Source organism: Pterocles gutturalis, unplaced genomic scaffold (genome assembly GCF_000699245.1).
Source record: "Pterocles gutturalis isolate BGI_N339 unplaced genomic scaffold, ASM69924v1 scaffold6427, whole genome shotgun sequence".
Taxonomy (NCBI): Eukaryota; Metazoa; Chordata; class Aves; order Pterocliformes; family Pteroclidae; genus Pterocles; species Pterocles gutturalis.
In genome coordinates, this window is record NW_010112598.1 from 34152 (window position 1) to 104364 (window position 70213).

General features: G+C 42.1%; 5 protein-coding genes across 6 annotated transcripts; all 5 read left to right on the top strand.

Moving 5' to 3' along the window:
• Positions 1-2518: 2518 nt before the first annotated feature.
• Positions 2519-9548, top strand: SERPINB12 (serpin peptidase inhibitor, clade B (ovalbumin), member 12). Its single transcript, XM_010074107.1, has 7 exons — positions 2519-2686; positions 4313-4426; positions 4786-4917; positions 5744-5861; positions 7007-7149; positions 8851-9021; positions 9144-9548. The coding sequence occupies exons 1-7, from the start codon at positions 2519-2521 to the stop codon at positions 9546-9548; spliced, it is 1251 nt and encodes a 416-aa protein (XP_010072409.1).
• An 8725-nt stretch (positions 9549-18273) lies between these two features.
• On the top strand, positions 18274-23019 carry LOC104462247 (leukocyte elastase inhibitor-like; the record flags this gene model as incomplete). Its single annotated transcript, XM_010074112.1, is given in 6 exon segments — positions 18274-18357; positions 19781-19909; positions 20800-20917; positions 21243-21385; positions 21900-22067; positions 22609-23019. Coding segments are annotated over 6 exon segments (1053 nt in total), but the record flags the coding sequence as incomplete, so codon positions are not given.
• Positions 23020-28365: 5346 nt separating this feature from the next.
• Positions 28366-34183, top strand: LOC104462243 (ovalbumin-related protein X-like). 2 transcript variants are annotated; one of them, XM_010074108.1, is made up of 7 exons: positions 28366-28544; positions 29115-29180; positions 30491-30619; positions 31378-31495; positions 32217-32359; positions 32678-32833; positions 33697-34183. In XM_010074108.1, the coding sequence occupies exons 1-7, from the start codon at positions 28377-28379 to the stop codon at positions 34096-34098; spliced, it is 1182 nt and encodes a 393-aa protein (XP_010072410.1). In that variant the 5' UTR covers positions 28366-28376; the 3' UTR covers positions 34099-34183. The 2 variants fall into 2 exon arrangements, with proteins under 2 accessions (XP_010072410.1, XP_010072411.1); XM_010074109.1 differs by having other exon boundaries at positions 28377-28544; positions 29115-29165; positions 33697-34098.
• A 9878-nt stretch (positions 34184-44061) lies between these two features.
• LOC104462244 (ovalbumin-related protein Y-like) lies at positions 44062-48894 on the top strand. The gene is made up of 7 exons (XM_010074110.1): positions 44062-44229; positions 44860-44910; positions 45518-45646; positions 46686-46803; positions 47039-47181; positions 47523-47678; positions 48493-48894. Exons 1-7 carry the CDS (start codon positions 44062-44064, stop codon positions 48892-48894), a joined length of 1167 nt encoding a protein of 388 aa, XP_010072412.1.
• A 9805-nt stretch (positions 48895-58699) lies between these two features.
• On the top strand, positions 58700-65805 carry LOC104462246 (ovalbumin-like). Its single transcript, XM_010074111.1, has 8 exons — positions 58700-58743; positions 60438-60622; positions 61243-61293; positions 61778-61906; positions 62590-62707; positions 63724-63866; positions 64044-64199; positions 65287-65805. Exons 2-8 carry the CDS (start codon positions 60455-60457, stop codon positions 65680-65682), a joined length of 1161 nt encoding a protein of 386 aa, XP_010072413.1. The 5' UTR covers positions 58700-58743; positions 60438-60454; the 3' UTR covers positions 65683-65805.
• Positions 65806-70213: the final 4408 nt, after the last annotated feature.

The following is a 70213-nucleotide window of genomic DNA, read 5'->3' on the forward strand; positions in this document are numbered from 1 at the left end:
TTCAAGCTAGTCAAAAGGCAAGAAATGTCTGCATTTGCCACATGTGGCACCTTCATATATTCAGCAACTTGACCTTTCAGCTCTTCCAAACCACTGCAGCAATCTGTTTTAGGCCAAGTCTGTTCTCCTGTGGGCTGAGTTCATTCCCATTGTCTGGCACTTGCTGTCGTCTAAGATGGTTTGTGCAGACAAATTCTGTGTCTCAGCTGAGCCACATCAACTCTCTACAGCCTTGTAACTTCTGGCACCAGAGCCCCAGCTTCTCCTGCAAAGCCTGTGGCTGGCTCATGGCTGAGCAAGAGGCAGAGCACGCTCTGCATCCTTGAGGAAAATGCAAGACATTTTGAATAGTTTTTGGAGTAAATAAAGCTCTGTGAAGGGCAGGCTCTGTGTTTGGGGGGGGAGCTGTGGCTGTGGTAGAAGATCCGGGGCCCCCGTGGGTGAACTGGGTGGCAGGGGAGCAATTGGCTGGGAGAGTATGGAGGTCCCCGGCACCAGGCAGCCCCTTCCTAGGAAGGCTCTAGACCCCTCTTGCAGTGGCTGCTGGACACTGGCAGCCCAGGACAGGCCATACAGGGGCTCTGATGATGAAAGATCCTGAAGTTCGGCTTTGCACCAGCCTCTCCCCACCCTTAGCCTTCTGGTGACACAGGCTGAAGCTCCTCATATAATGTGGGATGCAGCAGCTGGGTGGCACAGGGCTGGGAAGGGGAGCCTGCTTTCTGTGCCACGGCTGTCTGTGGGCAGAGGGAATAACCAGATGGCTGCGGACCCACCTGTCTTTTCAATGGAGAGGAGCTCTGGCAGCTTGCTAAGGACCGGACCCATGCTTGTTCCAATGCAGGCTGAAAGTCAGAGCCAGCCTGATCTGTGCCGTGGGAGAGGTGAGGGCCTTCTCTCCATACTGTGGCTGTGTATTTTCCCCTAAACAAAGCATCTTTCTGGAATACAAGCCACAGCTACTCACCTCTAGCTCTGCAAGCAGGCAGGAGTGTGTGCTTTGCTTTTCACACATTTTTCTGGTGTGCTGTCCAAAATATAATTTGTGTGACACTAAAGTGGTGTGGGGTTTTTGGGTATAATGATGTCAGAAAAGTTGTGTGATTTCACTGGTATCTACACAACAGTTTCACAGTTCTTCTCAGAAAGGACAGGAAAGGAGTTTCTAAATCCCTTTTTTTCAGACAGCCCTCTGCTTGCAAGGACCAAGCTGAAACTTTGTCCCAACTTGTTTTTAGTGGAGTGGATTCAACGTAAGTGACCCACAAGAAAGGTGTCAGACTGTTGTGTTTCTAGTACAAGAGAAAAGAGTGACACAGATCTTGTCATATCATAGAGCAGGAACGTGAAGGCTTCTTTTCAGGGCTGTTGAGCTATTGCTTTGTTTGGAAATTTTAATTGTTTAGCCTTCCTGAATCTGTGGCTCCTGGAAAACTCATGAGGAGGGAAAAAGTGTATTTCAAACTGTTCATGTTTCCGTATGTAGTTCAGTCTCCATAGCTCTTTATCACCTTTTTTATAAATGATTTTATTTTTATAAACCTGTTGCTTGAAACCCTTATACTGTTGTCTCAGAAGCAGAGTTCATTGCCTGGAGTGCAATAAGCCAGAGATACTGTTTATTGCATGTCTGCACAGAGACGGGTGCTAGGTGGCAATTCTGCAAAGCTAGCACACCCGGTTTCAGTCATACTGTGCATTTTTACAGTTTAAAATGTTAGTGCCACATCCTTCTAACTACAATTGGTTAGTTTTTATCTCTTCTTAATTGCAGTTGGTTAGTTCTTTTCTCACTTTGACTTAAAAACAGAGTGTTCCTTCAATTTACTATGCATGCTCAGTAAGTGGGGGTCTTAATTCAGGAGGGTTGTCCCAACACTCGGAGGTGTGATTTTTAGCATCATAATTATATTAAAATGAGGATAGGTCACTCTTGGACAGTGCTAATCACTAACTTTACTGACTACTCCAAACGTACTGATTGTTTTCCAGGATGTTCCCATCCTCAAGGATAAATCTAACAAACCTTAGGTGATTAAAAAGTTTTTCTCAATAGTCCCAAGGACAGTCTTCCTAATACACACAGAGAGTAGATATTTATTATGTAAACTTCTAACTTAACTTGCAACAATGTCACATATAACTGTATACACCAAACCAGTTTGGAGAAGGAAAATGTTAATCCACAGTTGATTGATTTCAATACCATGATCTGAAATAAGATACACCATGGGATAAGACAAAAAACAGTCCTTTCTGGGGAATTCACATATGCTGTAAGTGTAGGTCCCTTTTCCAGACCCATTGTAACCTTGCACCTGCTGTAGAGCATGGACCAATAGATGTGTTCAAGGTTGGCTGTTTCGAGCTCTCAGAATTTAGTAAACTTCTATTATTTAGCAACTAACAATAAGACAACCTCAGGGCAGACTGGTACTTTGCATTGTGATCTAGCTAGGCAACAAGCTGCGTTAAATTTATTTTTTATTTTGTGCTCCCAGTCAGCAGCTGCTTCATGATGGACTCCATTTCTAGACCAATTACTGAGTTTTGCCTTGATCTCTACAATAAGCTCAACAGAAATGCAGAGGACACAAACATCGTCTTCTCTCCGATGAGCATCTCTGTTGCCCTGGCCCTGGTCTGTCTAGGTGCAAGAAACAACACTGCTGCTCAGATAGAAAAAGTAAGTATTAAAGAAACATGCTGAGATGCTTCTACATTGCTTGCTGTTCCCTTAATGGAAATCCCAGCACAGCATGTGTGTGAGGGTTTAATAGGAAACAAGCATGAATACGAGCACAGGTGCCATCTTTAGAGTTGTGCTTGGTGCACGGTGCTCCCTGCCACCTGCCTGCATGACTTGCCTCATGCTCCCATGCCGACTCGGGCGCACGGAGCAAGAGCTGAATGAGGGGAGGTGATATGCCACAGCAGGGCACTCTGGCCTTTCCCCAGCCTGCTGCCAGAATGTCAGACTTCTTTTCAAAATTACAGGCAGGCACTTTCCCTCAGGGTTGCTATGAGAGTCCTGAAAGTGTGAGTCAGGGTGGGTAGTGGGGAGAGTTGTAGAAACCTGAAATGATTTCACCTGGATGGCTGGAAGGTTAGCTCACTTATCACTTATGGCATTAAAGAGTCAAAATGTGTCACCTGCAGAGCTCACAGGCACCAAGGGAGGAAGGGAGGGGGTGAAGAAGGCCACTGCTCTTATCGCTGTGACTTTACTCCCCACAATGCAAGTTCTGCTTTCTGTGATCTTTCCTCTCTTATTTGTGTCTATAAGCAGTAAAAGACCACTAATCCTAAGGCATAGGTTCTTGTCAGTAGCTGACTCTGTACTGGGAAATCTTCATCCTTCATCATTATATCCTAACACTGCCACATGCACAGTCTGACTGCTGGGTCACCTGCAGCGAAGGTAGACATGCTCTCCTCATGAGGTTCTGAGGATGTGGTGGGTTGACCTTGGCTGGTGGCTGCCAGGTGCCCACCCAGCTGCTCTCTCCCTCCCACCCCCCCTTCAACAGGACAGGGGGAGAAAATAAGATGAAAAAGCTTATGGGTCAAAATAAGGACAAGATCACTCACCAATTACTGTAATGGCAAAACAGACTTGACTCATCTTGGAGCCAGCTGGAACCAGCTGTCAAGGAGCAGCGCCTGGTCTCTTTGCACAGAGGCCACCCCCACGGCCCCCTGTCTGCCATAACCTTGCCACATAAATCAAATACACAGGGACTTTTGTTTATTTTAGGAAAGCAATGGGTATCCAGTATCCTCAATAAAAAAGATTAAGTCTATGTATGATGCAACATTTTTATAATGGAGAAGATGCTGGAAATTTTTCAGTGAGATATTTGCACATTGGGAACAAGGACCAGTTTCCATTAAGAGCACATTTGATATAATTCTAAGATGATGCAAAGATTAGGAATGATTGCAAAAGGCCAGTTTTGATGTTTTCAAAGAAAACCATTTTTGTATCTTTGCCTGAGGCAACTTTTTGTTTTGAAATTTAAGGTAACTGTGGCAATAAAAATGCAGATCAAATGTAAGCATTTTGAGGTAGTGGAGAGTAGCATTTTGGGGGACTAAGTGCAAGTTCTTCTTGGTTCACTAGCATAGAAATAGGAATTTAAGCATGAATATGTGAACAATTTCAAGTCTGTCTTTTCAGCCTGACTGAAGCTGAGAATATATCTTTCATAAATCTTCACCGTTTATCCAGGGCAGCATAGAGAATCTTTTAAAAAATGAAAATGCTTTTATCCCAGTTACAATAGCCATAATTTGGCATCTTCAACTACAGGTGCTCCACATCAGGAAAGCTGAAGGAAGAATGAGCCTTGGACCTGACCTTGGGAGTGCAGCCCCAGAAATGGAGCCAGAACTAAGCCAGGAAAGACAGTCGTCCCTCTCACAGGTACCAACTTGGCTAGGGAGCACAGGAGCTTTTTCTTAACTGCACAGTAGGTCACCAGTTATAAGGCACTGGAGTCTGCCACTGGAGGGAATCAAGATAACACACACAAAGTCTGCCTGATCCACTAGGAAATGCCTCATATAAGGTGTTACCTTATTAAAGGCCAAGTCTTCCATGAAGTCAATACCAAAGCCTTCAGTGCTCTCATTTGAAGGAGGATCAGGCTACAAAGCTTAGACTAGCTGGATTTAAAAATTGGTATAACAAGAAGGCCTATAGTGTAATCTAATTAGGATGCAAATTAACAACCAAAGCTATATGGAAGAATTGTATAATCATTGTGTTTGTAATATTCCTAGTGTAACAAGGATGGAAACCTTAACCATGAAGCATTCCAGGCACTGCTTTTACAACTACAAAACCTTGGTGAAAACTATGTTTTAACCCTGGCCAACAATCTCTGTATACAACAAGGATTTGAACTCCAGCAGGTAAGTTACCTGTATCTGCTAACTGCTGTGGCCCTGACCTCAAGCTTCCCTGTAACTCTGAGCCTTGCTGTTGCTGTCCCTGCATGTATTTTGGAGCACTTGATGTGAGTCTTGGAGTGGTATCTCATGGGGCTGGTGGGAAATAGACAAGAGTGTCAGCTTTCAATTTTTTTGCATTAAAAATCCCCTAATGGCTATAGAGCAAAAATAAAGCAGGAGTCTGTTCACTTTTGGCCTATGTCTACACTCAGCCAGAGGTGTGACTACAGCCCAAACTGGCCTATTCAAGCTACTTCTGGGCTTGCAAGTGGCACAGCTGGGGCAGCAGTAAGCTTGAAGAGGGCTTATCACCTGAGGTGTTATATAGTGTCATGCATAGAGCTGCTGTGCTGAACTTCTTATTCCTTTCTTACTAATGACAGAGTGGTCTCCACACTGCCTAGTAAGGATAACTTGCAAGTCACATCTTTGCTTTGCTGTCAGTTATTTCTGTTGAAGTCTTTGAATACTTATGCATTAAACAACACAGCTTGCATCTTCTCTGAATTTTTACTTTTATCTGGACCTCAGGTATGCAGTTCTCCATGGGATGACTCTTTCTTTTTACTTATTTACTTTTTTGCCTGTACAATAGAACACTTATCTCTTCTTCAAAGATTCTCTAAATAAACTTCAGATGGTTGAGGTTTCCAAAATGAAATTTTGCCATATGGAGTCAACAAGTCCCTCACCATTTCTAAAATACTTCTGAACTATTGATTCCTCTCAAAAAGGAATAAGTGCTTAACAGACTTGACCAATTCATAATCTTTATTTTGTTTTACAGCAATTTCTAACATGCACTAAGGAACTGTATGGAGCTATGCTGCAGACAGTGGACTTTCACAGTGCTGCTGAAGCTGCCAGAATAAAAATTAACACTTGGGTTGAAAGTGAGACACAAGGTACAATGAAGCAAAACCATAGCCATACTATTACTGCCTTCTTCCACTGTTCTAACAAAAGAAATTCCAGGGTATGAAAAGCAAAGACTTGTTCACATTTCTGGGTGTTCAATATTATGCTGTTTAAAGACAGTTTGTTTTCCCATTCACTCTTGAAATATTAGAGTAAGTAAATTATTTCTGTATTAAAGGTGTGTTTGTTGTCAAATACTTTTGTATTCCCACCCTTAGGCCTGGCATGGTAATTGCAATATTACCTATAAGGCTTGAGCAGACAAACTGCTTCTGTGAACATTGTTATATGAAGAGCAATGCCCACAAAGACAAAAGATGTGACGACCAGCGAGACTCACTATCACAAGTGACAATCAGCCGGCTCTTAGCCTTAACAAGCTATCAGGGGCCATCGGCTCTTGCTGGTTAGACTAAACATGATATATACCATTTTCCTTTAGTTTTGCCACAGCTGCAGTAGCATCAGGATGAGAATTTTCTAAATCTTCTGGCTGAACATAAACCAGAACTTAATGTGGGACAGACAAATAGATTTGAAGGCTTCTGTATGTTCTCAGTTGCCCATCTCCTGACCAAACCTGTCCTTGTACTGGCAGAGCTGCCTGTGACTGGTGTGGGAAAGAGCTGTTAACCCCACTAAGAGGGGTAAGAGGGGTGAAGGTTCAGGAGCCACCTGGCACAGGGTTAGGAGCCATAGTTGCTCTGGGTGCTCATATGAAGCTTGTGGACCTGCTGTGTCCTACATCGGTCTCTGTGTAGAAAGTCAAAAACGCCACAGCTGGTTAACTGCTGTGCTTGGTGGAAAGAGAAAGATGCCCATATGTAAACTGAAATATGTCATTACTGATGCTGCCTTCTTCCCCATGGTTAATGTCAGCTGGCACATATGCATGTTCACTGAGACTGACATCTGGTAATTTGGTGACCCAGCTCCCCCTTGTCCTCCCTGACTGGTAACAGCGAAGAGGAATCTACCATTTGTTTGCCTATATTGTTCCTGTCCTTTGAGTAAACCAAGAACTGGATTTCTAAGTTTCTCCAAAACTAAGTTCACAGACGAGTAATTGAGTCTCAGTCTGGAGTCTTAATGACAACTAACAAATACTTGTGTACTCCAAAATTTCCTTTAGGTAAAATCAAGGAACTCTTTGCTCCTGGTGTGATTGACGCACGTGCATTGCTGCTGCTGGTGAATGTAGTCTACTTCAGAGCATCCTGGGAACACAAGTTTGAGGAGCAAAAAACAGTACAGAGAGATTTTAAACTGAATCAGGTACATCTGCATTCTGTAAATCTTAACATTATTTACCCTAGATACCGTGAGCAATGAAGCAAGCATAACACAGAAGCAGGATGTCCAGGGCTCAGTTGCCCTGTGAGAAAGGTATGGGTGTGCTGGGAACTTAACCTGCCTCTCCTGTTGGGTAGAGATGGCAGGAGGGTTCTTCACAGAAAAGCATAATCTGTACTGGAAAAGTGTGCAAGTCTTCGAAGTTGCAACAACTCAGAATTTTGCTTTGTTGACTGGTGAAACACAAGCATTAGCCCTGATTAGCACTTTTGAACATAGTCATTACAGGTAGTTGTCATGGATGGAAGCAAGTCTGAACATCCTATTTCATACAGGCTCCACAGGGTCATCCTGGTGTTTATATATTCGATGCACTTTAACATTAGCTGTGTATTTGAGAGACTGAAACAGACCAAACGAACTAGGCCAGGTACTAGCAAACCACAAAAATATAGCTGCAGTTTGAAAAACGAGAAATTCTTATAGAGTATTTCAGTTTATTTATAGTATTTGTAATGTTTGAAAGTTATTTTAAATGTGTTTTTATTTTTAGCCCTTTTTTTCTGACATAGGGGTATCACCAAAGCCTTCATTGTTTAATGAAGGTCTTGTCAAGATGGTTGCAAAGTTAATTCTTTAACAAGGACATTCCTCCACGTACTGTGTGTGCCTTTTAAGTCTAAGAGATATTACCAAAAAAGAGAATAGAAAACATTTACTTTCATTTAATTCAGTTTCGTCTTCTTTCCATATGTTGTGCCAGTATTCTCATCCACAATAAAAGAAAAAACCCAGCAGATTTAGGTCTGATCTTAAGTTGCAGAGTTTTGTATGGGAAAAAGTCTCTTTTGTGTGTTCCTCATATATCAAAAGAAAAGGTCAGTAAAACATATTTCTAGCTATCGTGCTGCATTCCATTGTTAAGACACTGGTAAGAAACTCATATTCGGTACTTAAATCTGTGACTTTAAATATATCTTTGGATATATATTGATACATTGACAATGGTCTACAGCTGAAAACATTTGGTATGCTGCTGCAGTAGGAGAAGCTATGAGGTAGGGAGAAGCTGTACAGATTCTTCTTTATATGCTAATCAATACAAGCAGTATTTTTTCTGAAAATATGTCGTCTACTGAAATTCTTCTTTCATTGCTTAAGAAGTTAGCTAGGAAGTTAGCTAACTGTAAAGTGAAACTTGAGCCTTTATACAGCTTTCAAACAAGCTCCTCACAAAAAAGGCAAGATGACAAGGCCCAGAAGAGCATGCCTGAGAAATGCTATGATTTTGCCCTTAACCTCTTCATTGCTTCCTGTCTGAACAATCAGTCTGATAAATGGCAGCCTGACTCTTGCAGTGCTATTTCTTCTTCATCCCAGTCTAAGTTAGGACTAGCAAATCCAACCAGAATCAGCCTGTTTGGAAGTGTAACACTATTAAGCAACTTCACTATTTGATCAGTTGCAGGAAAATTGTTTCTTTTTTTTCAGAGCATTATCCCCTTTATTTATGCATGGCAAAGATGATGTTTGTGTGTCACTGTAGGTGCAACAAAGTAAAGAAAAATTTTTATCCTAACAACAGTTACCGCTGAAACCCTGGCTACTGATATTACACCTGCAATAAGTTTAAATGTTGAGAGCTGTATTGCTTAAGTAACCATATCATTTTATTTTAAATAGAAAGAGAAAAAACCTGTGCAGATGATGTATCAGAAAGGCAAGTTTAAATTAGGCTACATTGAGGAGATGGGTGCTCAGGTCCTTGAACTCCCTTATGCTCAGAAGTCACTGAGCATGATTATCCTGCTTCCAGGTGACATGGCTGATGGATCTACCAGTGGGCTGGAGCAGGTAAGGCAGTAAGTATCATGGACTATGGCTGAAAGTTGATTGTCTGAATTAAGGCTGGGTAAAGAGCTAAACTTTTCAAAGCTGCCCACCTATTTTCAGCTCTTTTTTTTCCCATCTTCTAGATTGAACGTGCAATGACCTATGAAAATTTAATGCTGTGGGCCTCTTCAGAGCACATGTTTGAGACAACAGTGGAGGTATACCTTCCCCGATTCAAGCTTGAAGGCACCTTTGACCTCAGTGAGCTATTGCAAGAGCTGGGGATGACTGACATCTTCACTGAATCGAAAGCTGATCTTTCCGCAATGTCATCTGCAAAGTATCTGGTGCTGTCAAAAGCTGTCCATAAGACATACGTGGAAGTCAATGAGGAAGGCACCATAGCAGCAGCTGGTACAGGAGCTGTTGTCGTGGGGAGGTCTCTTCCTCTCACAGAAGTGTTTATGGTTGACCGCCCGTTCTTATTCTGTATCAGACACAATCCTAGCAATACCATTCTTTTCTTTGGCAAACTCTGCTCACCTTAAAGTCAGGGCCATTTTCTAACATTGTGAGAAACACCTGGATGAAAATCAGAAATTGTATTTTTTCCCAATGCATTCTTAATCCTTTGACAGCTAGTTTGTATTTCAAAGTAATCATTGCAACCAATCTTAGCTTAGAACCCATGAATTGTATGCTCTGTTGCTAGGCTCCTTGAATTGCAAATATTGATCTGAGTCCAGAACAGGAGTAAATTTTGCTTTAACCTCACTGGATATGAATAAAATTTTGTTTCCTCGATGTCCACATATGCTGCTGTGTTCCTTACAGTTCCCCAGCCAAGCCATGTAGCGTAGTACAGCACTTTCCTGGGTGTGTGAAGGTGGAGTTGATATGCTGCTGTCTGAGAATTGTCTGCAACAATTTTCAGTAACTGCCAGTAAAACCAGAGTAGCCCTTATCTGTATTTTTCAATTCCTGGCCTGCTCAGTCCTGGTCAGCAGAGAGATGCTTTAGAGACCCCTTTTCCTTACCTGCATTCTGTAACTGTGGCACATCCTTTGCACAGTGGAGATCTGACCTTCATCATTCCCTTTCCTGCAGCAACCGTTCACAGCCAAGGAGGAGATAGTTATTTACAGCAAATATACCTATTTACTGGTAACTGTACCACTTTCTCCCCAGTGATGTGTACTGGATCTGCCTTTGTGCTATTCTGAGTTACATAAAAAGCTTATGCTAGAGGCAGCTTTGGCTTCATTTATTATTTAGATGGACGCCTATATTGAAAGTGTCACCTTACCAATTGGACGAATGATGTGACATGTACTCCTTTTATGAGCCTTGGATCTTTTTGTGTGAGTTTTTATTAGTAGCATTGGTTTTTATGATAATAGTAGGAATAATCAGGGAAAAGGACAGGATTCTGCCCTCAGGGACACCTCTAAAAAGGGAGTTGATTACAACAGTAGTTATGTATACAAGAGGTCAGGATTGGGGCCCTCTTTTTACTGGACTTCTTCTGCATGCATTTTTGAAATAAAAGCTCACGGAATGGTTGAGGTCAGAAGGGACCTCTGCAGCCCATCTGATCCACCTCCCCTGCCCAAGCAGGGCCACCTACAGCCAGTTGCCCAGGACCACATCCAGATGGCTTTTGGATATCTCCAAGGATGGAGAGTCCACCACCTCTCTGGACAACCTCCCCTAAGCCCCCCACTAAGTTCTTGAATGACACCAAAGAGAACTTTGTACGCATGATGTCTGCAGGAACAGGATATGAAAACACATTTCTAAAGTTGGTTAATTATTTACATAGTAAAGAAGACTGCCTTTTATATGGGGATAAATCAAGTGATTTCAGTCTCAAGAAATAGGAGGGAAATGGTCCAAAGCACCCCATTGAAGTTACTGACGTGGAAAACTGTAGCCATGGGCTTCCAAGAAACGTGTTTTCTTCCTTCCATGCTGCTGTCTAGTGAACTTTAGCAATCTTAGATGCATTTGTAAAGACACGGCTCTCTCCATGCTCAGCGAAATGAAGAAATGTATTGTAAAGGGTGGTGTAAATCACAGCAATCACAGTTAAACATAACCTGGGAAGGTTTTTAGTCTGTGGGAGAAAAATAAAACTTGGCACTGACTGACAGGGAGACATAACTGTTAATTTTCTGGTTTAACATAAGTAACGTCTTCCTCAGAGGCATTCTGTATGAGGTTTAAGAAGTTAATGTTTGCAACATGCTTTGTGACCCATAAAAAGGAAAGCATAACTTAATTGTTTGCCATATAATTGGGTGTTCTGCATTTATGATTACCATAGCTTATGCACCGTAAGTTACCTGGGGCCCTTTGGACGAGAAAGTCTAGGAAATAAGAGTGAATGATAACTGAGCAAGAACAGACAGGAACAGGACAATAAAAGAGTCAAATAAACAAACTACTGTTGACTGCCTAATCTGAAGGTGCAGTACAGCTGCAGCAGTAGGTCTCCAGGCTGTGTCCATGTTTCCCTTCTGGAGGCTGGCAGCCCACACTGCCTGTTAAGACAATGTTTTTATTACCTACAGCTGTCATCATACAGTGTTTACATTCCCCGGGGAAGTTCTGAGCACTGCAACCTCAAAAATCAACAGTATTTCTGAAAAGGCAGGGAGGGGGATTCCTGTGATGAAGTGTTAAATGCCACAGGAAAAAAACCCTTCCCTTTATTCACATCATTTCTCAGAAATGAGTATACAGCCCCCAACCCCCAGCATATCCTTTTTTGGCACTCCTGAGTTAAAACAGGAGTTTCCGACAACACTGTGGGTTAGCAGGGGAATGGATCTGCCCTTGCTACCCATGAAGAATGCAAGAGCTTAGTCTTGAAAGTGGAAGATGGGGAGGTTTGCAATAACAGTCTCTGTTTAGCACTGGCTAAGCTGGGCCATTCCTGTGCCACCAGAGCACGGGAGCTGTGAAGCGATGTGGTGAGTCCTGCACAGAACAAGGGATGCGGCCAGGCTGTTTCTGGTATGTGCAATAGCAGCAGTTTTACTGCTGCCATCATCTTCTGAACTATGGAAAGATTAATTCCATGAAGGAAAAAACAAATGTCTATGCAACATAGATTTTTTACTTTATTTTTTCCCCTCAGCACAAACTCTACTGAAGGGAGTGCCTCTCCCTTCCGATCCCCATCTGTGCAAACAAGGTCTGATGCCTCTTCTCTCCCCACTGCTTGCAGCTCACCAAGGAACAGGCAGCCCCTTTGCAACTGGCAAGGCGTTTGCTGCCCTGCCCTGGGTCCCCGGGGTTGGACTAGGTGATCTTTAAGGGTCTTCCTCAACCCAATGGTTCTGTGCCTTCCGCACTGGTTAGCTGAATTTGGCTAACCCTACTCAGTTCTGGTTGGTTACTGATTTAAGCTGGTCAAACTAGTTTATAGTAACCACGTTGTATCACGAAATACCTGAGTCAGTAAAAAACAGAAAAGTTATTAGCTATTGTGTCTTAGACCCAAAATATACAGTCCTGTGGAAAGCAGCAAATCTACAGGATTTGATTGTGAGGGTATAATAGCGAAGTCACAAAATCAGTCGGTACCTTATGAACAGTAAAGTGAAATGCCTACCCCATACACAACTATATGTGTTATTCATTCATATCCAAAGAGAGTTAAACTTTAGAAACCAATTCAGTATATATTTCAAATCTAATAAAGATGGCATACTTACATTTCCAGAAGAGTCAGGACCCCACGTGGCACTGCTGTAGAAAGCTTAAACACTGATTTGACTCTTGGGGAAAAGCTTTATCCCAAAGACTAAAAAATAAACCAGAAAAGGTTCAACAGGTACACTTCAAGAGAGGCTACTTTGCAGCACTTACTGGACTTGTTATTTCCTAAGTTGTCCTATGAATTTCTCAGAATTTGTCTCTCAGTCATTTTCTGGTTTTGGCCTTGGTGTTATGGACTGATCTATTTAGTGCTGGAGACTAATCCATTTTAGACAGAAACTCAGATAAGTATAGTAATTCCTTCTGATCTTAAGACTGAACACAGCAGTATAATTAGTAAAAAAACTAACATTAATCAAATGGTGCTTAGAAACAATCCTGTCACTGATTTCTTCCAAATATTCTTATTTCCCCAGCCCTGCCAGACAAATGGTATCCCTTTTCTGTCTGAAGCTTTGTAACACTTATGGATTGCAGTCTCCCTTCCAGTATTTGTCACGTTTCTATCACCTTTCTTGTGGCCCATCCATCCCACACTTCCAAAAAAGGTCTCAAGTGCCAGCTTACTTTCTTGGATGGTTTCAGAAAATCATGCAGAAGTAGTGCTTTGAATTCACTTATTTTTTTTAACTTCCATATTACACTATGTTTTATTCCATTAGCCTAGTAGGGTCAACTTTTATTCAGTTATAACTTATTAATATTAATTGTAATAATGTAATATTTGATGCAATATAAAACTGCCACACATGAAAGGCTGGCCTTGACTGATGGTAATGTAAGAGATTTCATGCCTTCTGTACTATACAAGGTGCTATTCTACCCCACCTGTACAGTCATTCATACAGTAGCAGAAGTAGGATAATCTAGGCTTTTGATTTCCATCTTTATGAAAAATTTGCCTCTTAGTAAATCCTTGATTTTATTTTCTTCGTAAAGTACACTCATTTTCTATATGGAATTATAATCACTTCTAGTGGGTACTACATCATAGTATTCACAGGCTTTATGAAAACAGATTCAGAAGTCACATTTCCTGACTGTATTTTTCTGTGTATATGTAATGGAGAATCAGTGAGTAACATGTGCAATGCACAGAATTATAGATGGCTTCAGAAAGGAGAAGCAACACTAAAATAATGATGTGGCTCTCCTAAACAGAACATAGGCTGGCTTTAAGCATATACATCCAAAAAGCCATCTGAAAGAAAAAGTCTCTTTTCCTATGCATGTGGAAGTATCCAAAATTTGTAGGCATTTTATTTCCACCTTTCATAAATTCTTTAGCAGCTAGTGTTTTTCTTTGCTTGCTCTGAACTGCCTTGATATGAGCAATGACATGCTTTGCCAGTGCTGAAATCCAGCAACAAGGTGGAACAAGGTGCAAGTCCCTGGAGAGCATCTAGTGAATGTGTTCAAAGCAGACCTTGTGCAAGCTATTCAAATAGGGCTCCCTGAACATGCCATTAGAGCAACTTTGGGTTTTTAAGTGAAAATGCAACATAACTTCTCCAGTGGAGAAATTCATGTGGCTCAGGAGGTGAAAGGCCTGCCTTCAGTGTGTCCCATACCCTCGCTGGACTTAAAGCCTGCGTCTCCCAGGAGAATGCACCAAGCACTATCAGGCACTAGGTTTTAGCATAGGCTGGGTGGGAAAACCGCCCACCTTCCTTTTGGAGTTGTACCCTTACTTGAATGAATGCAACTGAATGACACAAGAGGAGAGCTCAAGGACTGATAACTTTGCAGTTCAATAGCTAGGACATCTAGTAGATGAGTTCTGGCTTCCAGTCTCTTCTCCTAGGACTATTCTTATTTTAATCCAATAACACTTTAACAGAAAACAAGTATCTATAGCTAGGTGAGTATGCTAACAATAATGATATTTTGCTCTATCTTTGTGTTTTCCTCACTTTCTTAATATCTGCCTAGAAAAGAAAAAAGCAAATAAAGTACTTCGATTGTGAGCATCCTTTCAGCTCTTCAGAGAGTGCTGCTGTGCAGCTTTTTCATTGGAATCCTCAGGCATGAAACTATAAGTTAATTCTGAGATAATGCAACACAGCTTTTGTATAAGAGCCCTGCCACCTACACAGCTCCAAGATTGTTTTCTGTTACTCCCTCACTTGACTGCTAAAGTTTGGAAACAGGGTCCAGCTTTTCCATATACTTACCAACAATTTTAAACATTCTGGGAAAACACTGCTGAAGGACCTCCATTGCACATCCTGATGGATGTCTGCTTTTCTTGCGCAACGCCTTGCAAGGCAGCTAGCTTTTGGCACAGCACTCGTCGCAGCCTGCAGCCTCACAGCACCAGCTGCAGCTCTGCCTCCACTCACACCCCTGAAAGCCCCTTTTCCAAGTGCCCTCCACTACAGCCTGCTCTGCTACCGGTCACTTCTCTCCCCTGCAATCTGCCAGCACTAAGCAATCCCAAACACAGGCCAGCAATGACCAGTTCCACCTTTTCCACAGCCCTCAGCCTGCCGAGTGAGAAATTATCTTGCTGAAGAGTAGAGAGGCCACCACTGAAGGGAAAGGCTTTCTCAATCCACAGTTTCATAATAGGGGAAATTCCCCCAAATCGTGTTTTCAAATTACAGTAGTACAATCCTAATGTGATATCCATATGGCGGCTTAGCTGCATTTTGCTCAATGGAGTCAGCTGCTGGTCTCCTGTGAGAAGTATGATGTTCTGCCTGGAGGAGTGCTGAGGACAGTGCCTGTTGGCCTGAAATAGTCATAATGCCCAGTCTCGAGACACCAGGGGGAAACACCGTGAAAAACGTGACCGCTGCTTGTGAAGGATAACAGCCTCCAGGGTCAAAAGATGAACAGGTGCTTTGGCAGCATGGTGTTCATTTCCTTGTTCACGAATGATGATGAGTATGAAGGATCCTAGAAGACATACCCACGGGCCTTTCATGTATCTCCTGGGCTCCCAGAAACTCCTGGGCTCCCAGACAGGACCAACGCCACCTTACTGCCTTTTTTGGTTGCTGTTTTGTGCAAGCCATCCAGAGGTGCAGCCTGACACTGATTGTGGAGCTCAACAAAAGCTGCATGAGCCCCATATGCATGTCAAGCCTAAAGGCAAAACATCAATGATGCCTCAAGCTCCCCGCGCGGTTCTGCTGAAACATATGGGCTAGACCTAGGGGTCAGGAAATCAGATCCATATCCGGAGTACAGCAGCAAATATTCAGAGCTGAGCACCTCAGCTGAAAGTGCTCTGATTGCAGTGTCTAACTGTCTTTGGTGTTGTGGGGAAAAATCCACATCCAGCCTTGGAGGGGGAAGGAGCACCAGTTTGAATGAAGGAGCTGCTCCAGCTCAGTGCTCTTCCCTGCACATGACCAGCAGTGATGGCCATATTGAGCTCTCCTAAGCAGGGATGGTAGTGCCTTCACTTCACCCCCTCTTACCCTTTTCCTGCATGAGGTCAATGGAAGACCCTGTTCCCTAAAATTATTGCCCTATGGGAGCATCTTGGTGCCAGGGTCTGTTCCCAAAGATGTGTAACTTTAAACTGAAAAGGCTTTACACTGAAAGAAGGTAGATTTAGATTAGATATAAGGAAGAAATTTTTCACTGTGAGGGTGGTGAGACACTGGAACAGGTTGCCCAGGGAAGCTGTGGATGCCCCATCCCTGGAGGTGTTCAAGGCCAGGCTGGATGAGGCTTTGAGCAACCTGGGCTAGTGGGAGGTGTCCCTGCCCATGGCAGGGGGGTTGGAAATAGATGATCTTTAAAGTCCCTTCCAAACCGAACTATTCTGTGATTCTAACTACAGCCCCTTCTGCCCTCTGGACCAGGTCCTGTAGCACCTGGTTAGGCCTGCCACCTCCTGACCCACAGTTCAGAAGATGCTCAAAACTCAGGTTGGGTTGTGCTGCTGAAGGCCATCGTGTGCTCCCTCTGCTCTCTGGCTCTTGCTGACACAGGAAGCAAAACATGTTAAGACGCCCGAGACAGCCAAAGTGCCTGCACTGAGGCAGCCCCAGTGAAGCGCAGCCCTCAGGCAGAGAAGCTGCTGGGGCACAGGCCAGATCATTGCACGTCTCCAGGAAGGCCTGGGTTAAAGAAGAAATAACATGTTGTGGCTATGGGCCGAGATCTATTATCTGCTGCAGGACTGTCAGAGCTCCCCACCAGACAGAGGTTATCAGACGCACATAAGTTCCTCAGGGAGAGGTGCCTCTCTGGACACTGCATATCAGACTCTTATTTTCTGATTTGTTTCTGTTTGACTCTTGCTGTTACTGTACGCTTTCTGCAGATGCTCGTCATGTCTTTCAGATGATTCTGCAGAGCATGCTAATGAGATGCAGCAGCATCAACAGGGTGCCTCCTCTCTGGGCGGGGAAAAAAACATATTTTCTTCTTTCACTACTTGTTTCAGAAAGTGAAAACCAGGAGAGACTGGATAGTGTCTTCTGCTTTGCTGCAGGATGTGAAAAACCATTCTCCTGGTACTCTGGCTGTTGTCTCTGATTTCCCTGGGCATGCTCCTTCTTCAGAAATAAACTGGGCAGGGAGCCAGACTACGCAGCGGTCCATTTTGATTTAAGACAAGGCAGAACACAGCCTTCCATCAGTGAAGAAGCTGCCAGCATCAGATCTTCCCAGGAGAAGGTAACTTTCTCAGCTTTAGCTTCCCTAAGGGCAGTGATTGGACTGGAAACAGAAGCTGGATGGGAGCAAAGTCTGTTGCAGCCATGCACAAAGGCAGGCTGTGACGCTTCTGCCTACAGGGCTGACTTTCACATTTCACGGATGTCACAATAATTCCGGGATGTAAGAAGTATGCAGCCAAATTCTTTGCTCAAGTGAACAAGCTTGCTCAACAGCAGGAGGGAATTTGGTAATGCCCTTAAAAGGCAAAAGAAGATAAATGGCAAGGCAGTTACCTTAGAAGTGCTGGGATGTGGCTGAACTTGCTCCCTCAAATTCAGGAGGTAGAGGAAGGTCTTTCCATGTTGTTGTGTGGCTATGACTTGGCAATCCAGTACGCTGGTCTCCCTGTTGGCTGTTTTCGTACTACGTGCTTCATGTTTTAGACAATATACAAACAATAATAGTTTTTATACAGTATACTTCAGTGAAGCACGGTGTCTGAAGGCTGACCAATACTTCCAAGCCATGTGGCAGTTCTTGCAAGAAAAGGGCATAAAAGTGAGTGTGGAGCTAGCTGGAGCAGACAGCGGAAGAGCAAGGGTGTGCCTAAAGGCATGATTTGCCCCAAGGTGGCTGTTCGGGTCAGGGTGGGGGTGGACTTTGCTATGAAGTGCTAACTGTGGTCTGAAACCTGCTCCCAGGAGCGAGTTGGTGCTTGGGGTGCTGAGCTTCCTGAGAAGGGCTCTGTGTTTCCAACTCTCTCTGCCCTGTGTGCTCTGACGATGGCAATGTTTGTGAGATGGATTCCCTGGTTGTCCTGTTGCAGGCCTTGGCCACACCACAATGGGCTCCCTCAGTCCAGCAAATGCCAAGTTCTGCCTGGACATCTTCAAAGAACTGAGAAAAAGAAAAATAAATGAAAATATTTTCTTCTCCCCACTGAATATCTCAGCTGCCCTGAGCATGGTCCAGCTGGGTGCCAGAGGCAACACAGCCAAAGAGATGGAGAAGGTGGGTTTCTTTTCCTTTTCCTTTTCCCGGGGACTGCAATTAGAAGCTTACATTTGGAAACAAAGAAGAGGCAGGAGTCTTCTGACAGTCCGGGCCATGTTCTTGACAAATAGCAAACTGAAAGAGGTGGTAGCTACAGGTCTCAAAGCTCTCCTTTCCAAACATGCTTATCTTACTTGCAGTGCCCATGAGGCTGCATTGCAACCTCAATGCATTATTTGTATCTTCATTAATCTATTTATATAGATTTATATTGAATTTATATGGCAGGTGCTTCATCTTCATGAGGTGCTGAGCACAGCAAGCCCAGGAACCAAGACCTCAACTGGAAAGGTGAGACAGTATCTAACTGTGTGATAACATTGAACTGTAGTGTGAAGCAAAGCAGGGCAAGGCAGACTTACCTGCTAAATGGCAGTACTTCATCCAAAGGCACAGTAAGAGCAGAGTTCAGCCCTGTTCTCATCAAACTTTGAAACCTGTGTGCACATGCAAAAGGGACCTCATTGCTTTGCTGTGTAAAGTGTTGCTAGATTTAAACAGGATGATCCTTTTTCAAGGTGGAAATTACAGGAGGGGAGGGAGACAACTATGCAACACTGGATGGTCAGGAAGCCAAGACGCATCTTTCAGACAGCTGAACATGAGCCAGCAGTGTGCCCCGGTGGCCAAGAAGGCCAAGAGCATCCTGGCCTGCATCAGCAATAGTGCGGCCAGCAGGACTAGGGAAGTGATTGTGCCCCTGTACTCAGCACTGGTGAGGCCGCACCTTGAATCCTGTGTTCAGTTTTGGGCCCCTCACCACAAGAAGGACACTGAGGTGCTGGAGCAGGTCCAGAGAAGGGCAGCGAAGCTCATGAAGGGTCTGGAGCACAGGTCTTATGAGGAGCGGCTGAGGGAGCTGGGGTTGTTTAGTCTAGAGAAGAGGAGGCTGAGAGGAGACCTCATCACTCTCTACAACTACCTACAAGGAGGGTGTAGTGAGGTGGGTGCTGGCCTCTTCTCTAAAGTAACAAGTGATAGGACAAGAGGAAATGGCCTCAAGTTGCGCCAGGGGAGGTTTAGGCTGGATATTAGAAAAAATTTCTTCACTGAAAGAGTGATCAGGCATTGGAACAGGCTGCCCACGGAAGGGGGGGCGTCACCATCCCTGGAGGTGTTCAAGAAATGTGTAGATGTTGTGCTTCGGGACATGGTTTAGTGAGTTAGGTGGTGTGGGTTGATGGTTGGACTTGATGATCCTGAGGTCTAGTCCAACCTTAATGATTCCATGATTCTACAATTATATGATTGTGGGTCTTTGTGTGCCCCTTGGCCCCACAAGCGCATTTGGGGAGAGCAACTATGAGTTCAGCCTGGGGGCATACAGGTGGATCGCCAGGGGAGCATCTTGCTAAAGAAAGCTTTCCCCTGCTGCTCACAGTGTGAAGAAGCCGGAGGAGACCATTCTCAGTTCCAGGAGCTTCTGCCTGCCCTTGGCAAAGCTAGTTCCACATGCTCCATCAGGATTGCCAATAAGCTCTTTGGAGAAGTGACTTACCAGTTCCTTCAGGTAAGTGACAACCATTTGTAGGTTTTGTGGCTTTAAAAAACTTCTGTACTATACTTTGAACTTCTGCTGAGGAGGTCTAGTTGCACGTTTCGGTATTGCTGATGCTGTGACAGAAAAGCAAGCTCTCACAGATGAATGAGTTACAGAGTGAGCAGAGAATAAAGAGAGTTACTTACAAGGTTAAATAGGCATTTGTAAAAAGTTGAGAAGAGTCTACATTTCCTGAGGAGGAGACAAAAATGCTTTTGAAAGACCTTAATGGCAATTTTCACCAAAATGATGTTTCTTTATGCTTTGATATTCTGAGACCTAACTTTCATGGCCTGATCCCAAAGTGCTCTTTCTGCACATTCGTGCTGTGCACAGTGTGGAAAATGAAGTCCTTGCATGTTATTTTTCATTTGCTGGTGCTTTGAAGGGAATGGGGCTCCACATGCAGAGGGACAAGAGGTGAGGGCCAGCTTGCAACCAGGACCAGGGAGCAGCAGTGGAGAGGCTGCTCCGCAAGGGCAGGGGAGCGGGGACCATGGGTGATGCCCAGGCTGGCAGGGTTGTGCCCTGCCATCCCTGACAGCTATCTTGCTGAAACGGTTGTTGTGGTGAAAAGCAAAAGCTCTCACAAAGAACAGCAAGAGTAAAAGACAGTGGAGCTGAGACTCTCTTAGTTGAAAGGTGTCCCTGGAACTGGGTGCTTGGCTTCTCCTTGTTCCCAGAAAGTCTCTTCAGAAGAGCCACAGAGCAGATGCAGGACATTAATACTGGAAAAAATAGCCCCACACAGACCTGTGACATACAGGTTGGCATCCATTTCTTGGCCTCCTATTTTTCCCTGTGGTCAAGTAGCTCCCCGATTACTGTTGTGAAAGACACCTCTCTTCCCTGTCTTGCAGCAATACTTAGACTCCACAAGGGCCCTGTACCAAGCAGAGCTGGAAGTGGTGAGCTTCATTAACACTGCTGAAGAGTCCAGAGGGAAGATTAACTCCTGGGTGGAAAAGCAAACCAGTGGTAAGGACAAGGCCAGCACTTAGCGGCTTGGGGAGTGTGCATCATGACCACAGGAGAAGTCAATAGCTAGTGTCTGAGTTTCTTCCTCTTCTGGAGTGTAGCAGTGTTCAGAAATGCTATGGAGTGATTAATTTTGCTTGTGGTTACTGTAAAAGCAGCTTGGGGCATAAGATGGCCCTGAGCTCCTGGGAGCTTTGACTCTGCTAAAGCTGCAGATCAATTCTGGCCACGAACGGACAGTTCTTGCAAGTGAGGAAGTAATGGGATCATCCTCAGTCAGTGGTCAAAATAAAAGCATAATTCACCCTTGTTTGTTGTTTTAAAGGGAAAATTAAAGACCTGTTGCCTTGTGGCTCTGTTGATCACACAACGGTGCTAGTTCTGGCCAGCGCTATATACTTCAAAGGGCAATGGGCTGAAAAATTTGTGGAGAAAAACACCAGGGAAATGCCTTTCTGGCTGAACAAGGTACAGTTGGGACAAGAGCCATGGGGAGCACGGGAAAGTGGGGAAAGTCCTAGTAACCTGTGCTCTGCTGCCTGCAGGGCAAGTCTCTGCCTGGCTCAAGTGTGGGGGCCCAGTTTATCCAAGCCAAGAGCCTTCACCCTGTGAAATGGGAAAGCAGCATCCTCTTCCCAAGTGCCTTTGAGACAGGTCATGTGAAGGCAAGCTTTGGAACCTCCTTGAAGAGGATAAGTTATAGAGGAGACTTTGCTGAGGGCACATCAGCCTTTCCCAGGAGCTGTAGTGGAAGCTGGCATGGCATTATCCTTTAGGAAAGAGTTAGAGGAGCAGTGCAAACTGTTACGGCTTTCATGGAGCCCAAGCCTCTGACAATGCCCTCAGCAAAAATATATGGTGGTTTGAGGAGTATTCATGGAAAATGAACAAGCAATTTCAAGCAGGCTGATCCTGTGGGGTTTATTATGTGCTTTATTTTGCCTGTTTTTTTCTGCCTATTGATTGACTTTCTGTATTTTAGAGAGAGCACAGGAATGTGCAAATGATGTGTCAGACAGGACAATATAAATTATCCAGAAGACAAGAAGAGCAAGTGACAGTGCTGGAGCTCCCATATTCTGCAAAAGAGCTCAGCATGTTCATTCTTCTGCCAGAAAACATTTATGACGAGTCTACTGGCCTTGAACAGGTAACAGTCCTGTTCCTTGCTCCTTGCTCCTGGGAGGAGAAACTACCTGTCCATCGACTACTTAATCAAGATGCTTCCTAGCCATGCAGGTCAAGCTCGTATCTCTTATTGTTATGGGTTTTATCTTGATTTCCATAGGTGGAATGCTGTTGCCTGTGTAAAGATTAGAGAGATTCATGTTTATAGAGTGCTTCAGAAGAGCAGAGAAAGACTGAGAAAACCTGCTTAAAAGCAACACTTCCTAGCCTTTCCAAGGGAGTTAATACCTATTTCAGTGGACAAAATGTAGCACTAGAGAAGGGACCTTACCTTACTTCTTCCTTGCAAAAGTATCAAGACATGATGCTGTATTGGTGTCTGGTGAGAATCTGAACAAATGGGAAGGCTGGATCTGAATTTGCCTGATTTCACACTTGGTAGCTGCAGGGCACAGGTTCTGTCTACATCATGAAAATCAGGCTTTTCCTTAAAAGAAAGTGTTGCTGTGAGCATTTTGATCTAGTTTCTCATGGCGGTGATGCCCTGTGTTTTCTCCTTGCAGCTAGAGAGTGCTGTTACCTATGAGAATTTAGCAGAATGGACCAACATGGAGAATGTGTATTTGCAAGAAATCACAGTATACTTGCCCCGGTTCAGAATGGAGGAGAGCTGCGAGCTCGAACCAGTTCCGCAGGCCCTGGGGATGAGGGATGCCTTCATCCCTGAACAAGCTGATTTCTCTGGGATGTCAAGAGAGCCTGGGGTGTTCCTCTCCAAGGCTATCCACAAGTCCTTTGTGGAAGTTAATTAAGAAGGCACTGAGGCAGCTGCTGCTATAGGGTTTATTGTATTTGGATCACAAATAACCTTCCACATTCCTCACGAGTTCAGAGCTGACCACCCATTCCTCTTCTTGATCAAACACAATCCAGGCAAGAACATTCTCTTCTTTGGCCGATGTTGTTCCCCCTAGGGGTAGAGCAGGTTCTACTTGTTTCTTCCCCAAAAGAGCACAATACCGTGGTAGAAAGGAGTAAGATATAAACACCATGTTTATAGCTGCTTTGGCAAGGCTAGCTGAAAAAATGATAGTGTGCTTTTCCTGTTTAGAGTGCTTGTCAAAAGAGAGAATGCTAGTGGCGCTTATTTCATTATTTCATTCTGAGCCATGCAAACTCTGATTGGAGTTGGGTTGTCTGAACAGTTGGGTGAAGTGCTGTGTAAATAAGAAATCTAAAATTATGCTTCCGTTCTTTGGCTGTACGGCAAGGCTGGTGGTGGGGCAAGCCTCCAGAAGGTGTTGCAGACTTTCCTCCCCAGCTGCCAGGTCCCAAGACAGAGATAGCCCAGTGCTGAACCCTCTATTTCCCTCCTGCATGTCTCCAGCAACTCCATCTCCAGTGCCTTAACACCACCATGAGGGGAGGGTCTTGGCTGCCAGGATGGCAGTGAAACCCACAGGTCCTGTTCATGTCCTGAGTGCAGCTTCACATAGATACTGGGCATGGAGATACGTAGCTGCATTTGTACCTTGCTCTTCTCCTCAGGTACCCTCTCCAGCCCTCCCCTTTGGGAAGGACCTCTGAAGTGACAAGAGGTCTTCCCACAGGGGTAGAGACACAAAAGCTATCCTCGGGAAGAGGTCTTCCCATTCAGCATGGCAAAGAGAAGTCCTGCTGCTCTCTGGAGGGCCATGGGGCATTATGGTCCTTGCCTGGCTGTGATTTGGCAGAAAGCCTCTGCAGTATGATGCAGCACCTCGTGAGGGACTGTGGGCTCATCAGTGTTGCGCAGTAAGGTGTCCCTCAGGAGACTAGAGCAGTCCCATTACCCTCCTGTGCAAGTCCAAGCCACAAACACCTTCACAATGATGCCAGCTGTCTGTCTGACAAAGCCTGGGCAGGTTTCAGGGGGAATTCAAAAACCCTGCAGTGACGTGTTGTCTGACCCCAAAAAGTTGGCTGCACCTCCATTGTCCTCAGCTGTGCCATGCCTGTGTGTTGTTTCTGGGGAAAGCTGAATATTGCTTTCTTCTCTTTTTTCTCTCCTGCTGCCAGCATCATGTGTAGACATATAGTAGATCATGTGTAGGCACGTAGTCTGACATGTTGCATGCCATGAGTGCATGTGGTTTTCCATTTACAACAACAAACTATAGCTCAGAAGTAATTTTAACTATAGTAGTCCTGTTAAACTGTAGTAGTTTCCTGAACCATATAGTGTGGCAGCAATAAAGGTATTCAAAGCATTTAATTGGTCTGGCTTTTTGAATCCTGATTTGAAAGATGCCTTAGGCACTCAACACTTTTGAATATCTTGCCATGTACCTTGTCTCTTGCCTGTTATGTTTCATCCATGAACCAAAAGCACAGCAAGGTGTAAGTTACCACCACCAGAAACTCAAGTGTTTCTGCAACACTACCTGCAAATGCAAACTACCTGCATTTGTCTGACCTGCCATTCTAAAAACAATAATGGACGCAAAAGGTGTGTGTGGGGTTTCAGTATTACTGAGAGACCTTTCGAAGAAAACTCTTCCTCGAAACTCTGGTGTTTGACATGTTCCTGAAAAAACACACTCCTTCAAGGCCATAAGATGCTTGGCCTCGGAGGAAGATTGTTCTAAGTCTGTAATCTCTCATCCTGCCAGTTCTACAGCCCTCTGCCCGATGAGTGGGAAATTATCTTCCTAAACGACAGAGGGGTAACCACTGAGGGGAAAGGCTTTCTCAGTCCAGAATTTCATAATGGATAAAATTGCCTCTGAAGTACCGTATCCTCCAAATCATACTTTCAGAATATATTAAAGTAATTGTCTCCTATCTGCACTGGGGTGCACTGAGTGTGACTGGGATGGAGTTAACTTTCTTCATAGCAGCCTGTGGCGGTCTTCTGTATTTCTGGCTAAAACAGTGCTGGTAACGCTAATATTTTGGCTGTTGCTGAACGGTGCCTTTACAGCATTGAGACTTTCTCTTTTTTGCACTCTGCCCCTGTCTCCAGCAAGTAAGTTGGGGGTGGACAAGAAGCTGAGAGGGGAGACAGCCAGGACAGCTGACCTGAATTGGCCGAAGGGATATTCCATACCGTATAACATCATGTCAGCAATAAAAACTGTGATGCTTACGTAGCAGATGTCTGGCAAACAGGCTCATAAGGTGGGCCCTCTTGGTCCTTGGTCCAGTGAAAATGACAGGAGTCCTTTCTATTATCCACCCCTATGGCCTCTACAGATGCCAGATTTGTTTCTTTACTGCTCATCAAGTCTATTATTCAATAAAGAGTAATAGCTTTTTACAACTGAGTTGTATTTGATATTGTGCATTATGATTGTCTAACAGACCATGAACGTTCCTGTGGAAAGATTCTGTAGTTTATTCACCTGCCATAGTAAAAAGGTAGGTATGGAAGATCTATGAGAATGTCCTGTGCATGTACTATGGGCCTTGTTGCCATGACCTGTGGAGAACAAAAATTAAAGGCTGACCCTCAGTCATCCTTTAAATCCTACTGGATCATTAAAAATCCATTTCTGAATATCTGAATACTCTGGGGTCTGACTTTCAGTGCAGCAAATATGTAATTCCTGATTGTTCCTCAGATCTCTTCCCCTGCCATGCCTACCCTCAGACCTCTAATTCATCTCAACACTGCTGCTCTGAATGTTTCTATCAAAATGAAGTTTTAGCAAAACGTGCTTTCTCCTCAGAGCCCTTCTCCCTTCCTCTGCATGTATGCTGTAGTCTCAACAGTTTAACCTCAGGTAAAAAAATTTGGTCTCACCTAGGTACAGAAATAGATGTGGCTGTGCTTTTAACAAGTACAAGCTATAAACCACACCAGTCCTTGGACTCCAGGAACATACTTCTGCATTTTGTCAGACCAAAACAACTTTCAGTACTATTTTGGTCTTGAAAAGTAAACAGAAAGTTTTGGGTTTGTTCTTACATGGAAAAAAAAAAAAACATTTCAAACCCCTTTGAATAGAATGACCATCCTGCAGCTGGCTCTGCTTGGAATTGCATTATTTTGGCAATATCAGATGGTCACTGTCCATAGCGAACCTCCTTCTGTTCCTCTGCACAGATGGTACAGTGAGTTGTCACACATATATCAGCCCTTCAGCAGTTAGCCCAGTATCCACTTTTGCCTTCACGCTCGGTGGGAGTGCTGTACTACAGTGCTTCCTGTACTTACAGTGCCATAGGGGAGAAGAAAAGGAATAGCTATGTTTTCAGAGACTGATGCACTTTTTTGCTCTCCCTGATAATACAAGACTCTTTCCTCAGCTATATCTGTGGATGCTCACTAACGATGGACTGCGGTGGGAATAGTTTTCTCACTCCCAGATCACTACACTATGACAAGGTCTTATTTTCCTGTAATATTTTGCAATCTTAAGCTTCACTTGATTGTGAGAATCACCTGATCCAATGTTACAGCTTGGTTTATTAAGAATGTATTATGTTTCACTGGATCTATTTATAACACCATTTTTTTTCTCAGTTTTTTTGCAATTGTTTTCCATTTGGCTCCAGTTGCCTATACGCTCCAATCAATTAACGTGTACATTCAAAAGAACTGCATGAAACATAGTTTTAGACTTGAACTCCAGTTGCTTTGGACAGCCTTGTAAGTTACAGCAAAAGCTTAAATAATTCAATTTTTTAAATTAGGTTTTCCTTCAATAAATAAAGTTTGACTTGCTGCAGACGGACTACCAGTCTGACATTGGTCTACTCAGTGTTTCAAAGTGCAATGAATCAAAAGGTCATGACAAAAGGTAGCGACTTTAAAGATGACTCCTTGAAGGCTAACAGTGGGAGTGTCTCAAATGGTACAATATATATCACCAACAACTCAGAGAATCTATTTAGGTTCAGCTGGCAAGCTGGATTATTACGTGGCTCTTTGAAGTTTGTGGGGTAAGTATTTCTCCAAGTAAAATATAATTTCTAATCTGTATTCTTTAATATGAAAAAAAAGTGATATTATGTTCAAGAACTTTAAGGTAAGTATAAGGCAGCTATGTAAAGAGACAGCATATACTGTAATTTTTACCTTGCCTTATCAATAAATCTTATACTGTTTGACTGTCAAATACTTTTAGGTGTGCAATATCTGAGTGTTTGTACACTATAGCTTTGAGTAGAAATACCTCTTTTTTCATTGAAACTTTAGTGTCACATTAAAACGGTTATTTTATAATTTTAATAATTATTTTGGGAATAAAGTAATTTCTCTTTTCTCAGTCTCACTCTCTGGAGAACACAGGTGAGGTACAGTATGACAAATCAGAGCCTGTGGTTCCACAGTCATTAGTGCCAGATGCCTCTCAGGTCACATAATCAACCACATCTGCTCTGAACTATGGATATGCTGCTATTCCTCCAACTTTAACTGTTTCAGAGATACAAGAACAGTATGCAGCTTTCTTGATCTCAGATTCAAAAGAGAGAATGACTGCAGGTTTCAATGAATATCCTTAACATGTCAAATTCATTTGCATGTACAGGACTTGCACCTGACTGAATGAATGCAGCTCTACCCTGTTTCAATCCGTAAACTTGTAAAACCCTGTGTTTACTATATATATGCTTGTGTTTTTTCTCAACAAAAAAAGCATCAGCAGGGATTAAATGTCTGAAATGGGACTCCAGGAAAGAAATCTCCTAAATCTATAGTTCAGCATCTAAGCAACTGGCTGGGTTTACAGGGCAACTTGCTCCCATTATTCCTATAAAATACAGTAAAGTAACCTGCAAATTTGTGGCTGGTTGTACTAAGCAACAGTAAGAATTCACTAAGAGTATAGCGAGTTGACTACATTTGATTTAAAGATCCAGAGGATGGCCCAGAGCAGCCACAGAAGACATGAAATATGAAGTTTGCATTGTCTCAGACATCATTCAGAGTCCTTTGGATGGCCATAGGGAAACTCATCCATTCAGTGTTATTTTTATCATATCGAAGCATGGATGAAACTATCATTTCCTGAAAGGCAAGTACATGACATGGGTTTTTTTAGGAAATAATTTGACTTCAGCACATTTCTTCACTTGAAAATCTCCCCTCAAAAACAACTTGATGATGAGCTAGTGTCTTGCTGAAAGAAACCAAACATGCATTCAGAGATAAATGGGTCGGGAGTTACAATATTTCTAGTGATCACAGAATTTGTAGGCTTCGTATCATTCATTGGTCCAGCATCACAAAACCAGCAATGAAGTAGCAGTTTCTGGGCTTTTGACAGTACTTTTTAAAGCAAGTGCTACATATCACCACTATACAGTCATATTTCTGTTTGCTTCAGACAACACTGATTTCACAATGGGCTCCATCAGCGCAGCAAATGCAGAATTTTGTTTTGATGTATTCAAAGAGCTGAAAGCCCACCATGCCAATGACAACATCTTCTATTCCCCACTGAGCATCATTGCAGCCTTGGCCATGGTTTATTTGGGAGCAAGAGGTAACACAGAGTATCAGATGGAGAAGGTAAGTTACATAAATGGATACAAACTTCTTTTGATCTTGTTCAACACAGCAACAGATTATCCATTTACATCTTGGGACTTTCTCCAGTTGAGGGAAGAAAGTCACATAGTCACATTTGGCATGGGCTTCAAACTTGACTAGAAAAAGAATGGCATTCCAGACCATGAGGTTTGGAGCTGGAGCTGAGTTTTCACTTGCCATTGCTCTTGCTTCAGCTTATATTATCTCACAGACCTGATTCCTTCCAGGTGTAAAAGACAACTTGTAATATACAAAAGATGAAACATTCAGAAAACAGGAGTCACAGTTATAAATACAATATATTAAGGTTGTATCTGGTTTACAGACTGAATACTGAAAAAGAAGGGATCTAAGCTGAGGATCTTAGTCACAAATATTCAGTGTGGCACATGCAGTAAAAAAACTGATTTAAAGCTCACATTAACTTCTCAGTTCATCTATGTGCTAATCAGACCTGGTTAGTCCAAACCTATATTTTCAATACAAACATCAGTGACTCTCAGTGGACTTCATGTATGGAATTTATTCTATTGCTACTTTCAATTGCAGGTTCTTCACTTTGACAAAATTGCAGGACTTGGAGGAACTATTCAGACCAAGGTACAGAAATCTAAGGTACATTTATTTCTCATTCACATTTTTCTCCTGAGAATAGATTGTTCTGACTGTGCTTCAGGTAGGTTCAACACCTTCCCATACCTTTGCTAGTGGTCCTAATTTAAGAGGTGTAAATTAAAAAAAACCCAACAAACAAAACAACAACAAAACCAACAACAGAACAAACCAGAAAAAGAAGACAGGCTGCACATGTTGCACTGTTCTGGCAAATTACAGGACAGGATAAGGTGCTTTGGGTACCAGGCTACCTCCTTGTGTAGATGAACATCTGCACACCTGATGGTGCTGCTGGGGGACAGCACTTGAAAGGGGCTCCGCACCTGCAGCAAGGGTACAGGAGTCAGACTTGCTGCTGAGACTCCAAAGTAGGGCAGGAAGATGCTTCAGAAGAAAAGAGCCCAGAAGCATCAAGGACTGGAAAGTCACCACACTCTTCTAAAAGCTACAGGACTTTTCCAGCCTCCAATTCCCACTGCTACCCTATCCATGAGGGGATCCAGTACCTTGTTATGGCCCGTGTGCTTTCCTCTGTATTAATCTGCTGCCTCTGTAAAGATAACAGAAGCCATGCTCCCTGGCCTGCTCCTATCCACTTGGGATCCACAAGCACAAGGTGGGATGTGCAAAGAACAAGAAGACCTTTTTTTTTTTTAAAAAAAAAAAAAAAAAGAAAATTAAAGGCAATATCAGCTAGATTTAGTGTCTGGTTAAGCCTTTAGAAAGGAGCAATTCAACATAATTCTCCTTCTTATAAAGTGACATCCGAGCCATGGTTTATCATTGTGTATTTTTCTTACATGCTCTTAGCCTGTGTCACGTGGAATGCTATTGTTGTGGCATTAGACAGCTGATCCATTTTTTCACTATATTGTGAGATACTTCCTGACTTCCTTGTCATCTAGCACTCTTCTCCCATCTGCAGCTTCAGCAGAAAACTGCCATGAAAATGCAAGCAGCTGGGAACTAGAGGCTCTATATCTATGACAGCTTGCCAATTGCATTCACTAACACTTGAATTTTTCTTTTTGTTGCCTCACTCCTGGGCCATACGGTTTCAGAATTATCACTGAAGTTTTCTGCTTGTTATCACTTAGAATGTGTCATCACATGCCATGAATCAATGGTACATCATTGGTTAGTTATATCGAACATCCCATCCCATGGAGCTTTTAGACTGTAGTACATGCTCATTTGCAAAGGTCCAAACATTGTGTGCTTTGCCATGTTATTTGTACCTTATACATAATTCTCCTCCTAGTAAAATAAGCTAACAGCTATACTTTTTTATCTTCTTAACAACAACTCAGTGTGGCAAGTCTGTGAATATCCACTTACTGTTCAAAGAACTTCTCTCTGATATCACTGCACCAAAAGCCAATTATTCACTCCACATTGCCAACAGACTCTATGCTGAAAAGACACGTCCAGTCCTACCGGTGAGTTGTACATTAGAGTGATTTCTTGCTAAACCCTGTATAAACCCATAATCCAGGACTGGCCAGAGTAGGTGATCTGTTAATCCAGTGGTCCCCACTGGTGTGGACTTCCACGATTTTTCCCTTTGCCACAGCCCTGACAATAGCCTCAATGGAAAGTAATTCCAGGCAAAAAGATAAATACAGTAATAAACAAAACTATTTGGTAATGTAATTCCCTTCTCCCCACTTAGTCCCCCAAAGCCTTTTCATTTTCATAGGTTGGTTGTTTTTTTTCAGGAAATAATTTGACTTCAGCACATTACTTCACTTGAAAGCCTCACCTCAAAAACAACTTTTGAAAGTATAAAAAACTTTCATTTGGCATTGTCAAAAGAAAACATACAAATATCCTAAATCAAAGAAATTTCTTACATTTAAAAATAAGGAAAAATGCTTTTAAAAAAGTGGACATCGTAAAGATAATAAAACACTCTCAAATGAATCTAAAACAGTGTTCTTGGATCAGGCTTTCTTCAATAAAATATTTAAACATTCCTAATATATACTCTTAACTGATTAAGTAACAAAAATATCAGATCTGAAAATGTCAAGGATCAAAATATTTTTTCTGGCCCAGTTTTAGCAGATTCTTCCAGAAGTAAGCAGCGAGAGTGGCCTAGTCATGGCATCACTGTAAAAATCCTTTTAGCCATACTTTATTTCACCTTCATACTGTTTTTAAAAAAATTACTAGACTACAATTGCTCTCTTCACAGATCTACTTAAAATGTGTGAAGAAACTGTACAGAGCAGGTCTGGAAATGGTCAACTTCAAAACAGCATCAGATCAAGCCAGACAGCTCATTAATTCCTGGGTGGAAAATCAGACAAATGGTAAGGTCAGACAAGATTTTGAAATATACTTCCCTCTTGCAACTGTATTTAAATTACTTCTGGAAAGACTAAACATTAGAGGAGAAATTTCCTCCTCCCACCACCCCAATTAGTGGATATTTTCCTGTGGGTAGGGATGACTTTATTGCACCTGTGTGGCAGTGACAATGTGTTTTAAACATATCTGGCAAAGGCAGGGATGCCAGGATATGCACACTTTATATGCACACTTTTTGTGTCTGAAGACCTTAACTCATGCAAGGTTAGTCCCAGCTTCTCTAGAACACTGGCATAATTTTACAAGCATGTGCTGGATGGGCAGGAAGTGGGAAAGGAATGGTTCCAGAACTTGTGTACATTTATCGTGCTGAGGTGGGAGGAAAAACAAGAGTGAAATGTGAGATAGAAGCACAGTGAGAAACAGAAAATCTATATCGCTGCTTCCCTCTCCTGTTTCTTCTTTTATATATAAATCTTTTTCTGAGCACTGGTTAGAAATATTCCCGGGGATGTATACCACTCTGGAACCTACCTGTCTTCTTGCAGAAATGTCTGGCCAGGTGCCAGTGGTTCTGTGTTAAATCCTCCTCAAGAACCTGAATTCCACACACAGACCTTTGAAGAAGAGGAAGTCAAGTCAAGCAGCAGCATGTCAACTCACCTCTAAAATGCAAGACTACTCCTATGAAACTTACCACTCTACCCTGCTTCTTTCCTAAAGGACAGATCAAAGATTTCCTTTCGTCAGGCTCTGTTGGTCTTGATACTGCGATGGTCCTTGTGAACGCCATTTACTTCAAAGGGATTTGGAAGACGGCATTTGAAGAAGAACACACTCGGGAAGTGCCCTTCAGCGTGACAAAGGTAGGGGGGGTACAGACACAGCTCCTGGCCAGGAAGCCAGGCTGTTGGCTTGCACAGGCAGCAGGCTGGATGTTACACATACATGATGCTGTGGGCATTGGCTGGGTGAGTTAGCTGGGCCCTTGCTGTCAGGTTTGCAAGAGCTGTGTCTGACCAGAGCACACCAGCAGGTGAGAGAGGAAAATGGAGACACAGCTCTTCTTCAAAGGCAACATGCTTGAAGATCAAGCCCTGTCCCTTTCATAGGCCTTACACATTTGCCTGCTTAAAGAAAAAACTGCTCCATGGTCATGTTGTCTTATGTTTCTGTTTTTGCAGCAAGAAAGCAGACCTGTGCAAATGATGTGTCAGAACAGTACCTTCAAAGTGGCAACGGTGGCTGCAGAGAAAATGAAGATCCTGGAAATTCCATACGCCAGCGGGGAGCTGTGCATGTTGGTGCTGCTGCCTGATGATGTCTCTGGCCTGGAACAGGTACAGCTCTGGCAGGGGAAGCAGAAGAGTTATCACTTCAGCGGGACTTGGCTACTGTCAGACCTTTTGCTGTCCATTTACATCCCAGCTACCCACACCAGGGCTGTGCTGGGCAGGCAAAGGGGGCAAAACAGCCCCCCAGGTGCTACGCTCAGACAGAGACCAGCCTCTGAGGAAAGTCTGGACTCAGTCTAATAAAATGAAAGTAAAGGAGTGTAGTGCTGCTGTAGCCCTGCAGAAGAGGAAGTATGCACTATCAGACTCTTTTTTTAATTGAGAGGTAATTTGACCCACCCCATCATATCAACTGTTGAGGAAATGTTGCTATAACTGATATGAATTAGGCAATCTTTGCAGGAATCAATCTTTTCAACTAAAGTTATCAAGGTGATACCAAATCACCAACCTTTACTCAAGGAAAGGAAAAAGTGATGCAGCCTGCATTACATAATCCATATTCCAGATTTTTTTTGGAATTATGATATAGAGTTATTAATGATGTAGAGAGTTTGCATTTGGTAGGTATTATCAACTGTAGTTAAATTTTCATGGCCTTTTATTGCAAGCTGACTGCTTTGCTAGGCTGTGAAACTGTTGTGCTGCACCTCATGGAACACAAGATTAGTTGGACAGAAGGGGATGTGTCAGGTGGGTAAGGAACCAAATAAAAGGACAGTGACACAGGCAGTCCGTCAGTGCCATATAATAAACTACAAGAAGGATGTTGATTGGATGCAGTTCAGGAACCATTCTGTTTTGTTTTGTTTTGGTTTGGTTTTTTTATGATAGCCTTGATTAAAATGAATGGTAGGAAGAAGTTGTATTTGCATCCCAGGCACTTCATTCCCTGTCTCTCTTTGCAGCTTGAGAACAAAATCAACTTTGAAAAACTTACACAGTGGACCAGCCCTAATGTGATGGAAAAGAAGAAAGTGAAAGTGTACCTCCCACGCATGAAGATTCAGGAAAAATACAACCTCACATCTGTCTTAATGGCCTTGGGTATGACTGACCTGTTCAGCCCATCAGCCAATCTCTCTGGCATCTCTTCAGCAAAGAGCCTGAAGATATCTGAGGCCATGCATGAGGCGTACATGGAAGTCAATGAAGAGGGCACTGAGATGGCAGGCTCAGCAGGGGTGATGGGAGACACCAAACATTTCTCTGAGTTTGAAGAGTTTAAGGCTGACCACCCTTTCCTTTTCTTGATCAAACACAACCCAACCAACATCATCCTCTTCTTTGGTAAATATTGTTCCCCTTAAAGAAAGAAAGACCTGGAAATAATGCTCCCCTCAGAAACAAAGCCCCTTTACCATACCGTTGTAGCATAACCTCATATCTTCAATATTTTCCCCAAGTGGAAATCCTCATGTAAGAAATGCCCATTTGGCAAACTTCCACAGCAAAGACATACCTGCAGGTGAGGAATCAGCAGCAAGTGTGTTTACTCCTTTCCCTTCTAACTCTTGTTTCATGATTGCTTGATTTGTGCAGAATCTGAGCCAATAGAGAATAGAGGCACCCAACAGCCAGGAAGAGGTCAAGAGACTTTCACTCGAGAAAGAAGTTGCAGGTGTGACTCCAGCTCTTTGGGTGTTCATTACATGTAAAGCCATGGGCTGTGCTCATCCCATTCCCTGGTAATGTCCTGCTGGCAAACATGTGGTGCTGTTCCTGAAACACAGGTTTTGAGATCTCCAGTCTGGAGGAGATCCTTGTGGATAAGATTCTGCTATGCAGGTTATTGACTGGTGCCTACGTAAATTTTAAATTTTTTTACTTAGCTGTTGGGAAATGGTGTACATGTCCACTATCACCAGAGTTGTCCTCTCACCATGAATTCCTCACCTAATTCTGAATTTCTTGTAGAGGTTCTCCAAAGTCATGGAGAGTCTCCCTTCCACTTCAGAGAGTGCAAAGAAACCTAACTTTATGTAAGTGCAGTTATGTCTTCTCACAGAGTGTCAATTCGAAGCCTAAAACATGGATATCTGGATAATCCAGATGATCCAGAACTCATTGACCACCACCAGGCAAAAAAACCTGACTGAATTCTTGTTTAAAACATTGGAAGACACTTCAAATTTGAGAACATTTTGATTTTTCTGAAAAATCCCGCAAGTGGTATTAAAGAATCTGATTTTTCCATGGGAGTTTTGTGAAAAAACACAGCTTTCAAAATAATCCCTATCTTTGTTGAACTTGCTTAGCAAGTAAACTTCCATAAGTCCCGGGAAAGCCTTCAGGTGAAGTTCAAAACTTGAGTACATTATTCTGCCATGAATGCAGCTGGCCTTCTTTGTTCCCATAATAGTCCAAGGCTACATCTCTTGTTTTTAATAAATAGATGAGAATTGTAATATTTTCTGTCTTTTTCTTCCTATGTGTCCATTGCCATCTGCAAATATGGATATATTGGCTCCATACCATGTCCTATTTTCATTCTAATCATACATTATTGATTTTGATGTATACAGGGTTTTTTTGTGGGGGGTTAACATAATAAAAGAAAATCACAAATGCTTGTCATGACAATTATATAAATTTTCTTGAGGACAAACCCTTAAAAATATCATTGCATTGGTAACTGTTGTGAGTAAAATGGGATTTTGTACAAAATCCTTTTTTTAGAATGAATAAAGCATGTAGACATGAAGTTCCCTAGGCATTTATGAAATGCCTAAATGCACACATCTAGAGTTTGATTCCTTTCTGTATTACAGATTACCAAGAAATAACCCAATGGAATACTAATTTATTCTTATGTATTTTTCAGTACAGTTACAATGGGTATTAAAGATGCACTGAAAATAGTCTAGTAAACATTTCAAGCAACAACTATTCCAGCAGCTCTGCCATTTTAGATGATGAAATAATCTGAAAATCATATAACTCAAAAGGCATAAGAAATAATAAGCAGACAAAGACTACTAGGCAAAGAATATTAGGCAAAGCATTTCCCCATTAAGAATCCTAAGAGGAGGAACTCTGTTGTTAGTGTTGGCTATTTCCACATTAGCACATAGTGTGGTATGATAAAAGCAGACCTGTAGAAGAAAGCAGCTGGTGCTACAGGTCTTACACCCATGTTATTTGAGTATCATTAGGATATTTGTTTTCAGTGGTAAAAACAGCTATTTTAACAAGTATACTTTAATTTTTGTTCTTTAGAAATGAAAGCAGTGATATAAACAGTTCCATGAGATGCAAAATGTCAACATCTCTCAAGGTTTATCATAAGCAGTTTATTCACCTTTTGCATCTCTTGCAGCCAGAAGCAGTTGATCCAGTCTGTTAAATTTAAAAGCCAGTGCACTTAAACAATAAGAAGACTTGACAAGGGTTACATTTGCCTTCCTATGATTATTAAACTGGAAAGTGCTTAAAGTACAAAGAGATGCCTCAGTGACCAACGTTGTTTCCAGAATGACAACAAAGGTTAAAATTAAGGAATGGGAAAAAAGCAAAGGAGCCATGAGGCTTACAAGCAAATACAAAGCTTCCTCTTTCTCAAAAGGGAAAACAGGAGGCAGCAAAAAGTGCAAATTCAGCAATACTGAACCAAACCTGCAACGAAGTAGCAATGGCTAGGACCTGGCCCCGGCCACCATAGACCAAATAGCCATGATGTTTAAAGGGCAGTGGAAAAGTGTTCCCTGTGAAGGGGGTAGCAGACCTGGCCAGTGGGATGAAGCTGTGGCCTCTGAGCTCTCAAAAACCTTGGTGGGTTTTGAAAGAAGCAGCCCTTCCTGTGTCCCAGAGAGATGAGGTCTATGGTTAAGCCTCTCTGTCCCCTCGCCCACCGAGCAAGCACTCAGTGGAGAGGTGCAGGTGCTCCAGGAGCATGCTGGACCCTGTGCTCTGCCTGAGCACCTCTGCACTTCCACCTGGCAGGTTTCATTTCCATGGCATGCTTCTGTTTCTCACAGCAATAGACAGCTGAGTGTATTTGCTAAAAAAAAAAAAAAAAAAAAAAAAAAAGGGCGGGGGGGTGTCAAAAATCTTAACAATATTAAAATGCTCCAAAAGAATTTATTTTTAAAAAGACAAAAATAAATAAACCTTGAAAACCTTCTTGTTGCTACTGCCATTTTTGTTGTAGCCCTCCAGAGATTTCTGGCATTTTTGTTTGCTGAAATATTGAGACCCTCTTTCTCTGACAGACTGCTGTGCAGCACCAGACAGAAGGCTTGGCAGGTAACACATGGGGGGCAAGACAACGTCTGAAATCATCTGCACCTCTTGGTGCAACTAACACACCTCCAGAAAGCACAAAGAGAGGTCCAAGGGCCTTCCACTCTGAGGAGACATTGCTCCCTGTACAACATAGAAAGAGTACTCCTCTGTGGGACTTGCCATACGCTCCCATTCCAAGTGCCTCATCTACACCACAGTACTTTCTTTGCACATTAATGTGCAAGAACCCTCCTGTCTCCATCTCCCTTGAGATCCTCCTCTACATATAACACAAAATCACAGAACAGCTGAGATTGGAAGTGACCTCTGCCGATTCAAGCTTGCTCCTTCAAGCAGGGTCAGCTACAGCAGGTTGCTTGGGATCATGTCCTGCTGGGTTTTGAACATTTCCAAGGATGGAGACTCCCCAGCCTCTTCGAACAACCTGGCTTTACCTCTCTTCCCATAAACAAATCGATTTTCTTATGTTCAAATTGAATTTATGCTATTTCAAGTTGTGCCCATTCCCTCTTGCCTGTTCACTGGAGAAAGTCTGGCCCCATCTTCTTTTCACCATCCCACCAAGTAAGTTATGCTTATGGATAGATCCCTCCGGTACTTTCTCCTTTCCAGGGTAACAATTCCTATCTCTCTGAGCTTCTCCTCTCATGACAGATGCTTTAATCACTTCATCATCTTTGTGGCTCTCCTCTGGTCCTGCTCCAGTACATCTACATCTCTTTTGTACCAGAAAGCCCTGAGATGGATATAGTGCTCCAGCTGTGGTCTCACCAGCGCTGAGCAGAGGGGAAGGATCACCTCCCTTCACCTGCTGGCAATGCTTTTTCTAATGCAGCCCATGATATGGTTGACTTGCTTTGCCACAAGGACACATTGCTGACTCATGGTCAATTTGGTGTCCACCAGGGCCCCCAGTTCTTTTCTGCAAAGCTGACATGATGGCCTGGACCTTTGTGCAGTGACATTTCTCCTCTCCTTTTCTGCAACAGCCTTTTCCTGCAGGGGAGGCAGGAACATGCCAGGAATATTATTAAGAAGCTCAGCAGGCTACTAGTCAGAGGAGAGGAAAGCTTCATGGAAGGATGTGTGTGTTGAAACAAACCAAAAGACTAGTTTATTGTATTTTGTGCAAAAGAAAAATGCTATTTTTCCTGGGATCAAGTACCAAGATAACTGTCATTCTGGGCAGGCTTCCAGTGAGCGGTGGCAGGTAAAGTGACAGGCTCTGTGACATGAGCAGTGCTAGTCACAGGCTGTCACCAACAGTCTTCTCTGGGGGAAGACCCCGCTAACTAAGCTCCCAATGGCACAGCCAGTAAACTAGTTGTGCCAACGCCAGTGGCCACCAGTCCTGTACCATGTGTATACTAGGTGCAAGGGCCTGATTACAATGCTGCCTCTTTAGGACCCAGTGAGGTGAGACCATCTACAGCCTCACCATGGCTGTTGGCTGATCCCAGGGACTTGAGGGATGAATAAGGGACTTCACACATACTGTTGTGACATAAAGGGACTGCTGTGTGTGCTGGTCCAGAACCTGTATAGCAGCAGACCCTGGATGCTGTGTGCACTGCTAAGCAAATGTAGTAAGTGTGAGAGACTTGGGACCAAGGCCATCATAGGTTCCTTCTGAAGATGCCTTCACTGGAGAAATCCACTCTGCCAACACTGATATCCTTGTCACAGTCTGTGAACAATCAAAGCAGCACTGCAGGCAACAATGTCAGTCTCTTCAGTATGGCACAGCACTGCTGCAGAAAGATGCCAGGTGGGCTATGAGCTCCCGTCTGAAGGAGCTTGACCAGACACCTCATTTTCTTCAGACTGGGGAAAGAATACAGTCCTACAGGAAAACTAAGAGAGAAACCATCATTGATAGCTACAGCACCAAGTGTGCAATGGCAGCTAACTTTTTAAACAATCACTGGCAGCCACTCTGAGCAAGACAAACACAAGACAATAAACATGCTCCTTCCTTCTGGCAAAAAAACAGCAGCATGGATGAGAACAAAATCTTGAGTTCTATGTGGGTTTTTGTGATTGGATGAGAGGTTTTGGTCTGTGAGCTGACCTGGACTTCGTATCCTTTTGGAAAGGCTCAAATGTCCAGGAGTCTGTTGGTTTAAGGGACAGCTCCACAATGAAATGTCTGGCAGAGGAAAGGGCAGCAGAGCCTTAGCTGACCTCTTTCTTTGGGACAAGCATTGTCGAAACAAGGACATGTGAAAAAACACATCCATTTGTGTTTGTGCTGCATTACACAGCTGTGCTGGACAGGGCAATCCATTATCTTTTATCCCAGGAAGCATTTCAACTACAGGAAGGTTTGCTTAATTTCACTAGACTCCATGACAGATCTAAACTTGACGAGTAGACTATGCAGACTTACAATTCTGCACTGATGGCTGATCGTGATCAAGATTTGTATTTACTTATGGAATTATTTTGTTGCTTCTGCAACTTGCTTTACCTTAATAATTCATTTGTCCAATAAAAAATAGAAATGCTAACTAAAACAGTAAACTGGGTTGGGTACTAATATGTTTCTGGAGGAGTGTACTGCCCTTTCTCTACTGGGAAATAAAAAATTCCTTTCATTAATGACTATATTCAACTCAGACGTATTTTGAAAACCATGCCATTGCTAACAACATTAATCAAACACAGGCTGTCTATGATGATCGAAATGAGACTCAGGTAGATGGTGCACAAATGCCAAGGTGGCTCACATACTGTGAGCTGGAGTGTACCACAAGACAACTTGATTGCCAAGGAAAAAGATTCAAGGCATGCTCAAAAGTCTGAAGTGACAGCATAAAACATACTGGCTAATCCTTTGAATTCTGAGCTGTAAGTATAAAACAGTGGACCATGGCTGTGAGTGTTAAAGCTTGTTTGAACAGAAACAAAGCAGCCCTAAGCAGGAAAGGCAGAAGGGGCAGCAGCCACAGGAATGGCTTGCAGTTTTGGGAGCACTCTCAGTTGTGTGGTTAAAGGTATTCACCATGTATAGATACGTTCACCCACTTGACCTCTCCTTCCTCCAGCGTGATGATACCATTTTCACCTAAACCAATTTACGTGCTGCTTCTGTAAGAGAACAGCTCATTCCCTTTATAATAGATTTGTGGTGATGGGCCACAAATGTGAGGTGACGCTAATGACCTTTCCTCAAAAGCACTGTCACTGCACAGCAATGGCTGTAGCAGACTGGCCTGGCCTATAAACTGTGCCATGTAAAGTATGTCAGTACACCAGTCCAGACTGAGCTCTTAACGATTATTATTGCACTAGCATCTTCAGCTGAATGGGACGAATAAGGACCATATTAGGGAGGAACGGCATGGAAGATTCAAAGGCTTTCCACTTGCATAGACAACTAAAAGGGTTAAGGAGTCCACCTCTTCTTTCCACAAGCATAATTTGTTCTAGACAATTTCAGAGGCATTTTGTGTATTGACTTTGGATTTCTGTTTTAAAATCACATGGCATTTAGAGAGGTCAAAGTAGTTTCTTTTATTGTCTGTTCATTCTTTTATTTCAAAGAAATTATGCGACTGCTTTATGCTTGCTATTGTATATTATGACTGTCCTGCAGACCATGAATGTTTCTTCAACTAGTTTGTTCACCTGATGTGCCATGAAGTTACTCGTGGAAGATCTGTAAGAATGGTCTCTGTGTGTACAAAAGGCACATTTTGAACCTGGCACCTGGTGCTAGGTGACCTGTGGAGAAGGAAAAGAACAACTCCCCTTAAACCACCCTTCAAAATTCTATCAGTGAGTTCAAATCCTTTCCTGGTAACACCTGCCTGGGGTCTAAATATCCTGATGTCTGAATTTAAATAGCAACAGAAGCCTTGTCTTTCTTCTCTGCTCAACCCCTCTTTTTCCAACACACCTTTCTTCCACTCTGTAATTCATTTTTATACAGATGCTCTGAATATTGTTTTTGAAATTAATTGGTATTCCCACAATACGCTCACTGAAGGTTTTGTTCCATTGATGTGTTGCACAGACTGTGACTATGCGTGAGTTCCTCGAGTTAGATTGCTCTGTGAGGAAAAACTGTGCTCGTTAAACACAGTGTTTGTGGTCTTTTACAATACAGGCTGTAAGTAGCACAGGGAAACTACATAGAAGTTTTTGCAGAATAATCTATTTCAATATTATTAAATTTGGCAACTAACAGTTGAAGGATGTGCTCTTTCTCAAGTTCCTCTGTAGCAGAAGTTTCTCCATTCCTCAGCAAGAGCTAAGGATTCTGGTGAGAAGAAAGACTAGGGATAGTGGTAGTCCAGCCAACAACAGGAGAGAGAAAATTGCAATAAGTATAGCATAGGCATATCATAGCAAGCAATCCTGCTTATGCTGATCTTATCAAGTTTTTCGAGTTCAGAGAATGGCGACTCTGAGAGGGATCTGGCCTGTCAGTACTCATTATGGAGGAATATTAAGGAAATTTACTCAAAATTCTTGACAGACATTCTGCAAGATGGAATTTCTCATGTCTTTTTTTTATTTTCACTAGCCATGACACACCATTTGCTTCCATAACCAAATCATACTTACTATTCAACTTACAATGAACAGCTTTTATAAATATTTTTGCTTCATCTATTTCAATATGCTCCGTCCTTTCCTGTGAGGTTTCACATGCTATGATGAATTAATCACCCATTCTGGAAATTTTAGGGTAAAATCCTTTCATTTAGGCATTTTTTTTAATTAAATGGACATATTCCAAGTAAAAGTGCATGTCTGACACTGAGCTCCATCCATCACTTTATTTGGTAAACATAGAACAGGCAGCATGGGGCGTGTCACAAAATTACAGAAGATATATTTCAAGGAGTTCAGCAAGTCTCCCCCAAGTGCAGCTGAGAAGCTGTACTGTTACCTTCACAGGTGAACCTGATAAGGTAAGCATTTCTTTTTGACTATGATTTAAATTTTAATCTGCAACTTTAAAAAACAATATCTCTTACAAAACTTACAAAAAGATTTATGAAACCTTTTATTTATGGCCTTCAATATAAGTTGAAGAAACAAATGATTAAAGGATGCCTCCTGCAGAAACCTCATTTCACCTTCACATGTGTTCTGCACTATTTTACTGTTTCACATTCTGCCACGCATAAAGTCAAAGTATTTGTTTGTATGAACCAAAGCTTTGTTTACTAATTCTTCCACATTGAAAAGCTGGTGATATGCTATGACAGCCTTTCTTCCTTCTTTCTCTGTCCCTTTAATTTTTCATTTACAATTAAAAGACAAAACTGAATTTGTTTAAATTCAAGAAGATGCAACTAAAGCTCAGTTGCAGGGTTTATGGAAGACATAGGCTCATAGAATCATAGAATCATTAAGGTTGGAAAAGACCTCAAGGATCATCAAGTCCAACCCAGCACCACCTAACTCCGATTGGACATTATTTGAATTAAATTAAGAAATGCAGCATGTTCAGGTGACCTCAGCATACTGCAGCTCTGTGTTATCTTTACTGGTTACATTTTCTAAAATTTAAAAGAAAAAAAAACACAAACATTTGCTTCATGATTAGGTTTCTTCACCAAGACCACAAATGGAGCTTAAATCCTAAAATATAATAGCTAGCAGACTTGGTAAATAATAAAAAAAATCTACCTTTCCAACTCTAACTATTCTATGATTCTATGATTCTTATTTCACCTACATAAGTGGTCCAATTTAGAAAGAGATTGAAGATCCCTTCTAGCAGGGGAACATCTAGATGCACTGTTGTTAAAATCATCCCACATTTAGAGATGACTGTCACCTGAATGTGTTGATTCCATAGGGACTGTGATACACATGGCACATTATCCTGGATTTTGTTCTCTAGCAGCCACAGAGGGAAACAAATTAAAGTTTGCACTGCTTAAAGACTCCCAAGAGCTCTGTGGATGCAACGGGGAAATTCCACCCTAGCAAGGTTCTCTCTGCTTCGGTCAAGATGTGGGAAGTTTTAAGTGGTATAAACACTACACTGCTGCATTAGACTTTACAATACTGTATTTTCTACTGTATTTACTAAAAAATCTTCACTTCTTTACTAAAAAAATCCATCCCTTCAGTGTTAGATGAAATGCTAGGTGCTGAAACTACAGGGAAAATTTTACAAGAATTACAGAAACAGGGCAGAAAAAATATTTAAATATTGAAGATGTGAAGTGCTCTGCAAATTAAACACAAGGCTAAACAAGCACTGTCTTATTAGAAGGTGGATTTTATGAAAAAGGTGATAATAAAAATTAAAGAACACTTTTTGAAAACAGAGTGAGATACAATTGAGTTAACAATGAATATTAACATGTACTAGTTATAGATGTTTGTCATAAACTGGATGAATTTGAGAAATCATTTGCAGTCTCCACTGCTGTGCCTATTTTAAAAAATGAAGGTAACATTGCCAACATTTGAGACCTCGGACAAAATGGGTGGTGTAAGAACCTATCTTACATTTACACTAGGCTGAAATTAGAGTATGTCTAGCAAAACTTACACTGTTGCTTCAGACTTGCACACTGTATACCAGAATTAACTGCAGTTTGGATCATAGAGGGCTGATCTGTTAACTGACCTTAAAAGTGATGTTAAAATCTATAGTGAAGAACCTGGCTTGGAGTCTCAAAATAATGAAGATTCTGAGAACAAATCTATGTGTGTTTTGAGAAGACGGTTAATGAGCTTCTTTCAAGGTAAATAATAATCTTTGCAACATTTTCAACAATACGGTACACATGTACAGAGAAGTAGAACTACAGTTTCAAATAAAAGAATCAGCAGCCTATGCACAACTGGTAGTTACCCAGAATTTGTTCAAGAATACAAAAGCATATCTGCTTTTTAAATCCATACCACAGGATTATATTTGCTGAAAAAGGAAAAAAAAACCTTTGCACGAAGTTCAGGGGTTCAAGTGGACTGACTTTCTTGCTTTACAATTAATGTATTTCATCATAATAAGTAAAACTCTTTCTGATTACTTCAGAAACACCGATTTCATAATGGGCTCCATCAGCGCAGCAAATGCAGAATTTTGTTTTGATGTATTCAAAGAGCTGAAAGTCTACCATGCCAACGACAACATCTTTTACTCCCCGCTGAGCATCATTTCAGCCCTGGCCATGGTCTATCTGGGAGCAAGAGGTAACACTCAATCTCAGATGGAGAAGGTAAGTTACTTACATGGGTGTAAAGTGACCTCTACCTGTGCTTGCTGTTCTTTCTAACAAATGTCACTGAAATGTATTAACCACTGATGAGGTTCTCACCAGTTTCAATGCACCAGAACTAAGCCAAAGTCACAAAAGGGAGAACTGGATTGAGAGTTATTTAGGGAAAATACCAAAACAGATGTATATTTTCACTATAAGGGACAGTTAGTTTAGACTTAGAAAAGAAAAACATACTGAGGGCAATAACAAAATGGATTACCAGTCAGCAATATTTTTCTTCTAAATTCTGACATCTTCCAGATAATATGATCAGATTTTTTTTTAATATATAGAAAAGATAAATACGAGGAAGAGGGAATATTATTAGCAGTACGTTATATGTAACTCAGTTAATTTCAAGACATTCACTAGAAAAAATATCCTTTAAAAAAGAGTGATATTTACAGTTTCTCAGAAGGCCACAGAGGGTATAAACCAGTTGCAAGCTCACTTGTAAATTTTCAGTTCACCCATGTTCTCAGCTAGTGCTTTTTTCTTCTGAGCCAACAGCTTTACCTCAAGCATTGTGTGTAGATCATCAATTTTGGTCACGCTTGTCATTTCTACCACTGTCATTTTCTTTTGCAGGTTCTTCACTTTGATAATGTTACAGGAGGTGAAGACACTACTGACTCCCAGGTAGAGAAAAAACTTGATCTCCCTTTCAGTCTTGTTTTCTCGTCAGAACAAAACTAGAACTGTTCTGCCTCCCATCCTGGCAGTTTCAGACCCTATCAAAAACTATGTCAATGCTCTCAAACCAAGGAGATCTGTGGAGGAGGGAAGGAGGGTGCAACTTACCTATTAGTTAAGAACCAGGGAAAGAAGGCAGGTTGCCCATCTTGCACCAGAACAAGTGACAGTGTGGGCAGGATGCCTTCCTGGGCAAGTGCTGCTGGGAGCAGAAGGGGAAGGGGCTCAGCACCTGGAGCCAGGGTACAGCAGTCAGACTTGCAACTGAGAGACTCCAAAGCACAGCAGGAAGATACTGGGCAGAGAAGAGCCCAGAAATCTCAGTGACAGCAACACAACTGCACTCTTAAAAAAGCACATTTCAGGTGACTTATCTTAAGGATGAACTTGTTGGTGCTATGCACCATCGCCACAGCACCTGCTGTCCCAAAGGTGGGGGGGGACTCCACTGCAGCATGACTCTTACTGACAGGGACAATCCTTTAGGGTCTTATTTCCTAGATAAGAAGGAGCTAATGCAATGTATCTTCTTATTTTCACGTCATCACCTCAGTGTGGCTCTTATGAATACATCCACAATACATTCAAGAATTTCCTCACAGACATCACCACGACAAATGCTACATACTCACTCAAGATGGCTGACAAACTCTACATTGAAAAAACATACCCTGTTCTTCCGGTGAGTTTTACTGTGATCTGACTTCAGTGAGATTCCCCCTAAAGGCCCTGCCACAGCTCTGCCCTAGAGAAGCACCACCACCAATAGTCCACTGTCTGTTGATGAAGAGGTTGTTGTGAGCCATAAGGGGAACTGGTTCAGAACGAGTTTGAACCTTCCTGTGGCTGTTAGGTGGTGGCAAGGCAAAAGTATAATGGCATAAAATATGCCCATGTTGCAAGAGTCACAGAGAATAATCAAGATTGTTTTTAATTTGCTAAAAAATGGCTTTTAAAGAAAAATGTAACTTTTAAGGCAAATGAAATACATTTTATGACTTGAATGCATGCAGCCTGAAATTGTCAAATATGGATTTTTTCAAAGCCAGATATCAAATCTTCCCAGTAAAAGGAAGCTTTGGTTTTGAAATCTAAGAATGTGAGAATACAGTATTCAAAATAGAAAGTGGGCACAAAGAGAAGGAAATAAACATTGTCTGTCCTTAAAAATGCTTGTTAAACAGGAAGTGTTTCAGTAAAACAAAGAAAATACTTCAAAATTTTAACTTAGAATCCTATCTGAAACAAAAGTGCCAGACCTAAATATGTGAAGTAGTCTTTCTTGTCCAGCTTTAAGGTTCAGTTACAGGAAGACAGCTGTGACTGACCTGTTCAAACACAGGGGTAAAAGTTCACTGTTATTTTAACCATTCTGCTTAATTTCAGAGTCTTGCACTTCTGTGCTGGTTTTGGCTGGGATAGAGTTAATTTTCTTCATAGTACCTAGTATGAAGCTATGTTTGGATTTGTGCTGAAAACAGTATTGGTAACACAAGGATGTTGTCATCACTGCTGAGCAGTGCTTACACAGAGTCAAGGTTTTTCTGCTTCTCACACCACCCCACCAGTGAGTAGTCTGGGGGTGCACAAGAAGTTGGAGGGGACACAGCTGGGACAGCTGAACCCAACTGACCAAAGGGATATTCCATACCATATGATTCATATGTTCATACATTTTCAAGTTCTCATAAGTCTGACAACTGTAATCCTTCTCCTCATAGGAATACTTAAAGTGTGCAAAGAAATTCTACAAAGCAGAGCTGGAAGAAGTTAACTTCAAAACAGCTACAGAGGAAGCAAGACAGCTTATTAATTCCTGGGTGGAGAAAGAGACAAATGGTAAGGACTAAAAATGGGTAGCAGATATTTCCCCTACCTACCACAATCTGCACCCTTGTCTTCCGCTCATCATAATGTCTAGAAAAAGTGGGTCAAGCAAGAGCAGGTTGCTTATTGCTATGAAAACAAAACCCCACAAAGTGGCACTCTACACCCCCATGCCCTTCATTGCAGGTATTGGTGCACACTAGAGGATGTGTATCTTACCACTCTCTACCATGCTTCCTTCCTAAAGGACAGATCAAAGATTTCCTTGTGTCAGGCTCTGTTGATCTTGATACTGCGATGGTCCTTGTGAATGCCATTTACTTCAAAGGGATTTGGAAGATGGCATTTGAAGAAGAAAACACTCGGGAAGTGCCCTTCAATGTGACAGAGGTAGGAGGACACAGAGGTAACAGGCCACAGACACAGTTTCTGGCCAGGACAGCTGTTGGTTTACAAAGCCAGCAGTCTGTGTGTTACACGTACAACCTGTTGCTGTCACGGGTTGGGTGACAGCGCAGGGGTCTAAAGCCAAAGAGTCTTTGCAAGAGCTGTGTCTGACCAGGCTTTCAGGGCACACCAGCAGGTGACTGAGGAAAATGGAGACACAGCTCTTCTTCAAAGGCAACATGCTTGAAGATCAAGCCCTGTCCCTTTCATAGGCCTTACATATTTGCCTGCTTAAAGAAAAAACTGCTCCGTGGTCATGTTGTCTTATGTTTCTGTTTTTGCAGCAAGAAAGCAGACCTGTGCAAATGATGTGTCAGAACAGTACCTTCAAAGTGGCAACGGTGGCTGCAGAGAAAATGAAGATCCTGGAAATTCCATATGCCAGCGGGGAGCTGAGCATGTTGGTGCTGCTGCCTGATGATGTCTCTGGCCTGGAACAGGTACAGCTCTGGCAGGGGAAGCAGAAGAGTTATCACTTCAGCGGGACTTGGCTACTGTCAGACCTTTTGCTGTCCATTTACATCCCAGCTACCCACACCAGGGCTGTGCTGGGCAGGCAAAGGGGGCAAAACAGCCCCCCAGGTGCTACCAGGTGCTCAGGCAGAGACAAGCCTCTGAGGAAAGTCTGGACTCAGTCTAATAAAATGAAAGTAAAGCAGTGCAGTGCTATTTATTCTAGCCCTGCAGAAGAGGATGTTGCTATACGCACTGACTTCCCTCAGGTACCAAAACCAGATGTGCTAGCAGGATTTTTTTTTCATTTCGAGTGATGTCGATATTCCAGGAGAGCACTCAATGGTTTGCTAAACAAGAAAAGTTTATCCAAGGGGAAATAAAAAAAGGAAGTGATGAGGAAAGCATTCCAAGAGCTGACTAAAAGACAAATGGGAAAAGTAGCATTAGAAAGGAACTAAGATGAGGGAAGGGATCAATAAAACGTGTTCCAGGAGGAACAATTTTGGGGCCAATTTGATTTGATGTTGTCAAGAAGTGTATTTTCACAAAAAAAAATGCCTTGTTTTGTTGAAAAAATTTTCAGATGACAAAGTTTTGGACAACTTCATCCAGACAGATGAGAGATAGGCTGTAGTCAGGAGGAAGCATACAGGATAAACAAAAACATTTAAGATTAAGTATCAGTTGTACTCTGTACACAAAGTAAATTGAAAGAAATAGTAAAAAGTTGTTTAAACACAGAGATTAAGGCCATTGCACTCTTGTCTCAGGCGTTTCATTCCCTGCCTCTCTTTGCAGCTTGAGAACAAAATCAACTTTGAAAAACTTACACAGTGGACCAGCCCTAATGTGATGGAAAAGAAGAAAGTGAAAGTGTACCTCCCACGCATGAAGATTCAGGAAAAATACAACCTCACATCTGTCTTAATGGCCTTGGGTATGACTGACCTGTTCAGCCCATCAGCCAATCTCTCTGGCATCTCTTCAGCAAAGAGCCTGAAGATATCTGAGGCCATGCATGAGGCGTACATGGAAGTCAATGAAGAGGGCACTGAGATGGCAGGCTCAGAGGAGGTGATGGGAGACATCAAACATTCCTCTGAGTTTGAAGAGTTTAAGGCTGACCACCCTTTCCTTTTCTTGATCAAACACAACCCAACCAACATCATCCTCTTCTTTGGTAAATATTGTTCCCCTTAAAGAAAGAAAGACCTGGAAATAATGCTCCTCTCAGAAACAAAGCCCCTTACTGTAGTATTGTAGTATAACCTCATATCTTCAATATTTTCACCAAGTGGAAAGCCTTCAGTATCTAGGGAGATACTACTGAAGAAGTTTGTGACTTTTCAGATCTTTAGGTGCAGGTATTTCCGCTCACACAATCTGTATTCAGGACTTACATCCAGGATTGAATGAGAATTTCAGGATGTAGTTTAGGAATATTTCCCATTGTCATGGAGTATCTTGAGAGACAGGGCGAGTGTTTTGATTTTTGTGAGAAATCCTGCCACTGCTATTGAGAATCTGGTTTCTCTGTAGGAGTTCTGTGAAATAAATACAGCTTTCAAAATAATCTGAATAGTTCTGTTGCATATGCTGGGCCACCATCCTTGAATTGATGCCTGGACAACTTCAGCAAGACATTCTTCTTTGTGCTGCACGTACTATAAGGCTGTGTCTCTTGTTCTAAGGGAACATACAAGAAGTCTACCATTTCTTCATAAATCATAATCTCCAAATACGTCTTCCTGACTGATATAATTTCCCATCTTCATTTCAGTGACATATAATTGATTTTCTGAATGTTAATTGGTGGTCCTTCTATTTATTCTAATAAAAGCACTGCAAACTAAACATGTCATTATCTGTTCTCTTACTGTACCACACAGCCTGAAACATGTTACCATAGGTAGTGATTATCGACAAGAAGTGGTTTAGACTAGGGTTTAGATCCTATTTTCAAAACCAGAACATACCCATACATGAAGTAACTGTGCAACTTAAGAACATTTTTTAAAATTTTGAGCTTAAGCAAGGTAAACCCTACAGCTCCTATTATTACCTTGAGCTTATCTCCATATAGCATTAAATGACTGAATTTTTTAGTTATTAAATAACTAAATTATTTGAATTTGTCATTTTATTTCCAAATATTTTAAAAGAATTTCCCCTAAGTGTCACCAGTAAATATATCAAGGTGATGCCTAAGAGATATATCTTCAAGAGTGTTTGTCTTAAAAGGTGGACTGCCTCAGCTCTCTAATACCCACAAGAATCATATAAAGAAATCTTTCTTATGACCTCTTGATGTGATAATCCTCTAGAAATGTTATTTCCTATTTCACAGGAAACAGGAAACCTTTCCCTTCCTTAGAGGGAAGGTTCTTTAGGTTACCATTTATCCAATTTAAAAGATTATTAACGTTAATTACTGAGTTAAGCAATCTCCCTTCTGCTGGGATACACATGCAGAACTGCAAATTACAGTGTCAGTACTCAAGAAGCGTTTAAAAAAGAAGACAGCTGGTGGTATATGGAGCTTCCTCAACCATTTGCAAAGTTAGCATTAAATACAACTTGAAATTATGACGCTGGCAGCAGGGAAACACATTTACATAGCTGCTATGAAGTCTATGGGAGAACCGCAAATACTAGCCTTCCCAAGACGGTCATACAGGATTAGCTATGGTTCACACAAATATTCAAGCAAAAAGTATTTCAAGAGATATGACATTTCAAGGCTTACTGTGTACATTATTTTCTGCTTCCCTTATAGCCAAAAACAGTCAACAGTTTTGCTACAACTGGGAAAAAAAAAAAAAAAAAAAAGTTCTGCTTCCCTTATAGCCAAAAACACTCAACAGTTTTGCTACAACTGGGGGAAAAAAAAAAAAAAAAAAAGAGAAAAAGGCAGGATTTGTAAAATTACTGTCCTAAGTTGCAGAGTATGTAAGGTTATTAAACAATTATAAAACTGTTATTAAGCTGAAATAAGGATGTCTATCACTCTGCACTTTCTAGGTACAATGACAATAAAACTATCATCATTTACTATGGAAGTATTTATTACATAACATGAAGAAAAAATAGCTATTCTCTTGTTTAATCGTTCTTTGGATTGATGATTATTTTAAAGCAAAGAAACAGAGAAAATCAAGGCTGAAATGGTAAGTGGCTTCCTAAAACTACATACAAAAGAGGTTTTCAAGGCACAGAGTCCACCTAAAGTCCTCACTGTGAAACAGAACTATTTGACTCGTTTCACACTGAGCCATTAGGTGTCACTAGGGACACGGAGATATGTCTACCAGTCTTCTGAAAGACAGACGTCTGTTGAAAACTAGGTTTGGGAGCTTAATGTACGTTAGAATTTTGTTCTTATTTGAACTTTTGTGCAAGCAGATTATTCTGACTGACATACTGCAAATGTAGACCAGTGGCACTGTGCTTGGAATCCACTATTTTTGTAAGAAAAAGACAGAAATATTATTTGGTAAAAGTCCAGAGGCATTTTAAGACGTTTGTGTCCTGAATGAAAAATTAATATCACTGTCAAATACTGCAGAAGGGATAGAGCTATTTGATTTATGAAGGAGAAAACTTCCTCTGTGGAGGCTAAAATTAAAGGTAAAAATGCAGATTTAGCAAAGTGGATCTAAATTTATTCCCTCGTATCAATGGCTGGGCCTAGAACTGTGCCTGTGCAGTGCTGGTGTGGGCCAGGAGGACCCACTGTAAAGGCACTGCCATGGTGAATGTGGCTGCTGCAGCCCCATGGGAAGCAATTCTGCAAAAAGCAGGATGGAGGCCATTGCAAAGGGACAAGCAGCCATGAGGGGAGCAAACACCCACTGCTGCTTCTGAGCTCTGAAGTCCAGCAAGAATTTAAAAATACTACCAGCTATGGAAGTCCCAGGACTGAAAAAAGCCAACGTTAGGACCCTGACAGCATGACCAGCCTCAGCACGAGCTTTCGCCTCACCCTCTGTGCATGGGCCCAGGAGCCTGTATTGGGCACTGGCACCATTTCAGTATTAGGGGTGGTCTTTGTGAGAGGAGGACATGAACTGTCCTTGGCTAGTCACAGCCAGTTGCAGCTGGCCCTGTAATGGATGAAAAGAACTCATTATATGCCAAATGTTCAGACAGTCAGAGGAGCATATGGCACCTCTGCTCAAGCATAATTAAGAAAGGATAGCAGAAGAAATGCGAGAGATGTGTCTGGAGAAACAACACAGAGGAGACATGTGGAAGGAGATGTTAATGAGAGCACGGCTGAAGGCACACCCTAGGAGATGGTGCTCCAGGCCAGAGGAGGCACCTGTGAGGGACAGCAGCCACAGGCAACCCATCCCAGGAGAGTGACACTTCAGAGGGACTGCAGCCCAGAGGTGACTGTCACTGGAGCGAGAACATCCCTGTGGAACTGCAGGCCATGGAGCAGATTAGAGCATAGGAAAAAAGCAAGCAGCAACAACCGGCACATAGAAACAGTTATACACCAGCCCCAACTTTTCGCACTGCCTGTGGCTTCACCAAAGGGAGTGGGAAATACTGAGTGTAACAAGACAGCTGAAACTAGGAAGTGGAGAAGCAGAGCTTTTGAACTGAAGTTGAGTGTGGGGAACTGGGAGGAAAGGTCAAAGTGTCTGTTTCATAGTTTGTTACATTGTTTTTTTGAATACCTGAATCATCAACAAAACTTTCATTTTAATCATCAAGAAATTATGTGAAACTCCCCAAATCAAGATTGTTGCCCACAACAGACACCCATTTCAGCTCAGCCTTGGCCTTTCAGTCCCTGCCTGAAGCACACTGCAGGTGCCTGTCTCCAGGCCTGTCTCCTGATGGACCTCAGACCCAAGCCTTGTAGCCTTGTCTCCTGGCCCATCTCTTTTGCTCGTAAGTTGGTGACAGGGCTCTGAGTGCAATAATAAGCCTTTAACAGTCCTGAGCAGCCACACTTGGACCCTCTACCCACACCTATGGGCCCAGGAGCTCTATTTAATGTATGCCTTGGACTTCAGTCTCTCTCTGTGCTACATCAGTCTCCAGTTCAAACACAGCTGTGCCCATGGCTGGCCAAGGACTGCTAGTGTGACCTTGGCCCTGCCTTGTGATCACTGGACCTGAGCCTAGTCTGACGTGTGAATTGACTTCATGGTTTGTCTTTGGACCTGCCTCATAGCCTTGACACTGCCTTATGATCTGGACTCTTGGTTGGAGCTGTCCATGATCTCTGGGCCTGTTCTGCTCAGGTCCTGGGGGACTGAGCCCTGGCTGGTGAGGCTCCTGCCCCACTGGCTGTGGGACCCCCCGTTGCCTCCTGGTTTGTCCTTCCCTGGGGGGAAGCTGGCCCTCGCTGCTCCCTGACAGTGAGCTCAGGCCTCCTCAACCCCTCTGCCAAGCACCGAGAAGCCCAGTCTCTGGTCACGCAGGGCATTGTCCTTACAAATCTTCCCAATCTCCTCACAGCACTCACCCGTTACTCAGACTCAGGCTCCTGAGTGAACACTCTTCCACCCAGCTGGGCCCTTTGCGTGCCAATGAGGAGGAAGGAACCTGTAGGTAGCTCCCACTTGGCATGGGTGATTGCATAATCTGTGTCCTTGTATTTATCATAAGGTGGAGCAGCATGTTTTCCTGCGAACATCCTTCTGCTTCACAGCAGAAATGAACTGAATTGTTTTCTTCTTTAGAAAACCCTGTAAGAGCAGTAAAGACCAAAGTAACAGGGAACATCTGTCTCCATGGATGCGACCTGCACTGTATGCCATGCCCTGTTTGGTGGTCTGTCCAATGCTGCACAACTTGGGTTCCCTGCATCCGAGGGAATGTAAGATTATCTATACTATCCTCTTTTTCCTTTTAATATTAGCTGCAATAAATGTTATTTTAAGAAATATCTTAAAGAGTTTGAGTGCCTTTCTTAATGCAGATAATAACAAACACTAGCCCTAGGTGCCTTGCAGCAGTGCACACTTTTTCAGTGACTGCAGAGACCTGTAGTCTCCTGAATTCTCTTCCTTTACCTTTCTGAAAATTAGTCACTTTTTCAAATCATCAGGAACCTTCCCCAATCATCCTGACCTCTCCTCAGTCTCCTTTTTGCTGTTCTAACTAAAGAAGCATTTTTTACTGCCCTTCACATCCCTTGTGAGTTTTCCCTCCAGCAGAATTCTTGTTTTTCGAATTCCATTACTGTATGCATGGGAAAAGCTTCTATACTCCTGCCAGGTAAACTATCCTTGCTCCCACCTCTTGTGCACTTTCTTTTTGTACTTGAGCTTGCTCAGAATGAAGGCACCTCCATCATCAGAGATAGCCTGTACGTTGCTTCAGCAGTAAGATACCTGGCATGCATGGGAACAAGTGAAAAGCTTTGCATGTAGGTGAGGCTAAAGCCCATTCAATCACAGTGAGGAAGACCTTCAGGTTCTGGGTCAGATATTCCCATCCAACCTGTTGCTGGCCTGTGGGATGTAATCATTGAAAGTTATGCCATGAAGGCCACATCAACCTATGTCAGATCAAACACTCATGGGGGAGGATTAAGAAGTTGTCAGCTGTACAACAAAGGCTGTCAGGTTAAAATTAATGTAAGACCTGTTATGGGATATCTCAATGACAATCAAGAGCAATGACAAATGCCCCCGTCACAATCTGTGAACACTTGAGGCAGCACTGCAGGCAACGTCAATCTCTTCAGTATGGCACAGCATGGCTGAAGAAAGATTCCAGGTGGGCTACAAGCTCCTGTCTGAAGGAGTTTGACCAGACACCTCATTTTCTTTGGCCTGGGGAAAAAAAACAGTCCCACAGAACAACTGAGAGAGAAACCATAATCAATAGCTACAGCAGCAAGGTCTGCAATGACAACCAGTTAGACAGACATCTGCAATCTGTCTGGGTAAAATTATTTCTCTTTCTGTGAATGGTTTCTCCTGTTCCTCATGGAAAGGCACCTTCCAGATTCACAATGTGGAACAAAGACAAACACAAAACAATTAATGTGTTCCTTCCTACTGGCAAAAAAGTAGGAACAAGGAGGACAACAAATTCTTGAGTTCTACGCAGGTTTTTCTGATTGGATGAGAGGCTTTGGCCTGTGAGCTGACCTGGACTTCCTATCCTTTTGGATAAAAAGTGCCTTTTATACTCTCAGGTGTCCAAGGCTTAGGTACTCAAGAGTCTGTTGGTTTAAGGGGCAGCTCCACAATGAAATGCCTGGCAAAGGCCAGTACAGCCTTAGCTGACCTCTTTCTTGGGACAAGCATTGTCAAACCAGGGTGTGTGACGGAACTGTTTGTACTGCTTTGCACAGTTGTGCTGGACAGGGCAATCCATTGCCAGTTGTCCCAGGTAGCCTTCCAACTGCAGGAAGGTTTGCTTACTCTCTCTAGACCCCATATTAAAAAGACCATATAAGAAATTTTGTGTGTTGAGGCTATGCTGACCAAGATCTTCATTTGCTCATGAGTAGATTCTGTTGCTTGCAACTGGCCTTGCATTAGCTATCAGTTTGAGCACAGAAAACCAAAACAGGCCTCTAGGAAAGAGAGCATATCTTTCTCATCCATTATCAAAGCTTCTTCCTCCATGTCTTTGCTTATTTTGGGTGAGTTTTAAACCACCAACCTATTCCTGAAGAGAAAACATGGCTTTTGTATAACTCAAGCAAAAGCTCTGCAGGTCAAAACACATGCAAACCTGTTGTGCAGGTCTGGAACAAGGACATTACACAGAAGTCAAATTCACCAGGTATGGTGCTCTACCAAGCAGATCCCTGCAGAGGCCAAAGGCTGCTCTCCTGAAGTCCCGGGTAGAGAGTTTGCCGCGCACCCTCTTTGCCAGCCTAAGGATCGTGAATTCCACCATTTCATGGTCACTGCAGACAAGGCTGCCCTTGAGCTTCATATTGCCCACAAGCCCTTCCTTGTTGGTGAGAACAAGGTCCATCATAGCACCTCTCCTCATTGGCTCCTCTATCACTTGGAGGAGGAAGTTATCACCAACACACTCCAGAAACCTCCTGGATTTCTTATGCCCTGTTGTCTCTCCAACAGATTTTGGGGTGGCTGAAGTCCCCCATGAGGACCAGGGCTTGTGAATGCGAGGCTGTGCCTATCTGCCTATAGAGATTCTCATCCGCTCACTCTTCCTGCTCTGTTGTGGTGGTCTGTAGCAGACACCCACTATAATGTCCCCTGTCCCTGCCCTTCCTTTAATCCTGACCCACAAGCTCTCAGTCGGCTCCTCATCTAACCCCAGGTGGAGCTCCATGCACTTGAGCTGGTAAATGACATAGAGGGCGACACTCACTCCTCATCTCACCTGCCTGTCCTTCCTGAAGAACCTGTATCCTTGCATTCCAACAGTCCAGTCATAGGACCCATCCCACCACGTCTCCGTGATGCCAATAAGATCATAGCGCTGCAGGCGTGCACGTCTCTAACTCCTCTTGTTCATTCCCCATACTACGTGTGTTTGCAGAGAGGCACTGAAGTTGGGTTCCTGATGAAGCTGACTTACTGGCTGCAATTCCTTTGTGCTGCTCTTCAGTAGCTCTCCTGCTGACCTGTGATCCTTCTCCAGGCTCTGGGCATCTGTTGCTGGCACTGGCATTAAACTTGCCGGAGTGGGATGGACTGAGGTTCTCCTCCCTCGGCAACTTTAGTTTAAAGCCCTCTTCTTATGGTAAAGTGTTAATAAAAGCTTTTATTCATAACATCCAAAAGAGGCAACACACTAAATATTCATAAAAATGTAACTCATTAAAAGAAGCACAATTCTATATGCCGGGGTTATTTGGAAACACCTTGCCCTTACTGACCTGAGCTGGTGTCGGCTCAGACAAAATACCTGACAGTTTTGGCCATAGTGGATAATTTGCCCCATGAGACTTAAGTGAGTCTCTGCCCCTTATCAGAGACTCTCATAAGACAGAAGGTATTCAGGATCCTCCATCTGACAACTCAGTCAAGGATAAAGCTTCTCCTAGAGAGTTTTCATTAAGAAACCACCATGTCCTCCTAGTTTCACAAGACTTGCTAACCCCTACAGCTGCTTTCCCTGTGAACGCAGTGGAGGATGAGCTAGGAGCTTAGCTGACCAGTCCTGCGGCTGTATCCATGCGACATGCTCACAGAGTAGGCTTGCAGAAAGATGGAAATTTTCCTACTAAAACTGCCTCCTTACTGAATCCCTCTCAAGGAACTCTTTGGCCACTCTTCTCAGCTATGGTACCACTATACCCATGCTTTAAAGTATCTGGTGGCATCCTTTTGGAGCTGGATGTCTTCTCCAGCACCTGGATGGCTGGTAAACAGTTTCTTGCCACAGTGAGAGGCAAAACTGTCCTTCTTTCCTTGTTATTTCACCAAGATGTTTCAGTGTGGCAAGATCACCCAGACCACATTGATCTGTATATTAACAGATAAGAAGAGATAGGTAGGATATCTGTACACAACTCATTACAGGTGTTTGATTGACCAGATGGTGGAGATCTTTTATTAACAATGCACCTGGGAGACACATTCCCTTTCTCCATCAGCACATTAATGCATATTTTATAGGTAGGCATAATGTTTTCTGAGAAGCACTTCTATCATCAGAAAGAGCAGACAAACTTTTTAGGCTTCTTAGGGACTCAAACAGTAGCAAAAAAAGTGAGAAAAATTATTCTGTTCTTAAGTGTATATATATGTATCTGTCAGACTATCTGTGAGGAAAACAAAACAAAACAAACTAAATCAAAACACTTGGCTGACACCTGTGGAGTAGAGATCTAACAAAAAATAACACTTTGACTTCAATCTTGTCTTGCTCAAGTCCTCTGACTGCCCTGGCAACAACAACTCGGCAAGGAGAATGTAGATTTCTACAACACAATTATTTTCACAAAAGAAAGCAGGCTGGGGCAAAGAAAACTGCACTGTCTAAACTTCTGACAGTTGTACAGAAGCCTTCTTCTTCTCCTTAACAGACATCACAGTCATTTCCATATACATTTTAAAGAATTATGCAGTACTGACTTTGGATTTTCCCCCGTCCCCTTTTTTAAAATCACATAGTGCTTTACAGAGGTCAGAATAGTTTCTTTACTGTTTGTCTACTGTATTATTTCAATACAGAACAATAGCTTTTATAACTGAAATGTTTTTATAACTGAAATATATTTGCTATTGTATATTATGATTGTCCCACAGACCATGAACACTCCTTCAGCTGGATTTCACAGTTCCTCTGTCATCTGACAGGCCATTAAGTTATCCATGGAAGATGTGAGAGACACATTGCAAGTGCATACCACAAACACATTTGGAATTGACTACTTTTTACTTTCTCTGGGGCTATGTTTTACCATTAGTTCCTGGGAATAAAATAGTTTGCTATAAAACCTTCACATCCATCAAAAGATCTTTTTTTAAATATCCCAACATTTCAAAGAAAATGTGCCTGCTTTTGACTTTCTTCTCAACTGGTTTTCTCACATGTACCTTTCTTTATTCCCCAGTTTTGTTAGCCGAATAAGCCAAGACCCATCCTCACTTATCAACTGCATTTTGTACATTCAAAAAGGATCAATTGAAAGAGAGTGCTGGTCTGTTACTACAACCATAATAACAAATTGACTAATAATCAACAGATTGATTAATAACTGCTAAATATATTTTCCATCACTATGGTTTTCACATTTTTTGTTTTTATTAACATCCCAGTCTCTAGTCACAAATGAGGCTTAAAGGAACATAAGCATTATTTCCCGGTCTTTCCTCCAGTTCAACAGTCCTGATGTACTGGTGGAAAACACTTTGTTATACACAAGAAAAAACTAATATTTGCTCTCCCTTCAATCAAAAATTGATCCATTGAAACTAAAATCTGACCTAATCCCATTAAATTATTTTTATGGCGTCAAAGGTCAAGCTTCTGAAGGGCAGCAGCGGGTGGGTCTCAATTCAGACTGTATAAATTCCCAGGGGCTCAGCTAGTCTGTCCATATACAGCTGGAAAAGCTGTATTGTCTTTGGTGCTGAAGCTCAAAAGGTAAGCGCATTTCTCTAGGAAAATTTACCTTCTAACTACATGATTTCTTGCTTATGCCTAAACTTAACAATAAAAAAAGAGAGCAATTATTGTGTTATGTTTTGTACCTTTAAGAACAGAATATTTACATTATATTCTCTACAAAAACTTTTTACCTGTGTTTATGTATTCTACGCTATTTTATTATGTGTAAAACTGGAGTATTTGTTTACAGGAGCCTTTTAAAAGTTTATTCTTTGTGCTTAAAATGTCCTTTTCAGAGCAGCTTATCCTCTCATTCAGTATCTTTTAAGTTTGATTTTGGCAGCAAAAGACTACAAGTTTGCTTTGTTGACCTGTGGTTCAACGGAGTGCACTGAGAGCAACACTGTAGCATTCAGTGAATTTGCTACGTTTATTTTAGTGTGAAATGTCTCTAACAAACAAATTTCTCTTTCCAATCCCTGGAAAATATATCAGCTGAACACTATACAAGATAAGAATGTGTGTGAGTGTACAGACTTATATTTTACAATAATCTATAAAGGTGAACTTGTAAACAGAAATGAAAGTGAGAGAAACGTGTGTGCGGCCCTATGCGCATACTCATGTGCATGGTCACTAAAATCCTTGGTGGGGTTTAATACTCCAAAGACAAACTTGAGACTCCAGAATTAAGCATCTACATAAGGGGCAACATTTTGAAAGACAGCAAACTTTCACAGTCTCTATAAATCGCAGGAAGGAAATTAGATTCATGCTGACCTCAAAAGTTGTGCTTTATGGAAGCACAGTGGCTGCACAGGACTTCTACTGCCCAGCACTTCATAGCAGCCTCAGATAGAAACAAATATACAGCTTTTACTGGTCTATGCCACAAACAAACATTCAGTTAACAGTGCTGTATTATGGTAGACATTGCTATTTTATCACGTCTGCATTTCTGTTCTATCTGAATGTCACTAACAAAATTTAATTTCTCAGAGATGTTATAGTGTATATATAGTATATATATATATACAGACATATTTAAGCAAAGCAAGCTGTATCTGAAAGCGCAACACAGTGTAATATTAATTTTGTGCATTGGTCTCCTAGAGTAGGTGACCTTAGACAAATTATATTGCCTATCCATGCTTCCATTACTAAAACAAAGGTAAAAATACAAGCCTTTGAAGATCTACTGGCATTAAGTGCTGTGCACAAGTAGATATTTTACTGGACTTATTTATTTTTAGAAAATAAAAATAGTCAGCCAGCCCCTGCTTTTCCTTATACCTGTTCAAACCTAGAGCAGGTCTACTGAAATTTGTACTTTAAATTTCTGGCTTTGCAAGTATGTAAAAGAGATTGTGTTTTCTTGTTTTCATCAAAGGTACTACAAAGTACCAAGGAATCCAAGCCTTCACGGAATGAAAATAAGCATGGGTTTACTGTACTGCTTTGAAACTGTAAACAGAAATCACATACAGATTTAAGACCTCTGAGGAACTTTACTGCCAAAAAGGCAACCGAATACAAATGCAAAAGAAATAGATTTAGGAATACAGAGTTTCATGAGAGGTGGGCATAGCAATAGGCATGTTACCACATAAGGACTTCAAATTTACTTGTTTATATTTAATTGCCTAAAAGTTACTCTTAAAGTACCTTGTGCTGTGTTTGTATGACATTTCATTATTACACTGTCATTGTACTTCTGCTATTTGCTCTAGACAATACCGGTTTCACAATGGGCTCCATCAGTGCAGCAAGCGCGGAATTTTGTCTTGATGTATTCAAGGAACTGAAAGTCCAGCATGTCAACGAGAACATCTTCTACTCTCCTCTGAGCATCATTTCAGCTCTCTCCATGGTCTACCTAGGTGCAAGAGAAAACACCAGGGCTCAGATAGATAAGGTGAGGCTACAGTTAAGGATTTAAACCTTCCTGCTGCTCAACAGAGCCATAGTACTTAATTATATGATAATGTCCCTTGCATAGCTCAGAGGTTAAAAAATCTGAATCCAGAGTTATCAAAAGCTGTGGCCACTTCAAACTTCTATTAGTGTTAAGCAAATGCATCAGCCATAAATCTTGAAACTGGATTTAAATTTTAATTTTATCATTAGATTTTCAAAGAGAACACCACATTCCAGTGGTCCTTTGTTTAGAATAAGGAAGTACATAAAATCTCCAGGGAAATAGCCAAAACATGTCTCCAGTCTGCAAAATGTTTCACATGTTTCCTACAGCTCTTGCTTCCCTCATAGAGTGGCTGGCTTGTTACTTGGAAGAAAGTTAATATTATTAACAGCACACACTGGAGCTGATTTCTAGATGTTCAATAGAAAAAAGACATCATCTAAGCAGACAACAGTATGCACAGCCACATAGATGGTACCGATGGATTGCACCTTTCAAGTCATCCAACTTCTCAGTTAGCCAACAGGTTTACTTCAAACATCATGTGTTAATCTCAGTTGCATAACCTTTTTTGTCATACCTGTTATTTCAACTACTATTATTTTCAATTACAGGTTGTTCACTTTGATAAAATCACAGGATCTGGAGAGACTATTGAATTTCAGGTAAATGAATAATTTAATCTCCTTTTTTATGTACCTTTCCCCTGGGAGCAAAACCTAGCAGATAAAGCAGTCTCCTAGCAGTTCCAACTCCTCTCTGATGAGTAGCTAGCGCTCTGCATCCAGCAGTTGGGGGAACACTTTGTTCATAAGAATTGAGAGAGAAGGGAGGTAACAGGATTCAGAACAAGCAGAAGATGGAACCCAGCACCAAAACATTGGGCTAATAGGGAAAATTACAGATATTTGTATGCTTAGGCAAGGTAGCTGGATGTTACTGGTCAAATGGGACTGGTTTGGAATGGAGGAAAGCCTGCCTGATCTGCTGGAGCAACATTACTAATGTCCTATAAATGTTTTTTTTAAGAGTCCCCCTGAGAAAGGCATGAGAAAATTACTCTTCTCATACAGTATGAAAAACCTACTAAGTACTGAAACTAGAATAACAAAATCTATCTTTTTATTTGTATGCATGTCAACGATTCAGTGCGGCACATCTGCAAACATCCACCCTTCACTTAAAGACATGTTCACCCAAATCACCAGACTAAGTGACAATTATTCACTCAGCTTTGCCAGTAGACTTTATGCTGAAGAGAGATACCCAATCTTACCGGTGAGTTGCTCTGAGATCTGATCTGAGTGTATTTCCATGTCAAAGCTGCACCATTCTGTAATGCAAAAGCACTGTCAGAAGTCTAGGTTCTGCTAAAGAAATTTTCTTCCATATGGAAGACAGGATTCATGACTTCTGTCTATCACAGCCCCAACCCTCTACAGCCTTGAGAAAAAACGTGCCTAGCCAAAAAGATCTTTGTGCAAAGCACAATCACGATCCAATTATGTCAAGGTATAATTAATAAAGGGAACTTTCGTTGGAAAGAGTTAACTCCAACTGTTTTTCCAACTTGTAAAACAAACCTGAAAAATAACTTCAGGTTCTCAAAAACATTCCAAGTTTTGACACTGAAAGGAACATTTAATTTGAAATTAAAGGAAAATACCATTGCAAAATAAAAAGTTTAAAAGTGGGTAAAATAAAAAAACCCATACTTCAGCTGAAATGAATGCCATTTTTGGATCAAACTCAATTCTGGAAAATGTTTTAAAAAATGTAAGCATATTCTCTTGCTTGAAACAATGAATGTCAAATCTTAAGATGCTTATGTACCAGAATCATGGCTTACTGATTATCCTTAATAAGCAGATTATTCACATCTGTCAATTTCAATCTTGCATTTCACATTTGCAAAATGCTTTGACATTCTGATCTGAAAACTGTATACTCTTTCTTTGCAGGAATACTTACAATGTGTGAAGGAACTGTATAAAGGAGGCTTGGAAACTATCAGCTTTCAAACGGCTGCAGATCAAGCCAGAGAGCTCATCAATTCTTGGGTTGAAAGCCAGACAAATGGTAAGAGCAAGTCAAGTATTGGCACTGGTGCTTTCCCTCCTGCTACCATGTTTGAACACCATATGAGAATGCTTAAGTCAGGAGAGAAAAAACAGATATGGAACTACCTTTTAACAATTTATTTTCCTGAGACACATCCCTTTTAGAGGATTCTCTCTATCTGTATGGGCTTTGCAGTTATGTAATATGTCCAGTCCTGATGAAAAGGACAGCAGTAGAATATGCTTTCTACACAGTGCCAAGGGAGAACCTGGATATCCTTTGATCAGCTTTGCCCTCAAGCGTCCCAGAGTTGTTGTGTGCCTGTTAAGTAGGGCATGCAGTCATAAAGCACTTGAAAAATCTTAACAGGTAAAGGGCAATGGAAAACCACAGAGTTAAGGAATGGTAGGGAGGCATATGAAATGCATAGAGAAAAGATGCTGAATTTTAACTGAAATTAAAATATTCACAATCACACAATTGCTGGTGTGGTGTCATACTTTGAAGGAGAAGGCCAGGCCATGATTAAGCTACTGGTGGGAAAGGACTAAGGGAGGAGCTTGCGATTTGCATGAGGACTGCAGAATAAACAAGAACAAAGTATAAGAAGAAGGCAGAGTAAAATTCTGGTTTCCTTTCCTGTTACCTTTTTTATATAGACATCTCCATTCAACCTTGGTTTGAAGCTAGAAGTATTTATGTTTACTGTTGGGGCTGGAGAACACCCTGGGATAAAAGGTTCTAATGGTTCTTCCCATTGTCAGAAAATATACAGATTTACCCATTTTGTAACAAGATAATCTCTGGGTCTTATAACTCTCCTTATAATTCTTTACAGAGTGAAACAACAGCTATTGCCAACAGGAGTAAGCAAATCAACCTCAGAAGTACAAGATTATAGATGAAAAAACAAAACAATGTCCTTGCCCTACATCCTCCTCTCCACAAATTCTATACCTGTTATTTAACGTTGTGATTGCCAAGTAAGATAGACGTGTTATACATGTGTTCTCTTTTCCTATTCGTTCTTAAAGGAATGATCAAAAATATCCTTCAACCGGGCTCTGTGAATCCCCAAACTGAAATGGTCCTTGTCAATGCCATTTACTTCAAAGGACTGTGGGAGAAAGCATTTAAGGATGAAGACACCCAGACAGTGCCTTTCAGAATGACTGAGGTACATGGGCATATATCACCTTAAAGGTGTCATCTTCTAGAATTTATGGAAAGAGTAGAAACATTGTTATATAGTCTTCCTGGACAAGAGCAATCAGTAGTTTTAACCATAAGTAGACATTTCTACACTCTAAGAATAATCTTTGTGAAAACTGCATTATCTTATTTGGTTTTGCAGCAAGAAAGCAAACCCGTGCAGATGATGTATCAGGTCGGTTCATTTAAAGTGGCAGTGATGGCTTCTGACAAAATTAAGATCCTGGAGCTTCCATATGCCAGCGGGGAGCTGAGCATGTTGGTGCTGTTGCCTGATGATGTCACTGGACTGGAGCAGGTATGGCCCTAGCAGTTGGGTTTCAGAAAACCATAAGCACAGTGAAATTTAGGTGCTGCAAAGCCCTTCACAGTAAAGTTACCCTAAAACACATCACCAGCACAGATCTGAACACTGGTAACATGGGATTGTTGCATAGAAGCATGCAGCTGTATCAGTTGGTCCTGCAACGGTTTGTGCTGAGCATGGATTGCTTAACGAACCGCTTTAGTGGGTTAAATATTTGTTACTGCAAAACAGATTCTTCTCAGCTAAGCAACTATTATTCCAGCAGCTTGAACTCCAAAGGTCTTATATCTCTACTCCTGCTCACTGAGGAACTTCCTGGGAAGTTCACATTAGCTTTACTGGTTGTAATTATTGTTTGGTTTGGCAGTGCTCAACATGCTTCATATCTTCAAAAATTAAACTATCTAAAAATTGGATATAAGGGGTACTGGAATGGTTAAAGGAATTTCAGAAAATAAAATGCACATGGCAATGTGTCTTTCTTAATTGTCAATTATAACTTTGAACTGAGTGAGCTTGGACTGGTACAGTGTAACTAAAATGGAAGGATACTTTACAACTTAGCTTTTAATTTTCAAAAAGCCAAATTCTACTAAAAATATTAGTTCCTAGTATAGTAACAACTGATAGTTCAGGTATTAGTAATTGGTTACCATTAACACCTGGTTGCTTAGAGGTCTTAAAAGTAGATAGAGCTTACAACTCAAAAGCACAGAATGGTTTTTGGAATATATTTGCCAAGTGAAAAAGATAAACAGGGAAGAGCTTTAGGTGCAATTTGCTTAGTAGCCATCTCACTAAAAAAAATAATTACCAGTGAGCCTATTAAAGAAATAGAAAGCAGGACACAGCAGAAAGAGTCATAGTTTGCTCTTCTCTCCTAGATACAAAAGCTCCTAGATAGAGCTTTCCTCTCTACATATACATTCTCTCCTGTATATACCTAGAAAAAAAAGACATGCCAAGAGCAGTTAGTTTAAAAGAAAAAAAAAAACAAACTACCAAACACTAGTATTGCCTTGCCACAAAGGAAGTTGTGCTGTTATCCCAGACATCTCATTCTCTTTTCTCCTTGCAGCTTGAGACTTCAATCACCTTTGAAAAACTCATGGAGTGGACCAGTTCTAATGTGATGGAAGAGAGGACAATGAAAGTATACCTCCCTCACATGAGGATGGAGGAAAAATATAACCTTACATCTGTCTTAATGGCTTTGGGTGTGACCGACCTGTTCAGCTCATCAGCTAATCTCTCTGGCATCTCTTCAGCAGAGAGCCTGAAGATGTCTGAAGCTGTCCATGAAGCATTTGTAGAAATCTATGAATCAGGCAGCCAGGTGGTGGGCTCAACAGGAGCTGGGACAGAGGTTACAAGTGTCTCGGAAGAGTTTAGGGTTGACCACCCTTTCCTCTTCTTGATCAAGCACAACCCAACCAACAGCATCCTCTTCTTTGGCAGATGCTTTTCCCCTTAAAGACAAGAAAGCTGAAAGAGTTTCTGTCCCTCACAGCAAGACCCAAAGCACTGCAGTATCAAGGGTAAAAAGAAAAGCATACTTTCTCTTTCATCCATATTTCCTAAATCTAGAAGCCTTTCTTTAAAAAAAAACCACAAGTTACATCAGAGAAATCATGCCATGAAAACAGGGTCCCTTTGCCTTTCTGTATAGAGTAAAATTATTTTCTGACAGATGAAGGGTTAAGGGAAAGAAAATCAGACCCAAAGAAAGCATGAGCATGAACAGAGATATTCCTGGTGCAAGTTAACAATAATAGTGCCGAATCATCACGCTGAAAAATCACAAACACATTTATCCACAGAAGTTTTATGGAAAAAAATGCAGCCTTCCAATTAAGCCAGGTTTCTCTATAGCCAAGCTTTGTGGTGACTTCTCTGGAATTAGTCACTCAAAAGCTCCCAGATGAAATTCTGACTGTCACCAACTCTTCCTTCTCTGAGAAGGCAATTGCTTTGTGCTCCTGATACTGTAAGGCTCTTTCTCACTTTCTAAAGATGCATTCTAGAAATCTTATAATTCATATTTCTCCTTAAACCTTTTTGGCTCAATCATCATGACCAAATATGGCATTTTACTATTCAAATTGTTTTCCATGTATCCATATGTAACGGGCCTTGTGGATGTACTCTTTTGCTCCTTTAATCATAATAAAAACACGTTTAAGCAAATGCATTTCATTTGGAGTATTTCAAGCGTACCTGTGATGGGGTAATCCTGGTGATACACACAAATTTGAGGATGAGAACCTAGAGAGCAGCCCTGAGAAAAGAGAGCTGGGGGTTTGGGTTGGTGGCAAGTTGAATATGAGTCAACGGTGTGCTCTGGCAGGCCAAATGGCCAATCATGTCCTGGGGTGCACCAAGCACAACATGGCTAGCTGGGAGAGGGAAGTGATTGTTCCACTCTACACTCCACTGGCGCAACCCCACCTTGAGTGCTGTGTGCAGTTTTGGGCACCTCAATATAAGATGGACATTAGACTATTAGAGTGCGTCCAGAGGAGGACAATCAAGATGGTGAAAGGCCTCAAGAGCAAATCTTATGAGGAGCAGCTGAGGTCACTTGGCTTGTTCAGTTTGGAGAAGAGAAGGCTGAGGTGACCTCATGGCAGTCTACAACTGCCTTAAGGGGGAGCAGTCGAGGGGGAGGAGCTGATCTCCTCTCTTTGTTGACCAGCAATAGCACACAGGGAAAGGGAATGAAACTGCGTCAGGGAAAGTTCAGGCTGGACGTTACGAAAAGGTTCTTCACAGAGAGGGTGGTCAGTCACCAGAACAGGTTCCCCAGGGAAGTGGTCATGGCATGAAGCCTCTCGGAGTTCAAGAAGTATCTGGATGATGCCCTTAGTCATATTGTTTAGCTTTAGATAGTCCTGAGTGGAGCAGGGAGTTGGACTTGATGATCCTTATAGGTCCCTTCCAACTTGAGATATTCTATGATTCTTTTATCGGAGTTGGTTCATTGTTTAGAGAGAGATGAGGAATGAGAGTCTGTCCTAACTCTGAGCTAAGATACAATATTGAGACCAATTTTCTGCCAGGAAGGGACCAGCATGACCCATAATCCCTCATGAATACAAGTCAAACTAGTCAGATATAACACTTCCCAGCACAAACCATGATTCATCCAGTCTCTTTGAAATGCAGTTGATAAGCAGTTTCGAAGGCAGCTGAATACATGCAGAATCTACATGCCGCTGAGGCAACAACACTGCCGCAGAACACGCATGGCAATGGGAAAGAAGAAGGAGCTTTCTAGTTATCTTTATGGTGTATTTATAAAGGCTTTTATTATAGGCTTTTATTTTTTAACTAAAGAGAATAATCATGCTAAAAGAAGCAAGGTCCATGGCAAGTTATAGTTGCTCTCTGGAATGAATTATTGTTCCCTATATCACTGAAACAAGAAAGGAAACAGACCTGTGAGGAACTGTCACAGAGAAGTAGCAGAAGAGTGAAAGAGAAGTGTCTGGGCAGGGGGTGAAGTTACTGCAAGAAAGCTATGCTCTTTCCTGACTCCAGTAAGCACAGCATGGTACCAGTGCTGGGTAGTCTGTGGTGGCATGTTTTTGCAGTTCCACCACAAAGTATTTGTTTGTTCTACTTGTTCTGGCTACTCCCCACCCTCCTCAAGATAACACATATTTTGGCAGTACCTAGGGGGTATAACTTGCTGGTAGCAAACATGATCTTGCTAAAGAAGGAAGATAACATGACACCACCTTCACTGGTGTATAAATAGTTCAAATATTTTCCTTCACTTTCCTGCATCTTCGTCAATTGCTGGTCAGGAGACAACAAATGGGGAAATTTATTGCAAGAGATCTAAGAATGTGTTTACTATTTTCCTGGAATTTCTGTTGACCTGGTCATGGAAATAGGACACTTAAAATCATGAGGACATTTAATTTTCAGCAGATTTGTTCTAAAACAGCACTATTTCTAAGCAATTGCAGTTCTTATCAATTAAAACACACTTCTTCACAAACGGAAGATGCAAATAAGTACTCCTGTATGTAGACAGGTAGATTCAATGCGGTCTCCTGTTTTCTGCTGACTTCTGCCAGTGCTGCAACAGGCAGTCATATTCTTGTCCTCAGCAGTCACTTCCTCAGCCTTCTTTAACATTCTCAGCCCCATGTTTTCAGAGACTCCAAACTTTGAAACTGTTTTGGGACTTGGCAAACCATACACCCAGTGAGGAATAGATGCTGGAGTCCTCAAATCTCAGAAACTGAAATATTTGTCTAACAGTTAAAAACTTCCAACAGGCTTCCACACCTGAGGCACTGCAGCTCCTGTAATAACAGGCACATAAAGGACAGGCCTGGATGTAGCCCCAGACTGGGTGACAGATATCAGACCTCTGTCACTCGGCATGGAACAAGTACGGAAGAAGGCTCAGACTCACAGCTTTAGGACCTGTCATCAGAGGCTTTTGATGTCAGCACACCACATTATATTTGTAATTTCACATGTGCAGAGAGACACAATTAATTCAAAGGATCAGTGAGCTGTGCAAATACAAGGAGCAAAGGTGAGATAATACATAGCTCCATGCTACACGTTTTTAGTCCCAGTAGCATAATTTACATTTTGCATCCATTTTGCTATATGTGGATATCAATGTGCCATCATTTGTACCTAGTGTCCCTTTCTTCACTGTTATACTCTTAAACATCACAAGATAAAGACTCTAATACCATACAGTCTAACTGTCCTGTGACATGAGCAAACACTCACAACTGCATGCTACTCCTGGGGAAAAAAAGATTCCAAACTAATTTTGAGCTTTTTTGAACTCATACAGCACTTTCCTACTTTTTCTGAATGTTAGCAATACCAACCCACAGTCTAAAATCAATGCAGGCAAACAATGAACTTCTACTAGTGGCATCTTACAGACAACAGGAACAGGCTCCTGGAAGTGAGGAAATCCTTACAGTGGAAGGCTGAGTTCTTAGTCACACAGGTAAAATTCCAATGCTGTGGCTCTAATTAGAAGTGAGTATGGAGCGGGAGAATAGTGAGGTGTCAGATGAGTTCCTGTAAGGAAGGCAGCGACATGGGAACTACGGGTGAACAAAAGGGGCAGAGGAGGAATCATTAAACTTCACTGAGCAGTTCTTTCCTCTTGTCTTTCCTCTTGTCTCTTTTCTCTCTCATTCTGCCTCGTTTCCCCTGGGCACAGTCCACTGCTGTCCAGTAACTCCCTTTCCCCAAGGCGATGACCATCCCACCCCACCATGTCCTCCTTTATCCTCCTTGCCCTTCAGCAATCTCTATCTACTTCTTGGGGCACTGAGGAAAGAGGGCAGGGCTGGGGTCAAGCCCTGTTTCTGAGAGGAGAAATGTCAGGGAGACAAAGGCTTGGGACTAAGCAAGAAAGTGGGAGGAGAGCTTTGGCACTCCTACTGCCTATAGGGATCATCAGCCATGCAATGAAGTTGTGTGCTGCTCAACTACAGAGCCCAAGCTGCATCTCAGCTGCATCTGCAGGAGGTGGGGCAAGGGCCCATTCCTCCACTCACAAAAAACAGCGAGCAAGTGCTCTGCCTCTCCTTACACATACTCTGTTAACTTTCCTTGGCCTGATGTTGCCTCTGTACCGCTGAATTCAAATTAGTCTTGGTCTATGGCTTGGTCTGTCTATGTTCCCAGACAAAGAATTAGCAACCACAGAAGCAAAGGGTATTAAGAAAGCCTTGGAAGGTAAAGCCAAAGCTCTAGAAAATCAAGGGAAATAAGACCAAGAAGAAAGAAAAGTCTAAAGCAGCTGAAAGTGACAATCACACTAGTTCTAAACTTTACAGAGTTCTGCTTTTGGCTTTGAAAGCACTAAAAGAGCCACAAATACAAGTCCAAAAGATAATGGAGCCATGAAGATCTACCTACAGCTGAATCACAACTGGAAAGGGCAGCTTCACTGGAAATGCTTTGGCAAAGAAGGGCATATGATCATCGGGATATTTTAAAAGAAGGTCCTC

Bases quoted from the DNA above. Each gene is read 5' to 3' on its own strand.
- LOC104462243 (XM_010074108.1), top strand. From the start codon at position 28,377: ATGGGCTCCATCAGCGCAGCAAATGCAGAATTTTGTTTTGATGTATTC. The intron at 32,360-32,677 runs GTAGGGGGGGTA...CTGTTTTTGCAG, and splicing joins TGCCCTTCAGCGTGACAAAG to CAAGAAAGCAGACCTGTGCA. The intron at 32,834-33,696 runs GTACAGCTCTGG...CTCTCTTTGCAG, and splicing joins ATGTCTCTGGCCTGGAACAG to CTTGAGAACAAAATCAACTT.
- SERPINB12 (XM_010074107.1), top strand. From the start codon at position 2,519: ATGGACTCCATTTCTAGACCAATTACTGAGTTTTGCCTTGATCTCTAC. The intron at 4,918-5,743 runs GTAAGTTACCTG...TTTGTTTTACAG, and splicing joins AAGGATTTGAACTCCAGCAG to CAATTTCTAACATGCACTAA. The intron at 5,862-7,006 runs GTACAATGAAGC...AATTTCCTTTAG, and splicing joins GGTTGAAAGTGAGACACAAG to GTAAAATCAAGGAACTCTTT.
- LOC104462244 (XM_010074110.1), top strand. From the start codon at position 44,062: ATGGGCTCCATCAGCGCAGCAAATGCAGAATTTTGTTTTGATGTATTC. The intron at 46,804-47,038 runs GTAAGGACTAAA...TCCTTCCTAAAG, and splicing joins GGTGGAGAAAGAGACAAATG to GACAGATCAAAGATTTCCTT. The intron at 47,182-47,522 runs GTAGGAGGACAC...CTGTTTTTGCAG, and splicing joins TGCCCTTCAATGTGACAGAG to CAAGAAAGCAGACCTGTGCA.
- LOC104462246 (XM_010074111.1), top strand. From the start codon at position 60,455: ATGGGCTCCATCAGTGCAGCAAGCGCGGAATTTTGTCTTGATGTATTC. The intron at 61,294-61,777 runs GTAAATGAATAA...TCAACGATTCAG, and splicing joins GAGAGACTATTGAATTTCAG to TGCGGCACATCTGCAAACAT. The intron at 64,200-65,286 runs GTATGGCCCTAG...TTCTCCTTGCAG, and splicing joins ATGTCACTGGACTGGAGCAG to CTTGAGACTTCAATCACCTT.